The sequence below is a fragment of the Panthera tigris genome, chromosome D2 (assembly GCF_018350195.1).
Source record: "Panthera tigris isolate Pti1 chromosome D2, P.tigris_Pti1_mat1.1, whole genome shotgun sequence".
Lineage (NCBI taxonomy): Eukaryota > Metazoa > Chordata > Mammalia > Carnivora > Felidae > Panthera > Panthera tigris.
This window is the reverse complement of record NC_056670.1, coordinates 23,774,107-23,846,195: the sequence shown is the minus strand read 5'-3', so window position 1 is coordinate 23,846,195 and position 72,089 is coordinate 23,774,107. Positions and strand designations below refer to the sequence as shown.

The window sequence follows — 72,089 nt, the reverse complement described above, 5'->3', positions numbered from 1 at the left end:
CTCTGTCTCTCTCTGTCCCAAAAATAAATAAAAAACGTTGAAAAAAAAAATACTTATTCATTTATATATTAGAGTTCAGCTTAAGTTTTGGTTCAAAAAATTCGCTTTCTAAAATTGTTGCAAAACCACTGATCTAGATGATACTCTGGCAATTGTGTTTTGACTGGTAGTATGTATATGAAAGTCTGTTCTGATTGTTGTTTGGGCTTTAGTTTTGTTTTGTTTTAACTGAAGGAGCACTCTTTTGCTGTTACCTTTATGTGATAGGAACTTAGTTCAATATTCTCTGTGGCTCACTAGGGACAGACCTGCTCTGAATCCTATACCATTTCTCTGCCTTAAGAAGCTGTTGTGGACTCCCAAAGATTTTTTTCTTAGCTCTCCTGCCCATGGAGAGCTCTAGGTATGGCAGAGGACCTTGAGATTAACTTTTTTAAAACTATAAAACTTTAAAAAATGAATTAATATTAAACATAAGGTGGCTAAAGCAGAAAACTTCGCAAATGTTAATAAACATTAATGGGCATTTATCAAATGCCCTTGCTAAATTTTGTAGTGTTGGGTACTTAAGTTACTTTTTAGATTGTTTGATTTGGAGCCATGTTAGTTATGTAAATTTACTTGTGAAAATAGTATCTGGCTCTGAGTTTATCTGCTTTTTCTTTCTCTAAAGATCAGAGCCAGATTTACTATGGCGCAAGTGAAACACAAGCTTCATCCAGGGTCTTTCACTTGAGTGGACCCCCAAGACAGCTGAGTTGTTGCTGAAGGTTGTAGAGTGTTCATGGGCAGGGGAGCCAGACTGAAACCTGAGAGCACTTCCATATAAGCATTTCTGCTAAGTTACAAGAGAAAAAAACTAATCTCTAAAGCTCCAGGATTTGTGTGTGTGTGTGTGTGTGTGTGTGTGTGTATGTGTGTGTGTGACTTATTTTCTCATTCTAAATTGAAATACACATCAGTCACTGATTTTATAATTAAAAGTTTATATTCTTTTTACAAAGAAGCCTCCTAAACTATATAAGCCCCAAGCTTCACATAGACTCTTATCCACCCCTGGTATTGATGGTATTATTCATTTTTTATATTACATTTTTTTCTGACCATAAAAATATAATTATGGAACAGTATCCTTCATGGTGCCATTGTATGAGTTTAAAAAGTCATCCTCTCAGGGTATCTGAGGGGGCTCAGTTGGTTAAGCGTCTGACTCTTGATCTCAGCCCAGGTCACGATCTCACAGTTCGTGAGATCAAGCCACGTGTTGGACTGGACTCTGCACTGACAATGTGGAGCCTGCTTGGGATATTCTCTCTCTCCCTCTCTCTCTGCCCCTCTCCCTCTCATTCTTACTCTCTCTCTCTCTCAAAATAAATAAATATACTTTAAAAAAATTTAAATTAAAAGTCATCCTCTCTGAACAGAGGTAGTGCATGGGTCCATGACATGGAGTGCTCTGTGGGCTTGGTTCCCTTCTTCAGTGCACAACTGCATAACTGCATGTGGCAACCTGAGGTCCATCAAAGAATTTAGAAAATGCAGAGAAGTTTATAAATAGAAATAAAGATTACTTATAATTCCACCTAAAAATAACTAGAGTTCACATTTTGATGTACTATACACACACACAAACACACAATTGGCATCACATTGCATATCCAATTTTTTATCACTTTTTTTGGCATAGCATTATATATTAAGAATGTTCTCATGAAGTGAAATATTCCTTGAAACACCATTTCTAATTAATTGCATAATAGTTCATCATAGGGCTATTCCTTAATAAATTTTGCATTTTTCTAATACTGGTCATTTGGTTTGGTACCTACTTTTTCTATTATAAATAACATTATGTGGAACATCTCTATGCATACATTTTGATTCTAGGTTCTTAATTTCCTTGTGACAGATTCCTGGGAGGTTAATTGTGGATCAAATGGTTAAAGCTTTTATTTTAAAGCATTTAAGGCACGTTCTCAAATCATTTTCCTGAGATGTTGTTCAAATACATGGGCTACCATGAGTTCATTCTACTCCATGTCTCCCTGACATAGTTTTAATAAAGGCAGTGGCACATTATTATTATTATTATTATTATTATTATTAAAGGCAACTGCCCCTTTACTTTCTGTAATCCTCTACAGTGCTGATTTGGTTATGTGGCTCTAGACCAGAAGAACAGCTCACCCAAGACAATGTAATGTCTGGCCTAAATTTTACAAAACTATCTTATTTCTTCACCCTGGAGTGAAGCAGACACTCATGTCTGACAGCATTATAAGTAACTCAGATCAAAGTATTGATCAGGAGTGGATATGTTGTTTTCCAGTGGGAGGATAAGGATGGAGAAGCCAATCTATTATTGCCTCTATCAGCTATCTCACTGAAAAGCGATTGAGCTAATGATACCAACTTATAATTGTCAATTTGTTTTAGCTAGAAAGTAGGCAATAACTCATTGTATTGTCAAGGCATCTGTTAAGAGGATACTGTTGAGGATGTCAGTTTCCAAATTTGATGCTCTTCTCCTTTGTGTACATTTTTTAAAAAGAGAAACAAAACCCAATCTTTTCTTAAATGAGAAATGTAGATGGCTCTTCAACCTCTCTTTCTGATCTCCAAGAACATATGTTTTGCCATTTAATTAGAATTCTGTTCTGACTACCTGATCTTTGCTAGTGTCAGAGCTCCATCTCCTCACCTAGAGTCTATAGAAATAATCAGAAGCTAATCAGTATCCTTGCTTCCATGAAATGAAATCATAAAACTTTAGGGAACCTGAAGAAATCCTTGGAATCCTGTAGTTCAGAGTTGTAAACCTGTAGCCTTTAGGCTGAATCTGACTTATAGCTATATTTAGTTTAGTTTATAGTATTTTTTAAAGTTATTTTTATTTAGTTTTTATTTATTTATTTATTTATTTATTTATTTATTTATTTATTTGATATACCAAATTGTTACACCTTTATTTTAATTGCTTTAGAAAATAGCCATTGTATCAAGCATGGTAACTTGGCTGCCAACATAGTTATTCCCAACAGTCAGAGTAATACAAAAATCTGCCAAAAAACAAGAGTCCAGGGCCAGATGGCTTTCCAGGGGAATTCTACCAAACATTTAAGGAAGAGTTAACACCTATTCTCTTGAAACTGTTCCAAAAAATAGGAATGGAAGGAAAACTTCCAAATTCTTTCTATGAAGCCAGCATTACCTTGATTCCAAAACCAGAGACCCCACTAAAAAGGAGAACTATAGACCAATTTCCCTGGTGAACATGGATGCAAAAATCCTCAACAAGGTATTAGCCAACCTGATCCAGTAATACATTAAAAAAATTATTCACTGCGACCAAGTGGGATTTATACCTGGGATACAGGGCTGGTTCAATATCTGCAAAAAAATTAACATGATTCATCATATCAATAAAAGAAAGGACAAGAACCATATGATCCTCTCAATAGTTTTTATTTATTTTGAGAGAGAGAGAAGGAAAGAGAGAGCGGGAGAGAGAGAGTAAGAGCGGGAGAGGGGCAGAGAAAGAGGGAGAGAGAGAAAATCCCAAACAGGCTCTCTGCTGTTAGTGTGGAGCCCATTGAGGGGCTCAGTCTCATGAACCATGAGGTCATGACCTGAGCTGAAATCAAGACTCAGCCGCTTAACCGACTGAGCCACCCAGGTGCCCCGTTTATAGTATTTTTATATCTTAGGAATAATTATGGTTAATATGTAATAAGCTCTTATCCCTTCACATATGTTGTGTTATTTAATCCTGACAATTATTTTATGAGTATTATTATTGTCTTTATTTTACAGGTGATAAAACCAAGAACTAGTGATTTTAAGGAACTTGCCAAATATTGGAATCAGTAAGAGGTAAACCTGGGGTCTGAACTCAGACAGCATAGTTCCAGAACCTACTTTCCTAACTGCTACAAGGAAGGAATTGCCAACATTAAAAAAAAAAAAAAAAGTCAAGTGATTTCACGGAATCATGGGATTCATGCCCTCTCTTGAACAGTTGTAACATATGGTGAGTGTCCACTGGAGGTGAAGAGTATTCTCCCCTTTTGATTGGATACATGTTCTCAAATTTGCCTTTCTTTAATCTAGCCTAGTTCTCTCATTTGTATAATAGCTTGACCTTTGTCTGCATTTATTACCCCTGATCTAATTCAGTTGTTCTCAGCTGGGGTGATTTTGCCTCCCCACCGCAGGGGACATTTGGCAATGTCTGAAGATATATTTGATGGTCCTAACTGGGGTGGACTGGGGATGGGGGTGCTACTGGTGTCTAGTGGGTAAATGTCAGGCACGCTTACAAACACCTAAAGAATTATGTGTTCCAAAATGCTGAGGTTGGGTGACACCCATTGGATTTAACATCCCCATTTCATAGGTGGGAAAAAAGACTAGAAAGGACATGAGTTGCTCCAGATCCCAAAGCAAGTCAAAGTCAAGGGTGGGAAGGCCCACATATCTCACTTCTCCCTGACCATTTTCCAGGTTATAAGCTTTGCAAGCCTTGAACAGAGATTTAAAAAAAAATTTTTTTTTTAACGTTTTACTTATTTTTGAGACAGAGAGAGACAGAGCATGAACGGGGGAGGGGCAGAGAGAGAGGGAGACACAGAATCGGAAGCAGGCTCCAGGCTCTGAGCCATCAGCCCAGAGCCCGACGCGGGGCTCGAACTCATGGACCATGAGATCATGACCTGAGCCGAAGTCGGACACCCAACCGACTGAGCCACCCAGGCGACCCGAACAGAGATTTTTATAAATGGTATCTTTCTAGTTTGCTTTGTTAAAATGAGAAAAAGAGAACTAAATATTACAATTGTTGTGAAAAATCTTCATTGTCTGTCTATTGAATGGAAGATTTGCCAATTAAGAATCCTCTAATTAGCTTTACATGAAAAATGGTATGCTTTCAAAGTAGCTGGCAGGATCCAACTATAAATCACACCCTTTTCAAAGAATCTCTAATATGTATTTATTACATAACAGGCACATGTTGGCTGGGAATATTGCTTTTTCTTCATAAAGTGTGCAGTTTACAAGGAAGAGGAGAGACACTACTTTCAGTTTTGATTCAGTTAATGACCAGGAAATTCACAGTAAATCTCTAAACTATATCCCTTTATTGTGGGTTTTTATGATTTTGTAGTCAGGTGAGATAAGGTGGTAGTCTTAGCTCAAACCTCTATACTCCTTTGCTTTACATAGATTCTGTTCAGACTGTTGCTATAGTTCAACATACATGTTTTAGGTTGAATATTTCTGAGACTTCCTGAAGACCTGAAATGGATTACATAGACCAGTTACCTTCATTATTTGCCTCTTTACTCAAAGGGCAAGAGAGAAGACAGAGCTGGGAATTTAAACACATATGAAGGATATAATCATAGCTAAAATTTCCTACCTGGCAGGCACTGTCAGAAGTGCTTAGTGTGGACTATCTTATTTAATCTCATTTTACCAGTGTTTCCTGCAGGATACTCTATTGATATACATGATGAAAAATATATATCTTACATAATCAAAACTCCAAGGTAGGAGAGCTCTGGGGTTGGTTGATTTGGTGACTTAACAGTGCCTTCAAGGACTCAAGTTCTTTCCATCATTCTAGACTCTCCTTTTCAGGGTGGTAGCCTGAGGTAGCAACATGGCTGTTGTAGTTCTGGTCATCACATTATTACTTTGTGTGTGTGTGTCTCTCTCTCTTTTTTAATTCAGTGCAGAAACCTTTCTAGAGCCCTCCTGCATACATCCCTTTGCACCTGATTGGCTGCAATTATGTCATTTGTCCATTCTTTAGTTGCTCACTGTCAAGGGGAATGGAGTTACCATATGGGTATAGTGAAACACTGGACTGTGAGGAGGAGGGTTAGCTGAACAAGATCCGGGTTCTATTAACAGAAAGAAAGGGGATGACTGACAGGTAGGAAATCACAGGGTCTCTTACAACCATTTTGAGCTCAACCCAGCTCAAACTGGGCATGATAGCAGCCCTTTTCTAAGCAAGTGGGTTGAAATCCACGTGGTAGAATTACTCAGTTCAAACTTTTAGGAGCCCAGGACAAGCTAGTGCAAGCAGAGACAGGGCTTAAAGGGTGCGCTGCCCTGCCCTACTGGCAGGCCTAGGAACCAGACCCCTACACGCTGGTTTGTCACCAGGCAGGCAGTCCCAGGTGCTCCTCTCTCTGCCCGTTGGCGAAGACCAAGCTCTGGCTCTACAAGCTGACACCAAGAAAACCAAACTCATACTCACCATCAGCTGATAAGCTTTCCCTCTCAAAACCAAGGAAAGGCCTGGGTCTTTCTCACTCACTCTGGTGCCACGTTTTCTCCTTTGAGACTTGCCTTGAGGTTCATTTTCAACTGATTTCATCCAGATTAACACTGGTGAGGAATCCATTAATGAATGCTCCTATGCTTCATGGTTGTTTCCTTCTACTGTGATAGTCCAGACTACTGGACAGCAAATCAGTATTTATGTTGGCTCTATATCGACACTAGAGTCTGAGTCTGAATCCTAATTCCAGCAACTGCTAGTGGGGGACCTGGTGAGTTACTTGATTTCTCTAAACCCTAGATAATGATGGTAATGACATCTCTCTCTCAAGGTGCAGATTAAATGAAAATATGCACACAAAATGTTTAGAACAATGCCTGACACATAGTAGGACTCAATGAATAGTAACTATTAATATTATTAGTTAGGAAATAGGCACAAGTTCTGGAGTGTTCCATAGCTGACCAATTAGTAACACTGCAGTGTCAAAATCTAGAATCAGACAAATAGGTTTCTTCTACTTTTGGCTGATCCTCTAGGCCTAAATTTTATCCCTTAAAAAAATGTCCTGTAAATGTAAAACAAGACTGTTGTGAGAATTTAATAAAATAGTACACCCCGTGTTTAATTAAATACAACTATTAATACATATTCCAATTCTCAGAGACAATGTGTCTTTGCTCTGTCAAGACTCGGTGTATCCATATTCCATGAGCTCTTCTGATTTGGGTTTTTTTTCCCTCTGCCTCCCTGCTAGTGTCATCGGAGCCCTCTCCCAGCCTCCAGAGATTGTGGAAGTTTATTTAAACTTCAGATTTACAAACTGGCTGTCCTCCCCCATTCTTCAAAGTCCTGGGCCTAATTGGAATGCAAATGTCTCCCCTGGTAGCTGAGCATTGCTTCTGTCACTCCGGGAAGGCCCTTGGCCATCCAGGGCTGGATGGGAGGCAAAACGTACCCCACCCCCGGGGTTTTCCATCTTTGTGGGGAGAAAATGATGATGATGTATGAGACAGTGATGCTTTGGAGTCCAAGGAAGACATGACAGACGGGATAATATGGGAGGAAAATACTGTCTTAGTAATGGAGACTGATGGCCTTTGCTTGTCTTCCTGGCATTGTTAGGACTGGGGCTGAGCCGGGCCTTCCTCATGCAGTGGCAGGTTGGGTATGTCGTCCATGATGCCCTCAGTGGTAGTCTTCAACCAAGGGGTGGGGGATGGGAGAAGCAAACAGAGGGGGCTTGTGGGGGTGTTGAGCGCAGGCCTCAACCCCCCTTGGCTTTGACATGCATGTTTGTCAGGAGTGACAGGCCTCTCTGGATCTGTTCATAACTGCTGGCTTTGGGGTCTTTTGCCTTCCACCCACTCTGCCTCCCCAAACCCCCAATAAAAAACAACTATGTTAAACTAAAAACTCTTAAAAAGAAGGCCCCAGATCCCTACCAAACCACTCCTACTCCCCCTTCAGGCCCCTACTTGGCTGCAGGAAAGAAAGCCTAAAACTAGAGTAGGAATGTCATCTTTAGAAATCATCTTTTGGAGCAGTTTTATTAATTTCACTTCTCTGTGGTTACCACATGTTTGGGGAAGACAATTGGTTTCACAGATCTGTGTGGGAGGCTGAAGATTTGGCTCTGAGGCGGCAGAGAAAACCTACCGCGAGAACAGGCTCACTAATTGACATACAGCAAAGATGTTCTTTAAGGAAACTTTTCTCCTACTGCCTGTTTTTTTTTTTTAATCTAATTTTTAATTTTTAAGTTAATTGTATTTTTTAAAAGAGAGGCTCTATTTTTATTTTTCCTCTACTCATCCATTTCCCACCCCGATTCCCTCCCCACAATTTCCATTCCAGAAATGAAAAGGAAGACTGGACCAAGTATTAAGTCACAATTTTAGCTTCAAAGTCGCTGCCAGTGGCTACCAATCCAAGGCCAGGGCTCCAAAAGAAATGAGTCCTTGCCTCCTGGGCTCCCATCTCTGACACCTCCAGCTGAGACGTTTCTGGCCGGAGCATGGTCCTGGCAAGGTACAGAGAAGCAGGTGATTCCGGGCCATGCATGAGCCTGAGCCCTCTTGTACTTGGGAGAAGTCTGTTCACAGTTACTGAGGGCACTGTTGCAGGACCTCCCTGGTATATTTTTTGAGATGTCAGCTTTTTTGAGATGTCAGCTTGAATGACTGCATCATCCAGATAGAAATCAGTTCTGATTCTAAATAAATAATAGGCCAAGCTAAAAAAAAAAAAAAAAAAAACAACTCAATTGTTTGATCTGCGGGTGGTGGTGGGTGAGTAGCTGCTGTTTTAGAACTTTGAATGTGGGTCCCTTGGCATTAGCTTTATTTAAAATAGAGTAGTAGCTCTTCATGCTCTCTGAAAAGTTAATAGCCCACCTTAAAGGAGATGGTAGCCCCGCAGCGCTTTTACGTTGCTAATTATACTGCCCTAGTGGGAGGAAGAGTACATGGCACTTTGGAGAACTCCCAGAAGACAGGGTTCCTCCCCAGCAGCTTCCATGATGACTTGAGATGGGTAAGAGGTTTACCAGCAGATGTTTGAGAACTTGACGCGAAATAGGAGTGACAACCGGGACTTACATCTTTGCCCAAACATTCAAGAGATCCCTCAACTGGTTCCCCAGGTGTGGTTGGAAGCAACCATGGTCACTTTTCCTTTCCCTCTGTTCTTTCATTTGCTCCATCCTCTACTTCTTTGTGCCATGTAATCAGGTCCAGAGTGAGCTGGGAGGGGTTTGTCCCCACTGTCTCCATTCTGCCCCAAAGTTTCCCCGACTATCATGAAAGTGAGCAGTGTGGCTGAGCCAGTCACTTGTGTGAATCCCGAAGAACTGGCTTGGTGAAGTTATGGCAAGGCAGGGAGGTGCTCTAGAGGTCCTGGTGTGGGTGGGAGGCTGGTCCAAGTGCAGACCATGACAAGAAAGCTGCCATGGAGCCCTTCTAGAGCTCCTGGGGTGAGGAATTGAATCTTAGCTCTGTTGTTTTTGTGACCTTGGCTGAGATCAAAACCCTCCCCAGAAAAATGGGAGTTATAGCATATCAGCCTGCCAAAGAGGGGTATTATTTCAAACGCGAAAGCATTACGTTAAAAAAAAAAAAGTGAGACCCAGGGGAAGGAAGGAAAAAGGGGGCCGTCAGTGGAGAGGAAGTGACACGTTTCGTGAAATCGGAGCTTTTTAAGGTTGTTTTGGGCACAGTTTCAAGAGGAAGTGCCGGTTTATTAAGACAAACAATTGCTAATCTAATCTCTACCAAGAGACATATTTAAGTTCAAGCACATTTTTTTTTTTTTTGCCTCTTCTGGATTCTGGATTTTCAATTGAATGCTGGAATATGAGTGTAAATCCAATGGAAGCAAAACAATTTACGGAAGAACCATTTCTGATTTCTGTTACATGTATGAAGTTGGAGAAAATTGATCAGCAATCCAGAATGATTTGATTTTTTGGACTTCTGCCTCAAGCCCCCTTTCCTAATTAAGTAATTAATCTTCCTTTAATGAAGACTTCCTCCTTTGAAGGTTCCCCAGACCCCTGTTCTTGTCAGCCTGCCCTCTTCCAGGCTCTGAGGCCCCTCAGGCACACGTACGTCATGACCACATCGCCAGGCTCCAAAGGCCTGATTGCTTGCCTGCTTTCTCTACTAAACTGGCTTCTTGAAGACTAAAAACACCTAGCCCATGTTAAATGCTCAATAAACATTAGGTCAATGTTGAATATGGTTGGGATATAGAGAAATAAGGATCATCTCTTTATTAGTTTTGTATTGCCATGTAACAAATTACCACAAATCGAGTGGCTTAAAACAACACACATTTATTAACACAGTTTAATTCACTAACGCAGTTTCCCTGCATCAGGAGTCAGGGCACAGCTTAGGTGAGTCCTCTGCTCAAGGTCTCAGAAGGGCTGCAATCAGGTGTTGACCTGGGCTGCAGTCTCACCTGGGGGCTCTGAGGGATGATCTGTTTCCAAGCTCATTGAGGTTTTGTTAAGAATTCATTTCCTTGTGGTTGACTGATGTGGTCCCTGCTTCTTTCTTACTGGCTGTTGGCTGGAAGCCACCCTTAGGTCCTAGAAGCCACCAGCAATTTACAACGTGGATGTTTGCATCTTGAAGGCTGGCAGGAGAATCTTTCTCACTGTAACTGGCTAGGATGGAATCCACATAGCATAACGTAATTAAAGGAGTGACATCTCCTCACCCTTGCCTACTCTATTAGCTAAAAGTGATTCCCAGGTCTTGCTTACACTCAGGAGATACGATTATTCAGGGTATAAACCAGGGGAGGGGGCAAGCTCAGGGTCTATCTACCTCAATCTCTATGTATAACTAATTCCACTAGGACAAGAACTTTCATTCCAAAAAAAAAAAAACCCAAAAAACAAAACAAAACAAAAACTTGTTTCTTTTCTTTGAGGCTTGCGGGAGAATAGCTTACTATTTCTAGTATGTGCTCTATTATCTGAATCAGTTTCTATATTTTGTAGTTGCTTGTCCAGAAAAATACAGTGACCTGATATTTATCAAATAACATGCTATATAAAAGTCTTTGTGTTAATTATTCAACTATTGGTTCTCAGCTCCAAGTCCCTGTGACAATGGGACTCTGCAAACTGTATTTCCCCTTTGTTAGCTGGCTTCCTGTTAGGTTCTTCCGATAAGGGTTAGAGGAGAGGAGCAGGAGAGGAGACTTGTTCCTTCCTATTTGGCTGCTCATGCTGGCATCTCCCCTTCACCCAGCAGTGACAGTTGGTTCTGGTTCAGCTTCTTCCAGCACTTCTAGAGCCAGCCTCAGTATACTCCTCAGAGAGCACACTAGCAGGGTGGTATTCCCTTCATGGAGGTCTGAGCCCAGCCCCATGGGATCTTTCTCTAAGCTTGTAGGTTCTGATCACTCCATTCTTCTCTCTTCATTCTCCTTAGTGCTGGTGGCAATTGCCTGCAGTTATTACCTTGGTGTTAGTTCAGTGTTTTCATTTTGCTTTTTCAGTCCTCCAACACATATTTAACCAAACCCCTATATTATATTCTCTCTGTTAAAATACCTAGCATGGTTTGTTTTTCTGACTGGCCCTGATAGATACAGTATCATAATTTTCATCCAAGTTGCCAAGACATTATAGGGTTTCAATAACTGCTATTGGAATTTTATATGCCAAAGGAACTGACATTTAACAAAGAATTGAAACCCACTTTCTGGTTCCCAAGTTGATGCTTTTAGAATGTTGGGGCCATAGTTGACTTTGCCAGTCTGTATAAGGCTTCCTGGCTAACTAGTAAGAGATATAAATAGGCTCACAGGGGGTGATTCATTTATTTCCCAAACTATAGTGAATCATGACTAGAGACTCCAGCCTCTGAGAAGCCCAGACTTAGAAATTAGTAAAGCTATTTGTGTGAAGTTATGGAATATACTCAGATATCCCTATTTCGCAGATGAGGAAACAGAGTAATTTCCATGCAAGGCCTTCTTGCCAGTAGAAGGCTTCAAGTCAGGCACTATAGTTACAAGTGTCTTCTCACCTGGACACTAATGAACTGATTTCTCTTCCTGTGTCCCCTAACTTTTTTTAATGACATCTGTACCCATGTTCAAAATCTATGAATTACTAAAAGATGACTCTGTCTGACTTTCTCTCTTAAATTAGGTCTGCTGATCTTACTCCATAATGTCTCCTTCATTTGTGTTCTATAGTCTCTGAGTTTTGTTAGGCCCTCTTTATCTCTTTCCCACGCTATTAAAATAGCCTTGTGATTAGTCTTTCTGCTGTTATCTATTTGGTCCCCTCCTACCAGAAAAACATATCTCAAATAGAACTCATAATATTGCTTCTTTCCTCAGAATGCCCTACAGGGTAACAGTCAAATATCTCAGGTGGAAAGGTAAACTTCCTTCAAAATTTGTTCTCAACCTCTGTCCTGATTCTCTCTTTTATGTGTTCTTCATGCCAGCCAGACCTGTCCACAGCCACTAGAGCCTGGCCTACACTCCTACTGAACCTGGCTTTCCCCCTGCTGCAGCTCACACACCCCCTTATCATGGACTCCTCCTCCCCAACCCTATCTCCTCTCCCTAGAGACACTCTCACGTTCCACTTCCTCCACTCAGCCTTCCCTTAATTCTCCTAACTGAAGAACCTCTTCTTTTTACTTTCTGAAATGACCATATAAGTCACACGTAGATGGTGATGATAACTATAGGAGCAGTACAGCTAAGCTAACACCTGACGATGGTCTATTCTGCTCCCCAGCACTGTATACACTCTTGACCCACATTATCTCATTTAACTCTCATGGAGTTCCTATGAAATATGAACTTTTATTTGTATTGCTGAATAAGCCGCCTTAGTAAGGTTACATAAATTGTTCAAAATCTCATAGCTCATTTTATGTCTTATGTAAATTATTTGTATTCTCTTTTATTTATCCTCCAAATGGATAATTGAGATCAGGGAGCATTCTTTGTTCAGCTGTGACCCCTATTCTAAGCCTATGGAGTATCTTGTGCATGGTGGGCAGTAAATCACCAATTTGCTGAAGAGTCTCAGAATTCACAACTTTTGCCACCAAATTGGTCATGTTTTTTGGTGCTGAATTTTATTTTATTTAAATTTTTTTTTTGTTATCTATCAAGCATACACCTGTGTTCTATGTAATGTAAGTCGAGATGGGGAGCAAAAAATTGTTTCTAAGAAGTTTGGAATAAATTGATTCCTGTTTTCCTTCTGTTATAGTTTGGGAGAAGGTCTGTTTTTTTTTTTTTAAATATTTATTTATTTTTGAGACAGAGAGAGACAGAGCATGAACGGGGGAGGGTCAGAGAGAGAGGGAGACACAGAATCTGAAACAGGCTCCAGGCTCTGAGCTGTCAGCACAGAGCCTGATGCGGGGCTCGAACTCACAGACCGCAAGATCATTACCTGAGCTGAAGTCGGCCGCTTAACCGACTGAGCCACCCAGGCGCCCCAGAGAGAGGGTCTGTCTTTATTTGAGAGGGATCCTGAAGTCTCTGCTTCAGGAAGTTACAAACAAATTTAGGAGCACTTTTAGTTTGTAAAGAAACTCTGCTCAAAATGCAAAGAATCCTTCTGAGTGTCTGCTGGTGATCCCTCTGTTTTCAAAGTTTGCATTTTTGCTTATTGGCATATATTTTTTAAAGCAGGGCATTGCCTGACACAATGTGGGAGGCACATCCCTTTGGAAAAACTGAATGTCGCTGGGCTTGGGGTAGGAATCATTCAAAAGCTACTCAAATGATTTATTAAACAGAAAGTCAGGAGCATAGATTCAAGGTCACGAGTTAGAACCGTGGGGTTGAGAAGGAGCTCAATTTTCTTGGAAATAATAAGGCTGACCTTTTAGGAGGGTAGCTTTGGGGAGACGGTTGTATAGAGAAGTCCTCAAGATTCACATGCAGAGGGACACAATTTTGGTAAATGCATTCAGCTGCCTTTTGCTCTGATTTCCGAGCTGCTGGTGCTCCTGGATTTGAGATGGCTTTCAGAGAACCAGAGGCTCCTTATGCAGCCCCACATCTAGGTGGCCATTTCATATTCTTGTGAGGGGCCCAGGGGACAGAGATGGAAGTGTCTGAGGTGTGGGGGAAGAGTGAGGAAGGTCAGGAAAGAGGCTAGGGTAACCAGACTGCTTGTCAAACAAGTGGAATAGGCGTGGAGGGGAAATGGTCATTCAGCGTTTCTCTTTCTCTTTTCTGGGCACCTTGTCCAGGAGCCACTACTCTAACCCTTGATGAGGAATGGTCACTAAAGTATCCCCACTTTGTACATAGAGGCATCATAAATGGCCTGCCCTTGGTGGCACCGGATTTGCAGCATTTCCTGCACTGAGCATGAAGTCCTGTTACTTTCTCTGCACTGTTCTGGCTTTGGTTAGGGTTGTTCTGGGTCATAGGGCAGAGATACCTGGCCACCATGGGGTTGTACCCTCCTTGAAAGCATTACGATGCTGGATGCCTTGACTGGCTCTAGCCCCCTGGGCTGCGTGTACACAGGCATTGGACCGTGCATTGGCACACTCTTTGGCCTGGACCCACAACTGTGCAGACCTGGGCCTGCGGAAGCCATGGATGTTGCTCTGCTGGCCAACACTGGCAAGGAGACCTGAGCCCTTCTATTGTCGGCCCCACAGACAGGCTGAGCAGGCAGTCTAGGGAGATGCATTGTGATTCAGAGGATACTGAAAGGCGGCACAACCATATAATATGTCGTAAACATGGATCACTTATAAGCATGGAAAGGGGCACTAATTAATAATTATGTTGGGGCCACAAGCAAAAAAATGGAGTTGAATCTGGAAAACCTGGAATCACTGTACCTAAAGGTACCTTGGTCTCAATTCAACTTAACATTTCTTAAGCATCTCTGCACCAGTCATCATCCCCTTTCACAACTGGGCATGGACCTGTCAACAAGTAATGCCAGGATAGAAGATTAGATGCAATTGTGGAAGCGGGGAGAAACCAAAAGGCAACAAAAGGAGGGAAAGTTTACTCTCTGGGCAGGGGTGGGAAGGGGGCACAGGGAAGATGTTAATGCAAGGAGTTTTCAAAGACATGTTTTGGAGGCATATGGATGGCAGAAGGGGGTTCTAGAAAGGGAGAACAGCAAATGCAAAGTCACAGATACTTGAAAGCACAGAGCACATTTGAAGGATTGTAAGAAAATGGAGAGTAAAGTGGGAAGTGGGAGTGACAGGAGATAAAGCTAAATGGAAGCCAGGTCACAAGCCGCCCGTAGGCCAGGCCGGACAGCTTGGACATGCTTGGAACAGGATTGGCAATTGTGGCCCATGGGCTAAATCTAGTCTGCCTTTTGTTTTTGCAAACCAAGTTTTATTAGACTTCAACCAAGCTCATTCATTATGTGTCATATAAGGCTGCTTTCACACTACAACAGCAGAGTTGAGTTGCAACAGACTACATGGCCCACCAAACCTAAAATACCTGCTCTCTCTGGGGCACCTGGGTGGCTCAGTCAGTTGAGCATCTGACTTCAGCTCAGGTCATGATCTCGCAGTTCATGAGTTCGAGCCCTGCATTGGGCTCACTGCCATCAGCCTGTCAGCGCAGAGCCCATTATGGATCCTCTGTCCCCCTCTCTCTCTGCCCCTACCCCACTTATGCTCTTTCTCTGTCTCTCGCTCAAAAATAAATAAATAAATAAATAAATAAATAAATAAATAAATAAATAAAATAAAACATTAAAAAAATGTGTATCTGCTCTTTCTTTACAGAGAAAGTTTGGCGACCCCTAGCTGAGCCATGGTGGACCACTGAAGGACTTTAAGTAATAACATAATATCTCTGATTTAGAAAGATTTCATGGGGTATGAGGGAGGATAGATGGGTGGGAGAGGAAGGGTAGGAGGCTATTGTGATAGACTTGTGAGTAGCATTCAGTCTTATGAAGGGACCACCATATGCCAGACACAGTGCTAGGCTGGGAATTCACAGAGAGGACACAATCCACTCCTCATGCCCATCACAAACCAGACAAGAAAAGGTAAGGACTTGGACCAAGGCAGTATGAATGATGATGGATATGAGAGGGTGAACCAGAGAGAGGTTTAGAGAGTTGGAGCAAAAAATGTTAGGGCTCTGGGTTTGGGATGAGGTGGTTGGTGGTGACCTTCTCTGAAATGGGGACACTTGAGGAGAAGCAGGTTTACTTCTACTTAGCTCTCTTATGGCCTCCTTGAACTCACTATATTTGTCCTATTAGATAAAATTCTTAACAGCTTTCTAGAGGCATAGATGTTTTAAGTGGGTTCAGATTTATCTGATACTGACACTTGAACAAGAATTCATTTACCAGAATGTATACCATCTTAATTCATGTTGACCTAGAAAAGAGCTAATCCCTGACCAAATTTGGAGGAAGAGGTCCTATATGGTCTCATGGGAAGTCTATGCTACAAGTGCTCCCCTGAGCCAACAGGTGGAAAGGACTGACTTCCTCATGCTGGTAACACCAGTGCCAGATTGACTTCTAGAGCATAGTAGGTGCTCAGTGAATGTGCACTGGATGAAAATTTGAGGTTGGATCACTTAGGGTCCTAGCAAAAAAAGACGGTAAACTCAAGATAGTAGGCTTTAATTGAAGCCTGTTTTGTGGAGGGTATCTACAGAGGTGGGGGCAGGTGCGTGGAAGCATCGGGGATAGTGATGCAACTGAAGACTAGCAACAATGGAAACTGACCTAAAGGGGAAGGAAAGGTGTCACCAAACCAGTGTGAGTCATAGCCATAAAAGAGGGGTGCCATTCAGAGACAGCTGAGATTAGCTGGGGCTGCAAGGAATTTCAGCCACTGAGGAAACTATAACTTGTCATGGAGTTGAGGGGGGTGGGCGCAGAAGGGGAGGAGAGGCGAATCAGCACTTCAGCCCCTCACTCCTCCTTCTGATCTGCTGATGTCTCCCACTGGCTGAACCCAGTCAGGAGTCTGGGAGCAGGGGAACCACAATAACACAATGGGTAGTGGCTATCCTCCCAGCACAAACAGCTGGGAAGAGAAGAGCCTCTCTCATTTCTTTTAGTTTTTGGGGAACTTGGGCCTGGCCACACTTGTACTATTGAATTGTAGTATGGAATTGTTAGTAGCAATATTGAAGTACTTGGACAAACATGTCATTATTTAGCAAAATAAATACTTATTGTTCATATATTTCTGTAAATAGTTCTGGCACACCTAGCAAGTGCCAGGTGCTTTACTGAGTCATAAACAGAGATGATAGACAGTGCCGGATGGAGCATCCTTGTACACAGGGCTTTCTACGTATTCTAGTAGCATAGATCCCTGGCAGTGAGGTCCTGGGCCAAGGGGCATTCACAGTTTATACTCTGACAGACCTGACAAATCACCTCTCTGATAAAGCCACTGTATACTCTAGGGGCATTTGAGCATATGTCCACTTTACCACATTGTCTCCTTGGTCACTGGTGAGGTGAAGAATTTTTTTTCCCATATTTTTATCAGTCCTTCGTAATTTTTCTTTGGTGAAACATAGTGGTTTAGAGCTTAGTGCTTGAAACCAGGCTGCTATGTGGATTCAAACCCTATCTTTGTCACTATTGGCTGTGTGAACTTAGGCAAGTTATTTAACCCCTTGCCCCCCCCCCTTCTTCATGTGTGAAATGAGGATAATGATGTTATCTACCCTTTGGGGTTTTAGAGATTGTTAAGTGCCTGGCGCATAGTGAGCTTGATGTAAGAATTAGCTGTCATGATATTTGCTCACATCCTTTGCCCATTTTTCTCTCCCAGCGATATTGATGTGTGACCAGGACTAAGGGCCGCCGGATAGAAGACAGGCCATTTCTGTAGCTCTTGTCCAATTTCTGAAATGGTCTGCTATCCCTGTAATGTGGCCGTGCACTGACACAGTAACACTTCACTTTCCTACCTGGACGATAGCCAAGGGTGCATTTTGAGCAGGCAGAGGGTCATCTGAGTGTGTTGGTTCTTCTGATGTCTTTGGGGTCCTGGTCATTGGGATTTGACTGAGGTTCCCCCAGAGTCACTTTTGTGCCAGGGAAGGACGGCCAGTTCCTGCAGGCCCACAGAGGCCTCTGAGCTCGGCCAGTCTTTTCGCAGGCAGCCACCAGGTGGAACCGCTTCAGAGCTTGGGGCCTGCAGGAGTCCAGGTGCTCTGAGGCTCACTTGCAGAGGCTGAGGGCTGTGGTTGTGGCTGCCTGAGCTATTGCTGCCTTTGGGGAGATCACACGCCCACAAGGGGAATGCCTCAGGTTGCCGAAAAAAAAATTGAAGGAGGAAGAGAAGGGCCGCTTCCTTTACAGGCCAGCCTCTCAGTTACGCAACTCTGACTGTACATTTTCAGACTTTCCATACAAGTGAAGGTCACCTGAAGAGAGATTGAAAAGTTTGTATCATAGTCACAGGAAAGTTTAAAGGTGTGAGTGTTTGTAGAGTCCTACTGAGGCTTCCACAGGCGACAGAGGGAAGTCACCGTCAAGTCACCAGCGCTGGCACCAGAGTGACTCTTCTTTATTGATGCCAGCTATGTGCCAGGAGTTGTCCGACGTGCTAGCTCTAATTCTTGTACAGCAAGGAACATGTGATCTTGGTGATGAGGAAAAGAAAGCTCAAAACATTTAACTATCGTGACCAAGATCCATCAGCTGAAAAGCGGCAGGCCATATTTTGAAAACAGGTATTTCTGCTGTCAGTTTATGTTCTTCCCGCTGTCCAGTGTGTGGGATTGCAGAGTTTAGAAGTGGAAAGGCCGTTAGAATTCGTGATTCCTCTGTGCCCGAGATCACAAAGTTAGTGGCAACACTGGAACTAGAATCTTCTATCTCTTATTCAAGTACTTTTTCCAGCCAATGAGTTTATTTCATAAAAGTCGTGGCTAAAAACAAGTGGTGAATGAATAAGCAACATGTAATATCTGGCAGTCAGCTGGGGAAGGTGGCAAGGAGTTATAAGTTGTAGATTCGGATTTTGTTTCTACTGCTTCCTAGTTGTGTGGGCAAGTTACAGAACTTATGTGAGCCCCAGTCTGTCATCTGTAAAATGGCAATAATAATAACACTGAAATAAAAACACTGAAAGTGAGTTGATGTAAGATGTGTAACATACACTAGGTACTTACATTATCTCTAAAAGGGCAATTTTGAAATGGTGTTGGATCCAAGGTTATTTTTAACTCAAGGCAGCTTGAAAGTGGGATCTGAAAAGGTAGAGCTATTTGTTGAAACTGGAAGCTGTGTAATGCTTAGTTCAGAGTCCAGGTTCTAGAATCAAGACTGTGTGTATTCAAATATCAGCTCCATCACTGGTTAGCTGTGTGGCCTCAGGCAAGTCACCTAACCCCTCTGTACCACAGTTACTCATCTGTGATTGAGAGTCATGGCATTTATCTCATTAGGGCTGTGCATGGATTAAATGAGACAATGCAGGAAGGGCATGAGCATGGTGTATTGATGCAGTAGATCCCCAGCAAATGTTCATCATCATTGGAAGAATCAGGAAACCTAGGGTCTGAGGTTAGAACTAATATGATACAGTAATAATAAATACACAGGCAGAAAGATCTACTCTGTGGGTTCAGAGTACATTTTGTAAAATAGTCATTGACAGTCCTGCCTATACATAACTTGATTTGGCAGGTGGAATCCTCCAATACTGTTGATGTAATTTGGCCAGTTGTTTTCAATTGACTTTTAGAAAATAAGTGATGGTGGGGTGCCTGAGTGCCTCAGTAAGTTGACCATTTGACTCTTGATTTCAGCTCAGGTCATGATCTTATGGTTTGTGGGATAGAGTCCCACATCAGGCTTTGCGCTGACAGCATGGAGCCTGTTTGGGGTTCTCCCTCTCCCTCTCTCTCTGCCCCTCCCCTGCTTGTGTGCTCTCTCTCAAAATAAATAAATAGACATTTAAACAAATAAGTGATGGTTTGATTGAAGGCATGAAAAAGGAAGTCCTTCACTCTACATACATACTAATGACAGGAATAGGAATCACTTCTTTTCTGGAGGACAATTGAACAATGTATGAAAAATCATAAAAATGTGCCTGGTATTTGAGCCATGCTTTGGCTTTAAGAAAATTGTTAAGGATGTCCACAAAGATTCATTCATTTATTTTTTCAGAGACACTAAATGTCTACTATGTGCCCTTGCTATGCTCTGGGGTAGCATAGTGAAAAATGGAGTCACAGATGCTGCCCTCACAAAACTGATCATCTAATAGGGAGGATCGCCATTAGACAAAGAATTACATGACCAATTAATGAATCACAAATATGTTGAATGCAACAAAGGAGCTGTGTAGGGTCCATGAGCACAAACAACCAGGGGACCTAATCCAGTCAGGACAATCTTGGAAGGCTTCCTGAAGAAGCTACATTTTGGCTGAGACTTGAGAGGCTGAGAGTGGAGAGTGAGAAGGAGTGCTCCAAGTAGGTGAATCACTACATGCCAAGGCCATGTTCCTTCCAGCTGCAGAGTGTCAAGGGATTTGGAGGAAGCTGTGAGGAGCCTGCTTGGAAGACTTCAACCATACAGATGTCCATCACAGAATTTCTTACAAGAGTGAAAAGCTGAAAAACCAAATGATACCCAAACCCTAAATGTCTAACAATAAAGGTTGGTTAAATAAGTTGTGGTATCCATTCAAAGGAATATAGCAGCTCTGTACAGCCTCCTGTAGCACAGAAGACTAATTTATGATAAAAAAGAAACGCAAGATACGTTGTTTTATGAACAAAAGTTAACTATATGTGCTGTATAATTCTATTTTCATTAAAGAAAAATAATGTGTATAGGCATAGAGAAGTATGGGGGCACACTTAGCAACATGTTAACAGTAGTTATTTCTGGATGGTGAGGTAGTAGAAATTTTCATTTTTTAAATATTTATTATTTATTTATTTATTTATTTATCTTAGAGAGAGTGTGCCTGAGCAGGGGAGAGAGGTGGAGGGACACAGAGAGAGAGAAAGAATCTCAGGCAGGCTTCACGCTCTGCACAGAACCTGATACAGGGCTCAATCTCATGAGCCCGGGATCATGACCTGAGCCCAAATCAAGAGTCAGACATTCAACCGACTGAGCCACCCAGGGTCCCCTTCTTTTGTTTATCTATACTTTATAATGACCACACACACACACAGACACACACACAGTATGACTATGTTACTTTTGTAACAAAACACTTTTTTTTTAAAGGATATCCTAAGTTGCAAGTTTAAGATAGTGGCGAAGTGTAGGGGGCTCTAGAGCTGGCAGTCTCAACCCTGGGACCCCAGGTAGATTTTTGTGAGCCTAACTTGCCTCTTTGCAGAGCGTGGTTGTTGTGTGGATTACATAATGTACTTAATGCCTAGAAAGTGCTTAGCGTTTTGGCCCATTAGTAAGAAAGAGCTTGACTATGTTAGCTAGTAATGTTAAAAAGAAATATAACAAATATTTACAAACACCCTCTAGAAGCGCTTCTCGAGGCTGGTTGGTTTTGCATTTAGGATGATGTCAGGGGAAGAGGGTCCCATTCTACGATCATGGTTGGCCATGTTGTATGTGTGTGGATGGCAGGGAGGGGTGAGGAGGAGTGCCCAGAAACAGCCTAGGGCAGAGCAGACCCAAGGTTTCCATGGCAAACCATGAGACTAACAGATTCCCTCCATAGCCCACACCCAATTCCCTTCTCCCCTGTGTCCACCTCCCACCCTTTCCTCTCACCTTCCTCCCACCACCTCTCTCCTATAGTCTCTGCTGAGTTGGAAATTCCTCTGAGGCCAGAGGCATGCATTAGGCAGGTTGTACATCAGTTTCCCTGTGCTGTGTGCAGGTGCTACCTTTGGCTGTTATCAGTAGGGAGACGTGTTAGAGACTCCCCCATGGGGTCTGACGTTAGATAGGAGTGGTAGCAGGGAGACAGCAGGGATAGACAGATGCCAAGAGTTATTTTGGGGGGAAATAAAAGATCTTGGTGAAGGACGATGAGAACACAAACTTTGGAGTCCAACAGGGGTGGACAAGGGGTGATGATAAGTAGCCTACCTGGCATTCTATTTAGATTAGTTTTCTTCCCTCGCAGGTTTTGTGAGCATGGTTGCTAGAGGGAGAGATGGGAGTAGTTCTCTGATGCCCTTCAGAGAACCAGGGAAGCAGCAAGCCAGCGTGTCTCGTGGGTAAAGATAAGTTTGACTTTCGGTATGTTGTATGTTGACTTTGAGTAGCTATTAAGACTGCCAGTTGGAAATATCCCATCTGGTAACTGAAATGAGGGATAGACAGAAATTTCTGAACCATCTTATTAATTTATACCTATCCTTATGGGGGTAAATAAGAGAAGGTAAGACCTTTGAAAGAGAGCACAGAGAGGAAAAGAAGAAAAACAACATTCAGAGTTCAAGTTTGTAGAGGGGGCAGTTTCAAAGTTTGATACAGGTTGATGAATCAAGTTGGGTGATGGTCAAAATCACCAGGATCAAGTAACTAAAACCTGCACTTGTTTTTTAGGAAACAATTCTCTAGATCCTTCAACATAATCCATTTGGTGGAGCCAATGTGAACTCCTCTATTGCCCAGATCCTCTGCTTTTTAAACATACCGGGCACATTCCCCTATTTATGCTGTTTGTTCTTCACCATCCAGGAAGCTCTGTCAGGATCCTGGCAATCTTTCAAGGTCCAGTTCAGGTCCTACCACTGTGAATACTTTATCCTCTCTCTAGCCCACCACAGTCTAACTCTCTTGCTCCTAAACTCCTAAAGTGTTTCCTGACTGCTGCTCTTTTCACATTTATTCTTTATGTCTGGGATGGGAAGTGGACTTCATCCCACATGCTGATACTGGTCAGCTCCCAATGACTGCTCAGAGAATTCTGGGATGTTTTCCAGATTCAATGGGAAGAAGCCATGGTCAATATGCATGTCTGTCAAGAGCACTGGAGTGAAGAGGGTGGTGCATGTGCTATTTGCTGACCATAGTAAATGATTGTCTTAGTTTGAGTTCCCCAAAAGAAGATGCTGAGACAAAGGCTTGGGTTCAGGTAGTCAATTTGGGAAATGAATCCTAGAACCCACAAATGACAGAGTGTGAAGATGAGACAAAGCAGGGAGAGAGGTGAAGGAAGTAAGTGTCTGTTAAAATATGGGCTACCATGCGTGTGCAATCGTGGTCTGCCTCAGAATCTCCCAAACCTCAGGAGGAGACCAGAGAGCTACAGACACCTGAGTGAAAAGCTGCCGGAATGTGGTCAAGACTCTGTCACAGACGCAGCCAGGTGAGTACAGACAAGGTGTCCACAGGTCCACCACAGATGCCTGGTCCTGTTTTCTTTTCACCTCCTCTCAGAGGAGAAGCACAGAGCCCTGTGAAAAGCAGATGGCAAAAACACCTAAAAAGTGTTCAACCATTATACAATAAATGATTGTTGATTACTCTATGAAGAGAGGGAAAAGGGAGAATCATGATATTCACCAATCGGAGTTCCTGGTTTCAAGTCCAAGATTGTGCTGGTCTGATTAGCTGCTATGAAATCCAGCTGTTGGGGAAAAGCAGTATGCTTCTAATTTAGATCGTTTTTATCACACAGGTATCACTCAGAAGGCCAGAGAATATATTCCTAGGAGAACAACTTTGGGTTCTGAGAAAACGTGGGGGATGTCTTAATGAAAGCTCTTTTCCCTGTGTCACAAACAGAGCAGCATGGATTGCCCTGGGAGGCAGTTGAAGGGTCTTTTTAAAGATGCGGTACTGGGCTATCCCATCACATGGTATTTATGCACTTTGCATTTTAAAACTATCTTTTGTAGCCAAAAGTGCTTCCACCTTCAACTTGCCACAGGTGATGATAATGATTGCTAAGTAAACCAAACACAAAATGCTTTCAAAGGTGTATACTCTGGGGCATCTGGGTGGCTCAGTCGGCTAAGCATCTAACTTCTGCTTAGGTCATGATCTTGTGGTTCATGAGTTTGAGCCCCACATCAAGCTCTGTGCTGACGGTGCGGAGTCTGCTTGGGATTCTCTCTCTCTCCCTCTCTGTGTGTCCCTCCCCCACTTGTGCACTCTCTCTCTCAAAGTAAATAAATAAACTTAAAAAACAAAAGGTGTGCACACTTGTAGAAATCTATACCAGAATCTCACTGCTATGAACTGAATTGTGTCCCTGCAAAACTATGTTCAAGCCCTAACCCCTAATGTGACTGTATTTGGAGATACTGCCTATAAGGAAGTAGCTAAGGTTAAATGATATCATGGGGGGTGGGGGTGGGGGTGGGGCTGATCTGATAGATTAGTGTCCTTAAGAGACACAGACAGCTAGAGCTCTTGTGTATGCTCTTTCTCTCACCCTCTCTGTCTTTCTCTCCCTCTCTGTCTCTGTCTCTCTCACCACCACCCTCTTTCCACCATGTAAGGACATAGCAAGAAGATGGCTGCCTGTTAGCCAGGAAGAGATCCCTCACCAGAAATGAATTGGCTGGCACTTTGCTCTTGGACTGAGCCTCCAGAACTGTGAGAGAAAATAGTTTCTGTTGTGTAAGCCACTCAGTCTGTGGCATTTTGTTACGGCAGGCTGAGCTGACTATTACAACCACTCGAGCCCATCTGTAATGGTTCATGCTGAAGTCTCGGAAATAGTGCTACAAAAATAAGTCTTACACTGAGAAGGGCTTTGTCATCTAAACATCTCACTATGATTTCCACCATGGCCTGGAGGGAGAGTTTGGCCAGGAATTCCTATGCCCGTCCCAGAATCAGAGAACGTGGTTCTCTAGCATTTAGGAAAATGACTGGCTCACAGCAGAAGCTTGATAAAAGTTTGGTGGATGTAACCTTTGAGCATCTCAGGGCTGAAATGGATGTATTCCATCTTCTTTCCCAGGGCTTTTTATTTTAGTCAGCACTGCCTTTTCTCTAATGTCACATAGTTTAAAGCTACCACATGTCAAAGCTACCTTAAATTGTAATCTGGAATCAAAGCCCTACCTGAGTAATCTTGGGCCAGTTAAAAGCCTTAGTTTGGGTTCCCCCCGAAAGTTTCAAATCTCAGTAGTTTATTTGGGCCGTACAGGAAACGCCAGTATGGTGGTGGGGAGACGACAGGGAAAGGAAGACAGCCGATCAAATTGTGTTGCCAAACACATCACCACTGTGGGCCAGTGGAGCTTAGGCCCCCTGGGGAACTTGGAAGATCATGCTAGAACATATGCCTCATAATTAAATCCCCACCCTGTCAACCAAGGGGTGAGGAGGCCAGGGAATGTGTACATCACCTCCTGTCAATTACTGGTTGGTGACTGCTCCTAGAGTATGTTAATTCCCTAACATATCTGGCATGCCAGAACACAGCAGGCAGAAGGTCTTGGGCCACATCCTGGCATTTAGAAGTTGAGCTACTAGGTGCTGAAATTGTAAGGACCAAGGACATATGGACATAGCATCTGCTATCTGTGAAAGGAAGTTTAGTGCCCAATTCATTAAATGAGTTGCTATTTGCAATGCACTTAGAACACTGTAGGGTACACAAATGCTGTGGGTAAGTGTGGCTTATTATACTGTCCATACACAGACACAGTTGTCTTTTTTTGTTTGTTTATTTATTTTGAGAGAGAGAGAGAGCAAGGTAAAGAGAGAGGGAGAGAGAGAGAGAATCCCAAGCAGGCTCCAAGCTGTCAGCACAGAGGCCCCTGCAGGGCTCGATCTCACGAACTGTGAGATCATGACCTGAGCTAAAATCAAGAGTCAGGTGCTCCACTGCCCCCAGACACAGTGGTTTTCTGATCCCATATGCTCTTCAAGAACTTTCCCATTCCCTAATAAGGAGTAGAGTCTGTTCCTCCTCCTCCTGGACCAGTGGGACTTGGTGACTACCTTGATGAACACAATACAGAAGTGAAGTCTCTGGCTTCCAAGGCTAGGTCATGAAGGCCTGCCTATCTTTCTGTCTCTGTCTTTCTCTCTGTGTGTATATGTATATGTAATGTGTATGTGTATGTGTATGTATATGTACTGTATATGTATATGTATACACACACATACACACACATACACACACATGCCTGCACCCTGGGATTCCTACTCTGAGGCTGCCACCCTGGAGAGATCACATGAAGAGACTACATAGGAACAGAAAGATGGCCATCAAGCCTCCACTGTTGGAGGTATCCTAGAACTGGTGTCCAGTGGGGGAGCAGAGAAGCCTCTGAGATGACCCAAGACACAGCCATCTAAAAACTACAAGCACAGGAATGACCCTGAGCCAGATACGCCCAATGACACGGGACCTGAATTCCTGATCCACAGAAACCGTGAGAGATAATAGATGATTATTGTTATTTTAAGACACTAAGTTTTGAGATAACTTCCTATGTCACCATAGTAACTGGAACAGTGCTTGTTGAATAAAATAAATAAAGTCTCACCTCCTTTACTCACAAGCTCTCCTAAGATATGAAAGGAAACTTTCATATTCTGGATTCCATAGTCTAGCAGATGGTCATAGCCCAAGCTCATGTTCCCTAAAAGTCAGATCCCCACAGTGCTGATATGGTAAGGTTCTTATGTAAGGCTGAAATGTTAAGGGTAGTGTGCAAAGGTTAGGTTTAGTCTGGGACTGCACATTGTGCTAATTCCTCAATACCAGTTTTGTTCAACTTCTACCCAGTAGGGGCCTGGTTGTCTGGTCACTCACCTCCAGCTCCAGAAACAGGCCCCGAATGATCTAAGCCACTGGGGAATCCCAGGCTTCTGGCCATGGTGATTGGACCACACAGGTCAGGCATAAGCCAATCAGCATTTGGATTTCATTTGGGATTGGTTAGGGATGGTGTAATCAGCACCATATCCAGGACTTTTGCTCAGGATTCTAGGATATAGGAGCATCCTTCCTCTGGGAAGTTGGGACTTCAAATAGACACACTGAAGTCATTTTGCTCCCATGAGGGAAGCCAGACTGAGGATGGAGTCTACACAGAGAGAGGCATATTGAAAGAATCACATAAAAATTAGTCTAGAGCCTTGATCAAACCATGCCCAAAGCCCAGACTACATCTGCATTTTCAGGTGCAGGAGCCAAGAAGTCACCTTTATTGTTTAAGCCACTTTGGTATGCATTTTCTATTACTTGCAACCAAAAGTATCCAAATTGATTCAGCTATCCACACATTAGCCACTGATACTAGAACCCTTCTCCGGAGATCAAAGAGAGGAGTAATATTTAATCTATATAAAATTTCTTAACATGCTCTTTGGACATTTTTTGATAAAACCTTGAGTGTTGCTAAAGGAATAACTACCAATTTCTTGCTACATCTTGGGTGTAAGTGTGTATATATTGTAAAAACACCAGGGAAAGATCTGTTCCCTATCTCTCTCTTATCTTCTTGTGGAGTCAGGCATTCTTTGTCTTGTACATGGATATCTCGCCCCTGTCTCTTCAGATCATTTTCCTTCTCTGGGTGTTTGTCTCTGTGTCCACATTTGTCCTTTTTAAAGGACACCAGTCATATTGGGTTAGGGCCCATCCTAATGACCTCATTTTAACTTCATTACCTCTAGTATGGGCCTGATTTAAATAAGGTCACATTCTGAGGTACTGAGGGTCAGGGATTCAAGATATTTTTACTGGGGGACATAATTCAACTCGTAAGAGTGGGGTAGAGGGAGTGGCTTGGGAGGATGTATGTGGACATGACAAGACATCAGACATAGAAAAGTTCAACAAACCAAACACGGTTTCGGAGTTGTCCACATGTAGGAAGGCCTTGCTTTGATTTGTGGAAGGGATGACAGGAGCTCCTGACAGGAGACACTGCCTCTACTGAGACACAGAGGTGAAGCTGAAAGAATCAGAGCCAGGTTCCTAAAACACAGAGCCTGGTTTTTGTTTTTTTTTTTCTAGCCTGGATGTTTCCATTATAACAATCTCTGTTTTGTTGGGTAATTTTTTTTTTGAAGGAATACACACAAAGCTTTCTCATTGCTTCCAACTGAATGAAATTTATGAAGCTTCTTGTACAGTGTGTTCATTGTTTAGATTGGGATAATTGAAGTGTCAGGAATATTTGCTTATTGAAAAACAACTCAGGGAGGCCCTGAGCACCCAGCCAGGCTGGGGCCACAAGTCGTACCACCTTCAGGACAGCCTTTTTTGTAATGCCTTTCACAGCAGTGCTGTCTTCCCAGGTAAATTAATTTCACACCTGGGGAGGAGCACTGGATTAGGAGTCCAAGAGCCCTATTTCTAATATGAAATTCACCATTCACTCACTGTGTGACTAACTTTGAATAAATCATTTAACTTCTCTGGGTTTCTCTGACCTGAATGACAAGGTCTTGTCTACCTCACAAGAGATATACAGGGGTACGGTGTGCCTCAGAAGGGACAACCTATGTGAAGACACTCTATGAAGCATAAAATGTTACACAAGTATGTATTATTAGTGATAAAAATTAATCATTTCTACTTTTGCTCAGAGGATGACATTGAACTAAGAAACCCTACTGGGTCAATGTTCTGCTTATTCTCCATTTTCTCTCCACCCTTTTCTGGCCCACCCTGTGCCTTGGGAGGCTAACAACTATGTGTTGCACTAGCTATACTTCCTTATCTTGTGGCTTCTGCTTGGGTTTGGCCAATGAGAGCTGTTCATAGGAAATGGGGAAAATGTGGCCAGAGAGAAGCTCGGGTATGTATTCCTCCTGCTCTCTCCTTGATCATTGGAGGTTGAGGCATGAGCTGTGTTCTCATATAGCCACCGCTCTGATGGGACACCTCTTCCAGCCCTGTGGTCCTTACTGGGATAACATCATTCCCTCTTCTCCTCTTCACATTGAGGAGGATGGATGATCCTTGATGCCTGTCTCTGCAAACAGCCCCTTCATGATCACTCTCTGGCTCTTTGAATGTGCCATCTGATTCCCAAGGGACCCTAACTGTGGCCATGATGACCACCATGTGGACACTAACTCAACTTTTCCTGAATGAAGAATTATCTCTCTTGTTTGGGACAGTCTGTGTCTTCTCTTGTTTTTAGCCACTGGGAAGGTCTGCGAAAAGGATTCTGTCCTGAAGAAATGTGTACAACTGGATCTTGAAGGATTATAGGGATTTGGAAGCCTTTGCTGTTTCCCATCAGCAAACCAGATGCTTTCTGTCAGTTGAAGGGAGGCTAGGGCCCTGCCTGCTCTTTCTCTGGTCCCTCCTGTCACTCCCTGTGCTTGAACTTGAACTCCCAAATTCAGCCAGTTCTTCCTTTGCACTCACCCCTTCTGCTGTCAACCACCTGCAGGCAGGTTATCCCGATCTTTGGTGGGACCCACGGAATGTCCACATGGGACACAACTACTCTCCTCTCTCCTGCTCCCAGCACTCAGCTTCCCTGCCTGTCTTCATGCTGTTCAGGCTTGGAACCCTGGCTCATTCTTAGCATCTCTGCTCCTATGTGTCAGCAGGTACCACCAATCATTGTTTCTCTCTTTCAGAATATTTCTTGTGTTCCTCTTTGCACTCTTATCATCTCAGTTCAGAGCCCCCTGTGCCTCCTGAATTTCTGTGTCAGGATTTCCAAGTGGCCTTCCTTTTTACAGTCTGTCCCCAATGAAAGATAGCCCATAGACTTTTGCCACACTAGCTTTCCTGAAACTTGGCTTTCATTTTGTCCCTTCTCTGTATGACCTTCCACGACTCTCTGCTGCCCATGAGACAGAATCCGAACCCTGATCTTGGCATTCAAAGCAACATACAGTCTGCTTCTTGGCCTATTTATTCCCTGATGAACCTGCTCTTCCCTCTCACTCCCATCTGACCACACCAGGGGCTTTCCAGCCTCCAGCCTAGTACTCACTTCCTACCCATCCCAGGGGGTCTCCCATCTTGCTTCCTCAGGTGAACACCATCTATTCTCCAGAGCTGGACTCCAATGCTACTTGCTTTCTGAAACCCTGGCTACCTCAAGCCACGGTGATATTTCCCTCCTTTCGAGCTTCGTGGGAAGTCTCAGGACATGTTTGCCAAAGTGAACTTCAACTCCTGAGGACATTATTGACCCTAGTCATTTGAGGCTTCTAACAATGTTGGGGCTACGTGTCCTGTAAGGTAGGAGGCCCATATCACTTACTAAATGAACAAATAAATACACAAAATACATTGGCTTATTCAAACTGCTGATTCTTTGAGGGATTGGGTGCTCGTGTATATTCTGCATCTCAGTGGGTCTGTGGCACTAATGCTGCTGCATGTTTACTCAGTTGGGCAGTGGGTCTAAGAAGGAATGGGGCCATGATACGAGGATGGGGATGATGACAATACAATTTAAAATGTCTATCATGTATTGAGTGTCTGCTGTGTGCCAGTACTGCACACACATGATCTGCTCCTTTGCTTATAATCCGCCTGTGAAATAAGGATTGTTACTGTCTCTGTACATCAGGGAATGGAAGCCCAGAGCAACTAAGTAAATTGTTCTACATCATACACCTGGTTGGGGGCAAGGCTGAATTTGAACCCAGTCTGATGATGCGAAAGCCTCTTCTACCAACCAAATACCGACAGCCCTCGGAAGTCTCCAGGGCTCTGCCATATGTAAATGCCTGCGTGGATTGTGTCTAACTTCTCTTCCTCCTACTGAGGGCAGGTTACTATCTTTTTTTTTTTAATTTTCTATTTTATTTTAGAGAGAGAGAACGTGAGCTGGGGAGAGGGGTGAAGAGAGAGAGCGGGAGAGAGAGAATCTTAAGCAGGCTCTACGCTCACCAAGGAGCCCAATGCGGGGCTCAGTCTCCCAACCCTGGGATCAGGACCTGAGCCAAAACTGAGAGTCAGACGCTCATCCGACTGAGCCACCCATGCGTCCTGGGCAGGATACTATCTTAAAGCTCTTTGTATGCCCCCAGTGATGCCAAGGACAGTGCCTTGCACACCATAGTTTGTTAATTGGTTCCCAGCTCTCACCCACTCCACGTCTGAATTGCAAGTGCTCCTTGTAGGAGGAGCTGGGCAGGGTTATTCGCTGGCATTGAATAGGAATTCCCTTGCCACCCCCCGCCCCCTTATTCTAAAACCTTTAGTTTTTCTAATTACTTGTCTTTGAAGCTCTCCCCTGTTATGGCTTTGTTTTGTGTCAACTTGGCTAAGCTGGTAGTGTTTCCCAGAATCCCTTGCCCTGCATGGCTCCAGGTCAGGCCTGGCCACAAGGGGCATTTGCTTGATACTGAGAAGGCAGAGGGGAAGCAGTGGCAACACAGGACAGGTGGAGAGCGCCAGGCGGGCCCCTGAGCGCACGCTCACCCGGAGGCTCGTCCTGTTGGCCAGCAGCCGCACCTGAGCCTGCTTCTCTTCCAGCTCCCACCCAGGCCCCTCCTACAGACTCCGTGAGCCACAGGCTTGCTGTGCATGCAGGCCCACAGAGAAGGTGCCAGCTTTTGCAGGAGCCCTATGCTGTCCGAGTTGGAGGCCATGAGAGCCATGGGTTCCAGCCTGTGCTCATTGATTGGTTCCAGTGCTTCCCGCACTTCCAGTTTGGGAAGCTTCCCCCACTTTAAGTCCCATGTCCCCTCCTGATTACCAGGGCTGCTGACCGACAGTGAGCTGAGGCCCCCAGCAGATGCAGAGGCAACAACCTGCCGTCGCCTCCTCCAGTTCCCATAGTTGTGCAAGGTCTAACCTTTATGACAAATGCCTTGTTCTGTGTTACCGAGAGCATCTCTGATCAAACTAGCTGCTGCAGTCATCGTCCCAGGTCCCCAGGGTCCAGTGTCCTTGGTCACGTGGCTGCCCCACAGAAATGTGTTCATGGAGATTGGGCAAAGTCACCATCAAAGCAGGAAGAAGCCTAAGATTGGGCAGCCCCTCATAACCCTTTCTGATTTCCTCCCCACAAGACTGTGGTGTTGTTTCTGGAGGCAGGAGCTAGATCAGATCTGACTCGTAGTGAAACCCAGTGTAAAAGGCCACAGAGTTACTCAGGGCTGTATCTGCCTGAGCAAACTTGAGCTGAACTCAACTCTGCTCTCACTGCTTTTGGAGGTTGTGTGGCCACCCCCACCCCTTTATGGTTGCTCTCAGATGTCACTGGCCTCCAGCTGCTGTGCATGGAGCTGGGCTTGTGATTAGTCACAGTCAGACTAGAGTAAGGTCTTGCCTATAGTAAGCGCTATGATCCCAGAGGCTCTGAAGACTGATGCTCAAAGGTATCTGCCTTCATCCAGGTGTTTTAAAGTCTAAAATTTCACCATTAGAGAGTCATTCCTTTGGATTACTCTCCTGATGTTTGTTATTAAAATGACATACACCTTTGGTAAAGGGATCATCTGCAGAGTGCAGTGGAAAGAACATGATTTCTGGAATTATCTAGCTCTGAATGCTGTGAGACTTTGATAAAATAATTACTAATCCTTTCAAGCTACAGTTTCTGCCTATTAAAATGAGAATAACAATATCCAATTTGGTGTATGTCAGTCTGTTTAGGCTATAATAACAAAAATATCATTGACTGAGTGGTTTATCAACAACAGAGATTTATTCTCACATTCTGGAGGCTGGGAAGTCCAAGATCAAGATCCAGACAGGTTCTGTGTCTGGTGAGGTCCTGCTTCCTTGTTCAAAGATCATCATCTCGCTGTGTCCTCATGTGGTGGAGGGGGCAAAGAACCTCTCCAAGGGCCCTTTTATAGGACACTAATCTCATTCATGAGGGCTCTATTTCACATCACCTCCTATCCCCCCAGAGACCCCACCTCCTGATATCATCACAATGGGGGTTTGGATTTCAACATATGAATTTCAGGGGACACAGGCATACAAGTCCCTCATAGTATAGAAGCTAACAAATGTGAAAAGGAACTGGCACAATGCCTGGCACACAGGTGATGTTGAGTGAATGTTAGCATTTACTACGGATTCCCTTTCCGTGAACTGAGTAGTGCACTAGAATTTTTGGTAGGGTGCTGGGTGTGTGCCACCATTGCTGTGTTCTCGTCACAGCTGGGACCTAGCAGGGGAGTGCGTGAGGTTTTGCTAGGAATGTGTGTCCATGTGTTTCAATGGGGTAGGAGGGGAGGGAGAGACAGGGACAGAGACAGAGATGAGAGAGAGAGTTTTAGAAGAGAGAAAGGTCACCAGAAGAAGAGATGAATAGATTATTTCAAAAAACTGGATTGTTTCCATCTGCTTTTCTCTACTTCCATTGCCACTATCCTAATTCAAGGTCATCCTCTCTGTCCTGGATTACTTCAATAGACTTACCTCGTTCTTTTGGTTTTATTCTTATTTCTTTTGAGTTTGTTCTCTTGGAAACTTTGGAAACTTTTTGAAAATGTAAATTAGATCTTACTTAAAACCCTGAGAACACGTTAACTCTTTGTATTATTCTTGGCATCTGATCGTCCTGGTCCCAGTCTACCCATCCTTCCCTCAGCTTCATTTCCTTCTTCTCCCCCCTCACTCATTATAGGTTAGCCATCAGAATTCTCCCAGAATCCGGGATCAATGAGCGCAAAGCCTTGCCCATGCTTCTGTCTCCCCTACTCCCCCTGCCCCTTTCCTCCTTCCCTTCCTCTCTCCTTCATTCTTCTGACAGCCTTCATATCTTTGTTCATATGTGATTTTCTCAGGAACACTGTTCTCCTAGGCCCACCTCTTATTCTTTCTTAAGGAAGATCTCTTCTTTGCTTTTCTCCTTAGAGCCTGTGTCACATTTCAGAATCATGGGATTACGTGAATAGTTGCTTTCTGAAACACAACAGTCTTGTTCCCTGTTGTATTGCCAGCAGCCAGCCCATTGCCGGACACACACAAGTTTCCATAATGCTGGTTAATGGTGAGTAAATATTCCACATCATAATCCTGGGATAAATCTAACTGTATGGAATTCACATTTTTTTCAACTTTTAGAAACTGTTTATTTTCTTTCTACCTTATTTCCATTTTGCTTGCCTTTGTGGAAGAGCCACTGAACACCACTCAATGGTTGTTCCTATCCATCTGGTGGCCTGAGCAGTGGGAGCTGGGGGGCTGAGCACCTGAGTCTTCAATAGGGAACTGCCAAGTAGGTACAGAGTGGACCTGCCCGCCTTCAGACGTGAACTGAGGGGTTGGAACGGCCCATTCATCTGGAAATTCCTCTTTGGTCACAGCCTTTTTTTTTTTTAAGTTTATTTATTTATTCTAAGAGAGACAGAGAGAGAGAGAGAGAGAGAGAGAGAGAGAGAGAGAGAGAGAGAAGGGGTGGGGCAGAGAAAGAAGGAGAGAGAGAGAATTCTAAGCAGGCTCTGAGCTGTCAGTGCGATGTGAAGCCGGACGTGGGGCTCAAACTCACGAACCATGAGATGGTGACCTGAGCTGAAATCAAGAGTTGGATGCTTAACCCACTGAGCCACCCAGGCGCCCCAGGTCACAGCCTTTTAGTAGTAGCCTGATCTTCCTTTTCAGTCTCTTCAGGCTCTCTGTAGAAGTACAGATCAGACAGACCTCCCGTGGGTGTTCATGGGAGATGGTGCCATGTGTGTGCAGAACTTTCTGGGCCAGCATCTGCCACGTCCGACCCACTGAGTGAGCTTTCTTGCTGTTGCAAGGAATGACAATGTCCACACAGTGCAGAGGAGAGTCTGTGTTACCCAGAGCGGTGGTAGGTAGGTTAACAGAAGATGCCCCTGAGAGAGGCTGGTGGTCAACACTGGGATCAGTAACCATCAGAAGACACTGGGGAGGCTGCCTGCATCTGGTTAGTGAAGGTTCCAGGAGTGAAGCGGCCCACGATAGGAGTGGCTCTGGTGGCAGCAGCAAACTTCAGCACAGCCCACGGGCGGGTATTCCTGGAATATATGACGCTCTCACTACCTGGGATTTCAATGGCAACAATGGCACGAGCTGTCAGCAGAAGCTTCTCCCAGGCTCTTCAGATTTATGGTGTAGATGCCATCACTTTTCCTTCTGCAGATGTACTGTTCCATTTGAAAGTCAAGGTTGGTGCCTCTGAGTGGGTTCCTGCTGTGGGTTCCTCCTCTGCTTGCAGGATGTCAAGGGCTCTGGACACTATGAATGTTCCCTTTAAGTTACAATGGGAATGCAGAACCGTGCCCTGTGGGCCCCTCTCTGGGCAGCGCAGAAAAAGGTGGAATTTGCATTTTTTCTCCTCACAGATGGGTCATAGTTCTTAGGTTTGCAAATCCCAGAATCTTAGAAAAGCCACCCAGAAAACTGAGATCCTGTTTATCTCTATATTTAATTTTTTGTTTCCTTAGTTTTCTTTTTAAAACTGAGACATATAACTTAACACAGAGTAAACTGCATAAATATTAAATGCATAGATGGTGAGTTTTTCGTTCGTATACATCCATGGAACCAGCACCCCAGTCAAGATCATCCCAGAATCCAGTAGGTTCCTTTGTACCCTTCTGGTTCCCTAACACCCTCCCTGCTCTCCCTGGCCTGGTGAGCTGACATCCGCTGATTTCCAGCTCTCTAGGCTATCCTTGTCTACTTCACACCCTCATGTACATGGGATCATATGGTGTATATGTTTCTTGTTTCTGGCTTCTTTTCCTCAGTATGTTTTGAGATCCTCTCAAGTTGCTGTGTATAGTGATACTTCCTTGTTTCACTCTGCTTTTGCTTAATTAGTGAGTATTATTTTGTTGAGCATATACACCACAATTAATCCATTTTACTATTGCCAGACATTCCGCCGTTTGCATCTTTGGGCTGTCATGAGTGAAGCTGCTTTGGACATTCTTGCACACATGTTTTGGTGAGCCTGTTGCTGGGGATAGAATGAGGAGTGGAATTGGTGGATCTTTGTCTTGAAACGAGGTTCTTTTGTCCTATGTTCTTATGTCTTATGTCCTTCAAAAAATCCTGGCACATCTCAATCTGAACTTACAACTGAGATAAGCCATGGGTGCACTAGGCTTCTTGCCTGCGAGGAATCCTTTCTGTGGCTGTAAGGGCATTTCCAGGGTTTGTGTCAAAGTCATTTTACTATTTGACACTGACCCTATGTGATAGGCCTAAGCAACATTACATCATAATCTGAAGGGGGTTCTGCCAGTTGAAGCCTAGGCAGCCTAAGTCATCTCAGAAATGGACCTCTCAGCTAATAAGAATCCACTCTTTGTTTAAATCAGTGACCCACAGAAACATTTCCAGGACACTGTTTTTCAAATACAGTGATCCTAAGGCAATAGTTTTTGGCAGTTCCTGTAAAATGCTATAGCTGTTACTTACTAATCCGCCCTTGATTTGCTGACTGATACTACAGTTGGCAGGAAAATTGACTGTTTGCTATATCCTAGTCAGGGGAGACTTTCTGACATAACCTTGTAGTGATTTTTTTCCCCTATCAACAGAAGCACATAGGGTAATAAGCTGTGACTATTGAACAACATTCACCAAATTCTGCGTGCCCTTTTCCCAAAAGATACATTACACCAAAGGAGGAAAAAATGCAACGCCTGTAGATTCTTTCACTAAAAGTTTCCTTATCCAGAAAGGGTGCTTGCTTCATGTTTCATACTTCTTCCAGAGAGTTTGCAAGCATCCTTCAATGCCCTTAAAGAGGTAAGAAAAACTCAGAGTCTGTTCCAGGAGAGGTGACACGTGTAGTTGGAGTACCTTCTTCATTGGAGGCAGTGGACCTATTGCTTCCCTAAACCACAGACAGGGCTGAGACCTCCCCATAGCTCCTTCTAAGAACTCAAAAGGCTCATCAGCTTGGGGGGGGAGCTAGGATCACCCAGCAGGGGAAGAATAAAATGTTCAGTAGAGAGGTGGAAGCATATAGGAAATATCTGAATCATGCTCAAAGTGGAAACTCAGAGACAACCACGTCATTTGGACACCTGGCTCCTGCAACATCCTTCTCATTGCAGTGAAAAGCACCCCAGGAACAGGAGGCAGCCCCCAGTTTTGGCTAAATTCTAAAATAACATTAAATGATTTCATTCCATGCTCACTAGAAGCCTACTAGAAGCAGATGTTACCATCACCCCCAATTCTAAGTGGTGGAATGGGAATTTGAACCTAGGCAGTCAAACTCTAGAGCCCACAGGGGTTCCAGTACAAGGTGACACCCTCCATTCTCCACCCTACCTTTTTTAAACTTCATCTGAAAATATCACACAAGGTCAACTTTACCACATAGAGGAGATAAAGAAACAAATAAATATGAGGGAGGAGGAAATGGAAAATACAACTCCCACTAGGGTCTGGCTATTAATGTGTCTGCACTGTTCCTACACTTGAATAGATCTGGTTCTGAGTCTGCTACTGAAAAGGAACCAAAAATGACCTTGAATTGAAACTCTTGCATAGGAAGGTGACGTGATGAGCTCAGAGAGACCACAGCACATCTCTGCAAGGGCTCTGAGCACCACCGTCATGGTTGCTTCCAGTTGGCTAGGCGGGGGGTGCTGCCTAGGTGGTTTCCAGTTCCGATGAACTTCCTGACTGCCAACGCCAAGCTTGGGGTTTCCTCTCTACCGAGTGGAGAAGATGGGAGGTGATATGGCCTTTCCAAGGGGGAGACTCTTCCATCAGTGACTTCTTAAGGTGTGTTTGTGGAGGCAGAACCTCAGTTAACATGAGCATGGGGCAGGATTCTCTGGAGCAAATACCAGTGTCAACCAAGCCCTCCCTGACCTCATTTCCTCTTGTTCTTATCTTCTCTGCTTCAACCACATTCGCCCTTTTGCTCTTCCCAGAACATGTCAGGCACATTCCTGCCTCAGGGCCTTTGCACATGCTTTGTTTTGCCTGGAAAGTTTTCCCCTAGATATCCCTTGATATGACTTGTGTTCTCTCTCAAACCTTTCCTCAAACATCTCCTTCTCAGCAAGACCTTCCCTAGTTACATATTCTAGCCACAATTGCATTCTGAACTCCAACACTCCCCCCACACCAACACACACACCAACACACACACACACACACACACACACACACACACACACACTCCCTCTCCCATTCCTTGTTTCAGTTTTCTCAGCACACCCCACTATACCATCTACCATACATTTTACTGACTTCTCCCGTTTTTGGACTGTCTCGCCCTGCTGAAAGTAAACTCTGTGAAGCAAGGATTTTTGTCTGTTTGGATGTGTATCCCAGCACCTAGAATACTGTGTATCCAGTGCTCAATAAAAAAGTGTTGCATGAATTAGCAAGTGAATTAATGCATCCTAACTCTGCCATTCAAAAACCAGGCAACCGTTCACAAATTAGTTAACTTTTTCTATGCCTCATTTCTGCAACTGTAAAATTGGGATAATTCCTACCTTCGTGTTGTGAGTTTCAAACAAAATTATAAAAGGGTATACCAGCACAATTCTTGCATGTACTTAGTGATTTACTTTGTGAGTTTAATGAAAGTAATACAAATAATAGTAGCAAACATTTGTAGATTATTTCCTCTGAGCCAGGTGCTGCTTTAATCATTTAACATACCTTAATTCATTTAAGTCTTACAACATCCTATAAGGTGTGTACTATTATTGTCATCATCCTTACTTGAGAAATAAAGAAACTGCAGAGGAAATTTGCCCAAGGCCACATGACTAGAAAATCATTGAATGTGGATTTGAATTCAGGTCCATCTGTCTCCAAAGTCCATAACTTAACCACATCACCCACTGCTTCCCCATGGCAAGAAGACATAATTTATATAATACAGGTGTTTCATTTTTAAACTACTAGAGTGTGTTCATGGATCATGCTTGATAATCATTCAATTTCCAAATCAATTGGAATATTTAGATAGTGGCCAAATTGGATTTAACTCTAAGCTACGAAATATCTTTGGCCATGAAATATTACCATTGAAGAGATACTTGGAAACTGGGTTTTATTTAGACACAGTCTACATGACCCAATACATTTACATTTTTAGATAGAGAGCAGTGTCACTTAGTTTCCAAAGCTGAATGGAAACAAACAGCAGGGCCATGTAGACACACCCTACACTGAGCACCTGCTTTTGAGGCTGCCTCAAATATTATCCTTGTTTTTCTTGTGAATTGACTTCCATTACTTGTGATTCCTGTGCACCTAGCATATCTCATAACAAGCAGTCAGTCATTCATTGTCTATTTTAAGTTTGGTTGTTCAAATGCTAGGTCCCACTCATGGGAGAGAACTCGGGGAGGTTGTGTCTTCCCCATTCACGGTGTTGGTTCTGTAAGTCACTGTGTGCTCAACAGGGGGGCTCACACACACACACACACACACACACACACACACATTCACAAATCATCTTTAAAGGTTTTCAGTTCCCTTTTCTCTGTTTTTGGTTTCTATTGCCTTCCCAGTAGTGGCTAAGACAATGCCAGTTTGTCTTTCTTCTCATGATTTCTCTAGAAGGCTTCATGGCCCAGGAGTTCAGCTGGGACCCAGTTTTAATTTCTCATTGTTTTCAGTCTGGCTCTTTTTCTTGTGAGGGATAGTAAGCCATTCAAGCCAGCTTAAGACAAAGGCTTTCAGCATACTGTATTATGTCACATTATGTATCTAAAAAATCGTTTTTAATGTTTATTTATTTTTGAGAGAGAGAGAGAGAAAGCAAGTAGAGAAGGGGCAGAGAGAGAAGGAGACATAGAATCCTAAATAGGCTCCAGGCTCTGAGCTGTCAGCACAGAACCAGATGTGGGACTCAAACTTGTGAACTATGAGATGATGACCTGAGCCTAAGTTAGACACTTAACTGACTGAGCCACCCAGGTGACCCTAAAATTTTTTAATTGTTTATTGATTTTGAGAGAGAGAGGGAGAGAATTTGAGCAGGGAAGGGGCAGAGAGAGAGAGGGGGAGAGAGAGGAGGAGAGAGAGAATTCCAAGCAGGTTCCACACTGTCAGCTCAGAGCCTGACATGGGGCTCGATCCCATGACCCTGGTAACATGCTGTGAGCCAAAATCAAGAGTTGGATGCTCAATCAACTGAGCTGCCCAGGAGCCTGTATGTCACATTATTTTTAAAAGATAAAGGAGTTTTCATGGAAATCCTAGAACAGGAGCCATGTTAAGTCTTGGTGTCAAAGAGCCCAGAGCTCAAAGGTGACTCTAGATTCACAAAGGCTCCTGGGTTTCAGCTGCAGGATCTCATGGATCTTTGATTTCTATGACTAAGCAACACACTACATGTCTACTTCTGGCCCTAGTACCAATTAATGGCTATGTTTGCTTCAAGTTCAGGGCCTTAAGAGAGAATCTTATTGGTCCAGTTCCTCTTTTAGTGCAGACTGTAAAACCCTGACTGGGCTATGGATTCTGTATAGTTGGCCCAGGTGCCTAGCCAAGAGTCAGTCATCTATGGGCAGAGGAGGTGGGGCACTGAGTCCTTAATGTGGCCGTCTGGGCTTGCCCCTTTAGTAGGAAATGTGGGCAGGGTGGATCCCCACGGAAGAGGCTGTGGGTGGGTTGGCACAGTACTGACCTTTCCAGAATACCATCTTGTAAAAGAATGATGCGTTACCCAAATCTCACAGTGTTATACCAAGGTAAGATGTTGTTATATTGACAAAGATACAGATGCACCTGGGAAAGACATCTGCAAAGCCACATGTGTATGTCTTTGCCATTAGCGTGCTTAAAACATGAAACAAATGTCATCATTTCTTTGTGATATGTTTTATCTGAAAACATTCATTCTTTTGTCTGACAAGTTTAGCTGTTAGAGCTGTGTGGCTTTCTTGGTCAGGGTCTCCAAGTTTTGGTGAGCAGATTGCACTTAGCACAATTTTAGCTGATGCCATTCATAGAGATGTCAATGTGATAACTAAACTGAAGCTGCATTAACCTTTGCAGTTTCCCAGCTAGTTGTTGAGGTTTGCTGTGATTGAGCTGGTCAAAACCCATTGACTGGTTACTACCTTGATTAAGTATCCACAGTGCCATGGGCCTGTCTTACACAGACAGAATCTATTCACGGCTTCAGAGGTCCCTTGTGTCACATATATGGTGCCCATGGTGCTGGTAAGCTTTCCTCTGAGGACTGGCCCACTGCTATCTAGGGGCCCTGAAGAACAAGAAACATATAGAGGGGTCTTTTTGATCAATATGAGAATATTAAGGAGCAGGTCAAGGTCCAGGTCTGGATGCATTGCTGCAGTGGGTAGGAGAGTTATGGTGGGGGGTGGGGGCACTGCTGATATGAAGGCAGAAGGCCTGACAAATGTGACCTGCATTACGATCCTGGCAGAACAAAACCCCCCTGGACATAGACCAAATCCTCACACTTAAGGTAAATGTCTTAAGACGAGTTGAATCACTGCCCACAGCAAGCATCAGACCTGCATTTGTCTGAATCATACTCTCTTTTCTTCAGCCCCCAGCAGAAGCCAGTCTCACTGAAGATCCACAGCACCCGAGCTGTGCTTCTCTGTGGCCCATGTCACTTTCTGCCTGTCTTGATAACCTCTATCAGATCTTTCCCCACCCTCTGACAGAAACTTCTTTTAAAAAAACATAAATGTTTGATTCATCCTAGGGTTTCTGCCATGGCTTGGAACATGGCAGGCATCAAATAAATATTTGTTGGGTAAATGGAAGTAAGAACCTAAATTTCCCTTTCAGTCACCAGATTGGCTGTTGGTCCATGTTACTTCATTTTTCTCTTTGCACAGGTACAGTATTTGGCACTGGAGGAATGTCTGAGTGGGGAACGATTGCTAACAGAAGCTAATTTCAGTGTCAAGTTTATTTACAATTTTCAGATGTCTCTAAAGTAGGTTCTGTGAAATGCCATCAGTCTATCTTGTAAAATATGGAAGGGTACCCAAGCATAGTTAATTACCAGAAAGAAGACGGAATTCGTAGGGGCAGATCAGGAAAGATTTTTGAGCCTACTATAAGCATTTTACATACGTTAACTCATTTAACACAACAACCCTGTGGGAAAGGTACTATTATCCCATTTTACAGATGCGTCTGGTGTCCTGTGGTCCATGCAGTCTGAATCGCTGGGCTCTGGGACCCCCTTCTCCTTAGTTTTCTCCTTTTTCCCTCCTATTCTGTTTGTACCTTATAAATTCAAAATATTATTTGATAAATGTTAAATCTTGCTAAATAGAAAATAGTAAAATATGCAAAGTTTCACAAACCATTATCATGTGACAGATGCTTCTCCAACAGCACATGTATTTGCCTTCTCAGGAAGCCTTGAGTGGTCGAAGATGAGGTGATGATACTTCCTGATTTCATCCTAGGCAGACCATGCTGGCTCTTTTTTGCCCTCCCTGAAGTAGGGAGATCTTTGATATTCCTCAAAATAGAGTGTCGGTAAGATATAAGAATCCATTTCTTACTCATATTAATGCTTCTCAGAGCATAATGTTGGTGCAGCATTTCTCAAAACCACACAAAAACTTCCTTCACTGGTGTGAGGATGGAGAGAGATGTGACAAAGGCAAGAGTCAGACAGCCCTGTACTGTATGTGTGGCCTCTCTGACAACCACTGTGTCTGCCTGGGCAGATCCGTTTTTCCAGTGACGCCAGATGAAGGAATGCACTGCTTTGAATCTGCTCTGACTTTCCAAGACAGGACTACAAAACCTCCACTGTTATCTGGCTAAACAATTCCCACTTCCTGGAAGGGACCCTTTATTCCCTGCCTATTTTTATTGTTGACATTTTTGGGTGGACGACAGAGAAAGCCTCCTCACCAGAAGCTGGAAGCTGTGTCTGAGACACAGTGGCCAAGTCAAATGGCAGAAAGGTTTGGTTGGTCCTCGAGGACAAAACAATTCACTCTTCCAGGAACTTAGATGTCCTGTGTACACACTGCTCAAAGAGCAGTGGTTACATAATTCAAGTATTATCCTTGGCCAAAGCAGAGAATTAAAGTGGCGTCCAGAGTCCTGGTTTAGCGAGACAAGTACTTCCCGATAATGCAACACTATTCCTACATCCACATACCTAGAAGAGCCAGGATTACACTGGCACTCAAATGTTTGTGAAATGAATGTGCGAACAAGAAAGAATCTCGGGGCGCCTGGGTGGCTCAGTCGGCTAAGCATCCGCTGCTAGATTTCAGCTCAGGTCATGATTGCATGGTTGGTGAGATCCAGCCCTGTGTGGGGCTCTGCATGGACAGCACCGAGACTGCTTGGGATTCTCTCTCCTTCCCTCCCTCAAAAATAAATAAATAAACATTTTTAAAAGATGAAAAAAAGGAAAAAGAATCTAGAAAGTTATCAATTATAAATGTCAAAAGTAATTATCTTGCTAATAGCTACAAATTCTGATTTTTCTCTTGTAAATATGCATTACTTGCATGATAACCCCAATTTTACTGGAAATTACTGATCTGTAGGTGAGGTGAGGCTGTGTTATGGCCAAGCTCAGCTTCATTGTCACAGGAATGGCTACAAAATTTGTCGATCAGTTCCTAGAAAACTGGGCCCTTTACAGAATCTGGATCAAGTTAACATTTTCGAGCTAATGGAGAAGTAACTACTTTGTTCTCTGAGCAAAGGGTTTCTTGAAATCACAGAATATTAGAGGTCATCTTGCCCAATCTTCTTAGTTTTCAGATGGTTTGAGCCCAAAGAGGCTTTAGACTTTGGCCTTGAGCAAGCCAGTGATGAGACTGGGCATTAGAACTCGGCTCTCCCAGGATGTGGAGAAACGGGAACCCTCTTGCACTGTTGGTGGGAATGCAAACTGGTGCAGCCACTCTGGAAAACAGTGTGGAGGTTTCTCAAAAAATTAAAAATAGACCTACCCTATGACCCAGTAGTAGCACTGCTAGGAATTTACCCAAGGGATACAGGAATACTGATGCATAGGGACACTTGTACCCCAATGTTTATAGCAGCACTCTCAACAATAGCCAAATTATGAAAAAACCTAAATGTCCATCAACTGATGAATGGATAAAGAAATTGTGGTTTATATACACAATGGAGTACTACGTGGCAATGAGAAAGAATGAAATATGGCCCTTTGTAGCAACGTGGATGGAACTGGAGAGTGTGATGCTAAGTGAAATAAGCCATACAGAGAAAGACAGATACCATATGTTTTCACTCTTATGTGGATCCTGAGAAACTTAACAGAAACCCATGGGGGAGGGGAAGGAAAAAAAAAAGAGGTTAGAGTGGGAGAGAGCCAAAGCATAAGAGACTCTTAAAACCTGAGAACAAACTGAGGGTTGATGGGGGGGTGAGAGGGAGGGCAGGGTAGGTGATGGGCATTGAAGAGGGCATCTTTTGGGATGAGCACTGGGTGTTGTATGGAAACCAATTTGACAATAAATTTCATATCATAAAAAAATAAAAAAAAAAAAAAAAGAACTCGATCCTCCCGACTGTAAGCCCATTTTGCACTCAGGCAAAAATCCAGCGAGAAATTGGCCGCGTACTCAATCAGGTAATTGAAGAAAGGTTAACAAAGGGACTATTTAAAAAGTATGGATGGAGTTAAGAAGACCATCAGAGGAAGTGGAGCACCCCAGGTCACACAAAGATGGAGAGCTGTTACACTCACAGGCTTTAGGAGGCAAGGGCAGGAGCAGTTCCAGAAGCCGAGGGAGGAGGGGCACCCAGAAGTTGCTCGACAGGCACTGGCTTGGGTAGAGGGACCCAGCTTGTGGGCAGCAGCCTGAGCGTGGGGGACACAAATAGCCCAACCTTATCCTTTTCCCAAATGGAAGCCAAAGGTCAAGGGAGCCTGGTGATTCAGTTCAAAGAGGATAATACAGCAGGGCCCAGAGCAGAGTGAGCACAGGTGGAAAGCAGGTTCCAGCATGTTCGCCCTCCAGTCCTATTTTCCCTCTCACTGCAGCTTTAGAACAGGTCCAATAACCTGGACCACTGAGGTTACATTTTTAAAAAGTCTTAGGATATGCATAATATAATACATATTAGAAATACAAATAGTATTTCATAATAGATAATACATAATAGAAATAATACATAATATAATATATAATAGAAATAATGTACATATATAATACAAATAATACATATAATACATAACAGGAAAACCAGAACATGTAGCTGTTTAAAGTGATTATAAATACTTTCAACATTTATGATTGATACACTTCTAGATTTTTTTCTATCCATGCCACACATATTTATTGGATGTCAATGTTCACACTGTTGTAGGCAATGTGTATATTGAAATGAAGAAAACGGACGCAGATTCTTTCCCTCAAGGGGCTAACATTCTAGTGGGGATGAGTCATGATAAACAAGATAAATAACCCAAATGATAGTGTGTTAGATAATGATTAAGTGGTAAGAAGAAAAATAAAACAGGGGAAAGGAATAAGACTGTAATTGGGGAGGAGGTGTTATACTTTTAAATAAGGTGGCCAGGTGTGTGTGTGTGTGTGTGTGTGTGTGTGTGTGTGAAGAGAAAGAGAGAGAGCGATGACTGTCTATTTGTAGAGCTTTTCCTCTGGCTAAGCGCTGACTGTTCAGGTGATGGGGAGTGTAGGTGGTGTGACCTCCCCCCTCCCTCGCAGTTTCAAAATGTCTCTCTTTAGATTTTTTAAAGGGCAAAGCTTTCTCCACTCCTTATATTAACCATTTTAAAAGTGCCAGGGGGAATCCTCAGTGCAAGTTTATTAGCCAAATTCTTGATGTCTATCTGTCCCTTTCTAACTGAGTGACTTGGGGGAAGTCATTTAACCTCTCAGATTCCTCATGTGAAAAAACCAGGGTTTGGGTGACAAAGGAAATGAGATTAGATCTGTGAGGGACCTAGCTGCAGCACAAAGTGGATGGTTAGTAGATGATGGCTTCTTTCCTTCTCTGGGCAGAACTGCATGAAAGACATGTTCTGGTAAAACTGTAGACTCAAGATCCACAGAACTGGACAGTTTGCTGAACAGTGTCTTAATAGTAATAGCTGGCATCAGTTGACCACTTATGTATGCAGTGGAGGGTCAGACTCCCCCTTGCATGGTTGATAGCTCATAGGTCATAGAAGCCAGGCTTGACTTCAAATGTGGCTGACATCAAAGCCAGTGTTCTCTTTGTCAAGCACTGGGTTCCTCTTCTCACCTGCCCTCCTCAGTCCCCATGAGGAAAGGTCAAGGTTGGATTGAGCCACAGTGTAGGCAAGCGTTTCCTCATAGTCTGAAAGCCCATGAATATCTTTAGATTACCAGGTCTATTATGACCTTGGAAAAGCTTCTTGACTAAATCCAACCAATGCAATGGTTTTAATGATGGGATGCTGGGCTGATCATGGATCACCTGGGCAGTTAAAAAAAAAAGCCAGGACTTTACCCCTTGGAGTCCTAGTTAAGTGGGTTTGGGGAAAGTCCTGAGTGTCTGTATTTTTCAACATGGCTTCAAGTATTTCTGATGTATAGCTAGGTTTGGATGATATCTTCCTAGGGCCCAAAAATGCACCTCAGAGATCTGTTTCCTTTTCCCAGCTGCCACCAGACTCATGAATTACAAATCTTCCAAATGGATGTTGGCCTCCTGGGTAATCTAACCCAGGCTTCATCCAACAACTTTGATACGAGTCCTGGGACAGGCCAAGGTCTAGTTGCCTTGAAGCACTAAGAAGAAAGACTTCCTCCTGGCCAGCCCATCAGTCAGAGTTCTTTGGCTACTGTAGGAACATTCTATCAGCTGTACTATCCTACAGTCCACAGCTTTTATAAGGATGTTATGAGAGAAACCTCGTCAAACACTTTGCTGAAATCAAGTAATACAATGTCTATGCTGCTCCGTTTACTCCACACACGAGAAGCCCCATCCACAACAAAGTACAATGGCATAACTCTTTATCAGTGAGCCCACACTAACTGCCAGTGATTAGCAACTTCATTTCCAAAGGCTTAGCAGTATTTTTTTGAGAAACAGAAGGACCTACTGTCTTCTTGGTAGGTTTCCACAAATGTGAGCTGGAAAATTGTACTCACATCAATCAGTAGTAAAATCAACTTGGGCCTCACTTAGGCCTAACACTGCGTTTCCATCAAGAAAAAGGGCTCAGGGGGCATCTGAGTGGCTCAGTTAAGCATCCGACTTTGGCTCAGGTCATGATCTCACGGTTTGTGGGTTCAAGTCCCGCATATTTGGGCTCTGTGCTTACAGTGCAGAGACTGCTTGGGATTCTCTCTCTCTCTCTCTCTCTGTCTCTCTACCCCTCCCCTCAAAATAAATAAACTTAAAAAAAAATCAAGTAGACAAAAATAAAACAAGAATTTTAAAATTATCTTGGGCCGTCTGGGTGGCTCAGTTTGTTAAGCGTCTGACTTCAGCTCACGTCATGATCTCACAGTTTGTGAGTTCAAGTCCCGTATCGGGCTCTTTGCTGACAGCTCCGAGCCTGGAACCTGCTTCAGATTCTGTGTCTGCCCTCTCTCTGCCCCTCCCCCACTATCTCTCTGTCTTTCTCTCTCTCTCTGTCTCAAATATAAATAAACATTAAAAAAAAAGGAACAAGTGCTCAGATTATCAGCATATCAGGGCAGGAAGAAAGTGCTGGAATAACTAATATAGTGGTCTCGAAGTTGTACATTTACCATCTTTCTTTGATAATCAAGAAAGGCAAAAGCTACACAGTCATTCATATTAAATGTTGATCATTTAGTTAGTCTACACTGGCAACCTCAGGCCCACTACCCATCCTATTGCTTCCTTGATGACAGCAAGTGCACATGACCTCTCCCTTCATCCATAACAGCAAACGTGGAGTCAAGGTTCCTAATTAGAGGGGAAGTTTGTTTGTTTTTTAAATTGTTTATGTTTTTTATTTTATTTTGTTTTTCAGACGAGGTGATCTTCTCTTACATTTGGGTTGAGGGTGATTGTCAATTCCCTATGACTCTTTATGTGCCACAGCCAAGTACTTTGAAAGTGAATTTTATTTGCTTAAGGAGGTGACTTAATTGACATTGCCCAGTGTATCTGATCTCTTTGTTACCTTTCATCTTTTTGCTCATGGAGTGAAACCCTTTATTTGCCTCATTTATCCTAGGGTCCCCTATTTGAATGAGACCCTCTGTGTAAAAATCAATGTATTAAAAAATTATAATAGTGATAAAACCTTGAAGAAGTATTCTTTACTTTAGCAGGGGGTTCACTATGTGATCCTTTAGGTAGTGAACACAGCCAAGAAAATATATTTAAATCTGTGCTTTCATTTTACTCACTGCATGTCACATATGCTAGTCTATATATGTAAAGATTGTCTTGTCATCATCCATTAGCTACTTTCGTTTCTCATAAAATAACAAACCCATATATTCTTTGGTCTTGTTATAAAATATGATTTTAAGTTATTATTTCTCTGGGTATTATTTTTTAATCATTGAAGAGCATGTAAAAATGTTGAAGGATCATATTGATAGCCAGCATCTATGGAGCGCATTGATAACAGACACTGCTCTCTAAAGGCCATACATGCATTCGGTTATTAAAACTACTTATGAAGTTATGACATTAAGCTATCATTATTTTTCTATCTTTATCTTGAACCATTTTGGTTTTTTTTTTTTCTAAAAAAAGAAAAACTTAGAGGAAGCCAGTATTTTTTTCTCCCTTGGGAGAAAAAAAAAGAATTCTAATATATTAATAAAATACTTCCTCACTGTTCTTTTGGCTTCCCAAGTCAGCTTGAACTAAGCCTGCATGAATGAGTCTTTAATGTTAAGTCTAGAAACTTTTATCAAGGAGTAGTAGTAGATTTATATTACTAGACACAGGATGGGATTTAAAGATGACAGAGTTACTAATCATTCATTTGTTCATTCTCATAAGAATTTATTGAGCACTTATGATATGTAGGACACCGTGGTAGACATTAGGGATACAGGGATGAAGAACACACACTCTTCAGATTCCTCTTCAACATCCATTACAGTAAATTACCTACGTGCAGGTTCCACTTAGTTCACTGGACAAATTATCTGATGTATTTTAGAGGCGGATTCCTTCTTCCCAGTGCTGACCCCAACTTGCCTGATTCTCCCTTATTCTTACTTGTGTACTGTTCTTGAGGACTACCTGAGTTTTTATTGGGCTACTTCATGCTCTACCACTTGGTCTGGATCCAAGGTTCTTGGTGGCACAAAATCCATTTAATTCCCAATCTACTCCCCAGAGACTTTCTGATGAGTGGATTCCTTGTGTCTCACACCCTTGAACTACCCAGTCTTTTAGACATAGGGGAATTTATCTACAGACAGTGATGGTTATCTGACCCAGTACAGGCATTGATTAAATGGTGACGCTCTCACCCAGCCCAGGGGTCATGACCTTTTCTTGGGTATTCTTTCTTCCAAATTGGGCAGAAGGTCCACCTTGTGATTTGTCTGAAAACCCTGTTAAAGTTTGTCTCTCTAGCTACTTCATCCTTTGACCCAGTGTTTGAAAATTTGTCAAAGCCAATTCCTGTAAAATAATAATGCCCCACTTAGTCTCTGATCTAGATGTAGGCTAGATTTCCAGAAACCATAGAAATAATTGGGAAGGGGAGTGAGGGAAATAAAACCTCAGAGCAACCAAAATAGCAGTCATTGAGGCCATGAGCTCAAGCCCATGTAGACTTGTAGGCTCAGTGTGTTAGCTGCCTGTTGCTGCTGTAACAAATCCCCGCCCCCCGCCCCGACTTAGTAGTTTAAAACAGTGTAAATGTATTGTCTTACAATTTTGGAGATAAGAAGTTTGAAATGGGTCTCACTAGGCTAAGATCAAGGTGTCAGGAGGGCTATATTCCTTTGTGGGGGCTCATGGGGAGACTCCATTTGCTTTGCTTTTCCAGCTTCTGGCTTCCAGCTGCCTGGATTCCTTAGTTTACAGCCACCTTCCATCTTCAAAGCCAGCAATGGTTGGTTGAGTCTTCCTCATATCCAATCACTCCAACACTCCTGCTTCTCTCTTTCACTCACAAAGAATTTTGTGATTATATTGGGACCAACTCATAGTCCAGAATGATCTCCATATCTCAATGTCAGCTGAATTCCCCTTCCCATGTAACATAACACATCCAAGGATTCTAGGGATTCAGACATAAACATCTTTGGGGAGGGACATTATTCTGACTTGCACACCCAGGCTCAACTCCACACATCATTAGTCCATAGTAATACAAATATGGTTATTTGGTGTGTGAGCTGTTAAAAGCAGAGAGCACACTGTGAGTGACAGACAACTGTCTGCAATAGGAAATGAGAGCTGGGAGTCCAATGTCAAAAGAAGAGATTAAAACCGAAAATCAGCCCCAGAACCAGGAAATTGCAGGAGTCTGAGGTCATAGAGAATACAGAGACTTCTGTCTACTTCAGTGACTCCTTGGGGTGTTCTGTTTTATGGCACAAAACTTTAAACACTGTTCAAAATTGTGACCCTGAGTCATTAATAAAATGTTTAAAACTCAAGCAGCATACCACATTAAATTTTTTTTTTGATATTTATTTATTTTTGAGAAAGAGAGAGAGGAAAAGACAGAGTGCAAGTGGGGGAGGAGCAGAGAGAGAAAGACAGAGACACAGAATCTGAAGCAGGCTCCAGGCTATGAACTATCAGCACAGAGCCCAATGCGGGGCTAGCACCCACAAACCATGAGATCATGACCTGAGCTGAAGTCGGATGCTTAACTGACTGAGCCACCCAGGCACCCTGATACCACATTTTTTAAAAAAGGATTTAAACAATGAAATCATAAAACATCCAGCAGAAATCTAATGAATATTCACTGACTTCCGAATGAGAAAGGATTTTCTAAGCAGGAAAATGAAGGAAGAAATAAAAAAAGAAAAAGGAACCATATTTTAATATAAATAGATGTTAATATTTACACATTAAAACCACATTATTTAATTACACATTGTAAACAAATTAAAAGGTAAGGAGTAAGTTGTGAAAATTATTTGTCAGAAATAGTATAGTCAGTAATCTTAACAGAATTCACACAAATCCATGAGAAAAATATTAAGCCCACAAGAAAAAAAAATGGGCATATTTTATGTAGAAAATATTAGTGGCAAATTAGTATATTAAAATGTTTAAATTTAATGGTAGTAAAAAGTCAAAGAGTTATGACAGTTTTAACTTATCGAATTAACAGTGATTTTTAAAAAAATGATAATGTTTAATGTTGGTAAGGGTGTTGTAAATTAACACTCTTTTACGTTGCTGGGGATATATAAATGATACAAATCTTTTGGAAGGCAGTTTGTATGTATGAAGAGCCTACAGATATATTTTGACATATGAATTCCACTTACAGGTATTTATTCAAGAGAAATAAAAATAGACACAAAGATTTTGCAAAAAAGATGCCATCCTTATTTATAATAAAAACAACAGATTTACCCAATGAAAGTAATAGTTAAGTGATGATTACAGATGATGGTCAGACAGAGCCATTAAAACATATTTTCAAAGAATGTTTAATGATATAGAAAACATTAAGTGAATTGTGACATTTAAAAACACTTCAGCATACATTTTATGCAGAATAAGATGAGAAAAATTACAGCAAATGTTAATAGAGTTATGGATTTGTGATTAACTTTTGCCTTATTTTTTCTTTCCCAAATTTATAAGCTTTTGAAAATAAGCATGTGTTTAGTTTCATGCTTAGAATGTATTGTTTTGTTTTTAACAATCAAAAGTAGAGAGGGCATGTAGTACACTTTAGAAAGATTTTTATATAAAATTGTTGAAAGGTTTGGGTGTTTGAAACTTCATTTGTGTAAACAATTCATCTACATGCAGTCCTGTCTCCCAAGATGGTGGATAAGACACTGATGTACTTTGGATATACTGACTTATTTTAATGAAAAATAAAACTCTAAATTCATATAATTGGTTAAGTGTTTGGCTTATCAGAGCATTTTCCAAAGTGTGTTTCAGGAAACTGGAGTGTTTTAAGTTGCCCTGGGAGAAAAAGTATTTGGAGTTCAAATGAAATTGGGAAATCCTGTATACTGTTTTCTCTTCTTGGAGAGTCACAATTTACATTTTCAAGGGTCTGAAAATTCCTAAAATAATGAATCTGCACAATTGTTTTGAAGTATGGTTGATATACAATGTTACATTAATTTTAGGTGTATAACATAGTGATTCAGCACTCTATACGTTATGCTGTGCTCACCATAAGAGTAGCTACCATCTGTCACCTTACAATGCTATTGTAATATCACTGATTGTATTCCCTATGCTGTGCTTTCATTCCTGTGCCTTATTCATTCCATGGAAACTTGCTCAGTTTTGTTTCAACCAGAGTTTCCCAAAGTGGTACTCTTCTGAATTCTACTAACACCTATTAACATCTCCTTCCAAATCATGTTTCAGGTATGTTACACACTTGAAAAAATCACAGGTTTAAGAAAAGCTCACCTGACTCACTTTTGCTCACAGTTTTGTAGACTGTGAACTAGAAGATGTGAGTCCAGTTTCAATGAACTTTTCTAGAACTGTCAGGAAAATTCTATTTGGAAGGATAATAAGGTATGATTGGGCAAACTTGAAGCTTTATGTGATGGTTATATGCTTGGGAAGACTTCAAGCTCTCTCTTTTAAGTTTATTTACTTATTTTGAGAGAGAGAGAGAGAGCACGCACATGCGTGGGGGAGGGGCAAAGACAGAGGGAGAGAGGAATTCTAAGCAGGATCTGCACTGGCAGTGCAGAGCCCTACACAGAACTCAAACTCACGAACCAGACTTCACAGACTGAGCCATCCAGGTGCCCCCTCAAGCTCTCTTGCATGCTGCAAGATTCCCCTCTCCCACATCCCACATCCCTTCACCAGTCCCAAGCAGTGAAAAGCTGCCAGCCTCAAGCACTCTGAGTTGCTGAAGGTTTTCAGGTTTTCCTTTCCAAGCACACTATGCCCAAAGGGGATGGGACTTTCCAGGCACGAAGCCTGAAGGAGAACACTTCTCCAACTTCCTGCTCCAGATTGCAGAATACTGTGCAGTCCCATAGTTACACCTGGTACCTCTGGATGAGATGATAGGGTCCATTGCTAGAAAGTAAGCCTTACGTTAGAAGATAAAGAGGATGCGTGGGGCCACCAGAGAATGGTGCAAATGAGTTCTTATGTCTTTCAGCAAGTGGCCTGTGAGTGCCTTCTCTCTCTCCAGTCTTTTACCCTCTTCCCACAAGGTCTATTTCATCCTTTTGAACCCGTGGGCTTTTCCTTAAGGTGCAGGATGCCAGGCAATGTGCTGTTCTTGGAGCTGAGGGAGCCATGCTGTGATCTTCAGGTCCACCCAAAACACTGTCTTTGGCTCATATTGACATTCTTAAACAGCACTCATTAAGCGTCCTGTTATGTCCCCAGAATCTCTGACCCTTTTATCTGGCTTCCTCAGAGTCTCAGGAAAAAGTGGAAGTAAGTAAGCAGGAGGTGAGAAACCTATGCGATCCTGCTTAGCTTCACAGATCCCCATGACACTAGGGTAAGCTGGGAGCTCCATGATCATCCCATCTCATCTCATGTAGGTATCTAGGCTTTGGAGGAGAGAGGAGCATTCAGAGAGGCCTCTAGATCCACATTTGCCACTGCAATCACAGTAACTCTGCTTTTGAATATATTAAGGCAAGATTTAGTTTGAAAACAGATCCCTGCTGCTAAAAGAAAAAGCTGAAGGCAATGGATCTAGTCCAGCTTCATGCATGAATCTCTCTGTATCGAGTAATCATGTAGCTTCTTCCTACAGCCCTCCAGTGATGGGGAGCTCATTACCATTCCATATTTGGTCGTATAGTATATGAAACAGAAATCTGATTCCCTGAGACTCCTACCCATTTGTCTCAGTTCTGCTTTTTGGAGACAGATGGAAATAGTTTAAACCAATTTCTAGCTTTAAGCTCTACCAGGGAAGGGACTTTGTCAATTTTGATTTTTGGTGCGTCTCTGGAATAATTTCTGGCATTCAGGGAGACCTTATTAAGTGATTAATAAGTAAATAGATGCATGAGTACCCTTATGTATCTGTTGTAAGATTACCATATGACTTGCATCTTAAAAATGACATACCTAAGGGCTCATGTGATGACAACTTCCCTATCCCTTCTTAGTCAGTGTCCTCTCTATCAAAGAAGTCTAGGATAGAGTAGCAATATGCTAAGGATCTTTGGGTATGGGGCAAGGAGACTTGGGATTTAACTTACTCTGCTCTGTGCTTCTGAAAAAAGCTAAAACAGGCACTGTATAAAGGCAACTTGACAATCATGAAGAAAGCTACCAGCCTCGTGTTAGGGAATAAAGTATGACCCAGACATGAGGGTCATGCTTATGTATCCTCATCATTGATGGCCACCAATGTAATAGGCTTGAGAGGCACTGGAAAACCCCACCAGTTCCCGTGATAAGGTGAGAAACTTCACCATTAGCAAGCCATTCCTTTGGATAAAGTACTTATCTTTCTTCTAAGCGTAAACATTAGTCATATTGAGTTGCCAGCATCTTAGAGTGAATTAACTGACTGGGTTGTTTTCTTTAAGGATAAAAGTCCTTTGAGATGCTGACTTCTGGGGGGAGGAAGAACTGAGTATCAGAGAGAGAAGGGGACAGGCAAGTTAGCTGGAGGGTGAAAGAAGTACATTTTGTTACACTTGATACATGCGTAGGCTCCATGCAAGCTGCCCTGTTTAGAAAAGGCTATTTGGGGGACGGTGTTGGTCTGGCTCCATGGAAACCCTTTGAAACTGCAGACAACCCCCACCCGCTATTGTGAGTTTTCCATATGAATATGATGCCACAGGACCAATGCACTCAAACATTTTGGAAGAGAGGTGCTAGATATGTTTAAATGACTATCAGGCCGGTGGGGAAGATGTCCAAGCTTGCCTGAGACTATCCTCTCACCACAGAAGGGAAAAACCAATCCCTGGCAAGCACGAGGCTGATTATCAGCCGTGTGATGAAGTGTTACTTCCTGTGCAGGACATTCACAATTCTTGAGAAATTCTTTCCCAATCAGAGTGAATGACAGTTTTAGAAAATGAAGGCCTTTGTTTTTTTCCTCTAAGCATGCGCTCCCTCCTTTACTTCCCTTCCCCCAAATCATATACTTATCCCAGAGAAAAGATTTGATTTTGGATTGTGTGCCCACATGGGGTGGTGGGGAGTTTAAAAAATGTAATTTTTCTGCCCTAACTGAACTTGAATTGCCCATACAGACATCTCTTTCATAGTCCTTGCAGCCAAATGTTGCTTTTTGTTCCTTTTCAGATAATGCAACTAATATCATTATCCATGTGGGGGTGTGTTTACTATTCTGAGATCACATTAGCATTACTCATTTAACGATCTGCAATGTTTTGAAACCAGTGTGTCTCACCATATCCCAGAGTGGGATTTTTTTGTCTACTGATGTTTGATTGATAAGGACCGCCCCTGACCATGACCTTTAAAGATGTGCAGTCCGTAGGGTGTGGGATTGAGGCTCAAGGAGGCAAAGGCCACCCTATCAGCAGGATCACTGTTGACTCCTGCTCAGCAAATGACAGTGCACACTCTGTAGCAGGTTGGATGCTCTCTGAACTGGCGGAAGGCCCAGGAAGCTGCTCTGAGCTGCCCAGACGGAGCAACCAAGACTGAAACTGGAGCTGTCAAAGGTGGCTGCTTGAGTTTTCCATTCTGGCTGATTAGAAGGATAATGAGGCACTGTGTTCATTTATCGATCACACATGGAAAAAAATGCCTGTTTTATGGCAGGCTCTGGGCACAAGGGTGAGGGTAATGACTGGTAAGACATCACCTTTACCCCAAAGGAGTTTTCAGTCTAGCAGAGAGACAGACAGATAAACAAGTGTGGTAGATACCTTACAAAGATAGACTGTGCAGATCAGAGAAAGTACTCCGCTCTCTAAGGAGGGGGTGGGGAAGGAGGTGGTTAGAGAAGACAAGAGAGAGAGAATGCATAGGCTGGGCCTCCAAGAGTAAATAGGCACTTGCCTAGGCAGCAATGAGGTACACATGCAATATATATAAGTGTATATATATATATATATATATATATATACATATCTATATATATGTATATATATATACATTTGCAAATAAGTTGAACAGCATGATGCTTTGGGGGAACTTCTAAAAGTTTGAAGGCTAGGGTCTAAGTTGGAGGGAGGAAAGGGAGAAGATTAGAGATGAAATATGGGGGCAAGGTGAAAAAGCCCCTTGCAGACTGTGCAAAGGGGTTTTTATTCTACCCTGTAAGCAATGGAAGCCACTGGCTAGACGTTAAGTAATGTAGTGACTTAACAGACCTTCATTTTAGAACGGTCACTTGGGTAACCAAGAGGAGAATAGGTCTGAAAGACTCAGGAAAACCAGCTGAGAGGCTATCAAAATAATTCACAGAAGACATGAGAGATGAAGCTGAGGCAGTGACAGTGAAAGGGTTAGAGAAGGGGTAGAGAAGTTTTTGAAAGCTGGAATCCCCAAGACTTGGCCGTGTGGTAGAAGGAGCGGTTGGGAGGTGAAGGAAGATGAGAGAGCCGAGTCAACGCCCAGGGTTCTGGTTTGAGTGACCAGAAATGACATGGGGAGGAGAGAGTGTAAGAGAACTAGCTCAGTTTTGTGCCTCCTCAATTTGAGATGCTTGTGGGCTGCCCAAGTGGAGAGGCCCAGCATGCACTTGCTTAAGTGGGTTTGATGCTCAAGAAAATAGGTCAGAGGTGAGGAAGAAAACATGAAAGTTGTTTACATGTAGGTGGTTAAAACCATGGCTGAGAATGGCCATGTTCTATGAGAAGGACCAAAAGTCAGGGACAGATCTTTGGACTCATCAACTGGAAGAAGTGGGCAAAGAAAAAGGGGCCAGAAAGGGAAACTATGGAAGAGAAGGAAGGCGAGCTGGATACAAGAAGGCAGGGAAGAGCGTTTTGAAATGAAGACATGATCCACAATGTCAGACACTTGGGGGAGGCCAGTGAGGTGTGGACAGGGGAAGCCTGCTGGAGAAGGCCATCAGTGGTGTTGAGGTAGAGTGGCTACAGTGGGGCACCAGGCAAGGAGGACAAGATGTGGTGGAAGAGCAGGTGGGAGGTGAGTAAATGGAGACTGTGAGTGTTGACAATGCATGTGAAAGGCTTGCCTATGAAAAGGAGAGATCTTCGCCAAAATATTTGGAACTACTGATTTTTGTCTGCAAGTTATTTCACAAGCGAAAAGGCTAGGGCAGCTGGATGGGAGGAGAAAGACTTAAAGGTGAACATTTAAACCACTGAGCACTTTCCACTGTGTTCTTGGCCCTGGGCTGGCTCCTTTGCCATCATGATCCTGAGTATTTTTCTTTCATCTCGTCTTTCATTTTCTTCCATGTTTTCCGCTGCTGCTCCCCTCCCCATCTCTGCTGAAACTGGACTTGCTCCCTGAGGACGTTCCAGATCCAGATGCAACCAGAGAAGTCCAAGACTTTTACAGGGGTAAAAATAATAATAATAATAAGTGTTGAACAGTAATAAGTCATGTAATTAAACCCTAATAAGCCATTAAAGAAGAACCTAGGCAAGAATTCTGTCAGAGTGGAAACGAGGGTATAGCCCCGACACGCCAGAGGGTCAGGGTGGTGAATGTGTGTCCCAGGAGGTGATGGTGCCCTGTACCCATCACACAGAGCTTGCCTGCCCTGTGTTGTTATTAACAGCATATCCTAAACCCGCCTCTTCTACTTGTATAATTGTGGAGTCGTAATCACCTATTTCAAAGAACTGGGAGCCTCAGACAACTGAAAAATCAAGACACAGATTGACAAGAACACAGAAGACACACCTTCCTGAGTGCAGAGGTGGTGAACTGAAAGAAGTAACGGGTGGAACAACCGTCAGGGTTTCCAACTTCTCTAACTTGGAAGGAGTCATTAGGTGAATAAATAGCACACTCCCACTCAACCCAGCAGAAGCCAGAATGACCCAGTGGGTAGATTGGGAGAAGTAATAGAAGTTGTTAAGTGTTCCCATGTCAAGTTTTTAATAGAGTTCAGGATCCAGCGGGGCCCTAGACAGTGTGTGAAGTAGGCCAAATTTAGTTCCTCCCATGGCTCCTTCCACCATTCTCTCTCCCTCCTACACAACGGTTTCTATATTATAAGCTCAGAGGAAGTACCAGGCACTGGACCAAGCATATTGAACATATTCACTCATTTGTATCTTATAGCCATCTACTTGGATAGCTACTATTACCACTCCCATTTTATAAATGAAGAAACTGAAGTTTGTGGGATTAAGTAACTTGATCAGGACACATTGTTAGGTGATCCAGATGTATCTACGTTCCTTATGTCCATGCTTTTAGTCACTTAGCAATAAGACTATAGCCAAGATATCATCTTTGAGTTTTGTCCTCTGTTGGGTATTTCCTGTTAAAGTATTACTACTCCTCCCAAAGATTTCTGGTACTGGACATAGCTTCAGGAATCTCTAATCTGACATAAGTCACTTCCTGCTTTGATACATAATGCATTCATGAAAACATATGAAAATCAAAAGGATGGATATCAAATAATAGACTTAGATATTAGTTTAAGGGGTGGAAGGACTCCCAGAGATTTAAAAAATAATTATAAAAATGCAACTATGCCTTGCCTTCTAGATACTATATTTGACACCACACATCCATATTCACTGTGCTGTTTAATTTGTTCTTTTTCTTCATAACTGAACATATAATCAACCTATCTTTCATTGAACATCTAATTGAGACCAAAGACTGGCCACTTTTAGCATATCTAATCATTTCTATTTTTGTCCTAATTTTATTAAACTGATGAGACCTCTCTGCTTATTTTTACTAATATCAGCATTTTCTTTTTCTGTTTCCCACTCATTTTTATAAATGAATATTTGAATAATCAGACAATTGCATGAACCTTCCATTACTAAGATGGTACCACTGTAAAAACTGAAGAGTTACACAGCTCCGTGACAGGAAAATTCCCAGTGTTGTTTTGTCAGCTAATGAATGAGCATCTGAACGCAGCATGTGGAAAACAATTCAGGGGTAGGAGTGTCTAAGATATTGAAAGTGTGGGCAGTATGATCGTTAAACATATGACAGTCAAGGACTATAAATAGATCAGTTTAGTGAATGTTTAAGGAGGGTCTACTGTGTTCTTTGCCTTGTGCTAGGCCTGTGGACACTAAGAATGACCTGTAGCCCATGAGACTTTTGAATGGGCCCATTTATTGGAGTGATATTTGGGATTAAGAGGGATGGCATCAAGTTTTTTTGGCCAGACTTCACAGGTGGCCATTGCACAGGGGTTCAGCTCACATTTATTAAGATATATTAGGTTCTGGGAATTAGTCCAATGGCTAAGGACAGAGAGACATAGTGATGTGCCCTAAGGAGCTTCCAGACCAGTGTGGATACAAACAGACAAACAGATAATTCCTTTATAATTCAGTTAATGTGTATAAACAGGATACTATGGGAATATAGGAAAGGACTCCCAGTCGATCCTGAAAATTTGGAGAATGCTTCTTGGAAGATTCCTAAAGAATAGGTAGGAATTAGCCAAGTATGGAGAAATAGAAAGGGTGATTTATATAGAATGAACAACAAAAGCAAAAATGTAGACAAACGTTTGGGGCTGCAGTTCTGAATCTCTGTGAGACAGAGTGGGAGTCAAGGTTGAAGGGTTACAGAAGGACCAAGGCATGCTAAATACTACATGAAAAGAGTCTCAAATCATCATATCTGGAACTGGACTGTGTACAAATGGCTCCTCAGCCATTATTTATTGCTGAAATACTGGAGTAATTTTGATTTTCCCTCAACTGTAACTAAAACCACCTTCCTACTCTAATGATGGGCTAACTTGGGAACTCTTTGAGTTCTCTGATAAAATAAAAACAGAAAAATACCACCATCTGGAAGAACTATTAACCCCTTGAAAATAACGATGCACAAACTAGATTTCTAATTAGGCTCCAAAAAATGAAGTTAATTTATCCATAGGCATAATCCTATCACAGGAGTAAGATCCACCAAGCCGACCAGATTTGATTTTTAAACAGATTTATTCCTCTAGGATGTGAGAAGTAGATTATAGTAACCCTGGTGTGATCTCCAGAGGCCTTTTATATGAGGGCAGTATCCACCTCAGTCCTTTTCAAAACACACGAGCTGTACTTGTAACTGCATAAACCCTCTGCCCAGAGTAACCTGACCTCCCTCCCAAGACCACCCAGCAGACCACCTCCTGTTAGCACTCTCCATCTCACTGCTCCTCATCCAACTTTTCTGGTTTTTCATAGCTCGGCTCCCCAAATGTATTACTTCTTACTTTTATTTTTAATAGCTTCATTAAGATATACTTCCCATACCACACAATTCACCCAATTAAAGCCACTTCAGTGGCATCTAGTGTATCCACAGAGTTGTATGTCCATCACCACTATCAATTTTAGGACATTTCACCACCCAAAAAGAAAAACCACACTCCTTAGCTGTCCGTTACGCTCCAACCTCCTGTGCCCCTCAGCTCCAGACAACCACTAATCGACTTTCTGTCTGTATAGATTTGCCTGTTCCAGACACTTCATACACATGGAATCACACAATATGTGGCCCTTTGTGACTGGCTCCTTTCACTGCTTACCTATCATTTAATGACCTGACCTCAGAACCTTGTCCTTGGATACTGTATGAGTATCTTCCTCTTGGCTTCATCTACCACCAGTTAGAACCATGTACCACTGGTTAGAATCAGATGTGCCTGACTATTCTGGTAGCCTCGTGGTTGGCTTGGGGAGCAATCCTGGAGCTATGACCAACCCTTTCTCTTGGCACACCAGAGAACGAAGAGAATATCTGGAAAAGGTAACTTCCCCACTTCACTGGCTAAGAGGTTGCAAGTACCCTTGGAGTACCCAAAGAAATGATATTACAGATTATAACAATTTACTGGACATAAAGCACTATGATTCACTGAGTTCCCTTGCAGATCATCATTTCAGTTAGACCTGTGAATCCTCTTTACACATTTATCTGCATTTATCTGGAAAATGCTTTGTCATCACAAAGGCGGAAATCTTGTTTATACTATCCGCAGTGAGGAGAAACAATTTTCTTTTGGTGTCACATTATTTCTTTTTAGGAAGGCATTGACTTCACAGGTTGTGATGCCCATGGTGTTGCGAATTATCTTGAAATATTTCAGCCTCTCTAGTTCCTTGAGTTGGCCAGGAAATAACAGCAGTGAGTAGACATGAGGGACCTTATGATGGGATTGTGAGTTCAGACACCCCCAGTGTTGGGCTTGTGCAAAAAGGAAACCAAGAGGAGGAACTATTCATCAGTACCCATCCTCACCCACGCGTCTATAATTACCAACAACGGTTGCAGTGCAACCCCAAAACATAAACATGGTGAGCTGGCTGAAGCCCAGGGCTCTATTTATAGCCTCCATGGACCTACTAATAGCCTTAACCCCCTCCTTGAAACAAACCCCCAAATTGGGAGCAAGGGGCAAAGGGGTAGTCTCTGTTGTGAGGTGAAGTGATGACTTATATTTCCAGTTCAACATGGTCCATGTATGAATGGCCATTGAAAATATCTAGCCGTTCTGAGAGAGGCATATCTCAAAAATAAACTTCTTTTTTTTTTTCTGGGAAGGCCAGACAAGAACACAGAGCCAAAGGATTTCCAACTCAGACTTCAAAATTATAGGGTTTAATTGGGAGGTGTGACAGGGGCGCGTCATTGTTGCTTGGATGTTTGACCTGAACTGTGTTTGTTCAGGCAAGACAGGAAGTGGTCATGAAGTGTGACATAGTGGAAAGAGCAGGGGCTAGGGAGTCAGGCAGCTCCACATTTAGCTGGGTAACCTTGAACAAGTTTCCTGGTCTCTCTGAACTTTATTTTTCTCCTCTGTAAAATGGGAACACTAAAAATATCTACCTCATGGGGAGCTGCTAGAATCATATGAGACATATACAGATCCTCACATGGGATTTTTTATGAACAAATCATTAGGGATGCCTTATCATAAATCAGGATTTCTGAAAGATTTGGCTGATACAACTCACAGTGGGTAATTCTGTCATGTCTTTGGGATGGCCTATATTATATATTTTTTTAAGTTATAAAGAATTAAAAGATATTTTTAGAGATTCTTCTCCTAGATAGATCCTACAAACCTATTTTGGAAAGTTGAAAATAATTTAGCTTTCTGTACATTATGTATTTTCAATATTCAAAGATAATATCTATTTATATAGCATAGTTGCAAATTCCATTTCTTGCACATTTTAATAAGGAACAACCCATTTGATGGGATTGTTAAGTGACATCGTATCTATTTTAATATTCAGGAAAACAAAGCATAGAAATTCTATATTGAGGTAAAATTTTATTTAATCTTAAAGAGGATCAGAGAGGTTATTGCAACCATCCCCTCCTCCACTCATCTACAACATCCCTGAGACATGGGCACCCAACTTCTGCTTGAACCCTTCAAAAACCAGGGATCCCGGGGTGCCTGGGTGGCTCAGTTGGTTAAGCGGCCTACTTTGGCTCAGGTCATGATCTCGCAGTTTGTGAGTTCAAGCCCTGCATTGGCTTCTATGCTGACAGGTCAGAGCCTGGAGCCTGCTTCGGATTCTGTGTCTCCCTCTCTCTCTGCCCCTCCCCTCCTCATGCTCTGTATCTCTCAGTCTCTCACAAAATGAATAAACATTAGAAAAAACAAAACAAAACAAAACTTAAAACTAGAGGCCCAGAGGCAATTCAGTCCATTTTGAGGATCTCTGATTACAGTTAAGAAGTTATTCCTTCTATTGAGCCCAGTTTGATCTCTCTTACTCTCATTCATTGGTCCTGTTTATCCAGTAAGGAAACATAACAAAACAAAACAAAACAAAACAAAACAAAACAAAACAAAACAAACGCCTTCCTCTACATGATGGGCATGATGGCCCTCAAACTTTGGAAGAAAGAGACCAGGGTTCTTCAAGTCTTCTCTCCAGGCAAACATTCTTAGCTCTCTCACAGAGCTGCAAGAAAAGTGCAGATGTCTTGCTCAGTTAAATTCCTTTTTTGGGGGTTGGTTTATTCGTTTATCTATTTATTTATTTATGAGCATTATCAGCCATTCCTCTTCTTTCTCTCTGTTTCAAGCTGCCTTGACTCTCCATATATGGACTAAATCCAAGTGTGTAAACTAAATGCAATAATATTTTCTTCTCTGTCCCTCAGGTAGGCTGGACCACTCTCATCCCTAAGTTTGCTGATGAATGTTGGGGAACACAGATCTCATCTGCTTCTATGTTAAACCAAGCTAAAAGTGGTTTGGAGGTAAGCCTGGGTGTGCCCATGCTTGTCAGCGCATCCACACACACACTTGTGTAGGGCATTCCAAAGTCAAAAAGAAATTGTTAGTTATCCTGCTTTGGGTTTCTATGTAAGTATAGATGATTATCCATTTGCCCTTGGGGACATCATGCACATTTGTATGTAAACTTATAAAATCTCTAGCCACAAAATCCTGTATAATAGTCCTTGCACCAAGACCAAAATGATATTTACTTGATAATAGTTCTTGTAAGATGATCTTGACATGATGATAATAATAGTAATAATAACAATAGCAGCAATGATACTCATGGTTTACTTGCTAACTTACTTGCTTAGCTTGCTAACTCTTAGGCACCATGCTAAAAACACCTATCTTCATAATAGGAAAAATTATGTGATAGATGTTATTACCCTATTTACAGATGAGGAAAATCAAGTTCTCAAATGTTGAAGTAACCTTGCCCAGGGTCCCCAGATGAGTACTTGATGACTGTCACTGTCAGGATCACAGCCACGGTTGTTGAAGTCCAAAGTCCCAGCAGCTGGATTCCAAGTCGCTTGCTATTTAGTGACTTAAAGTCATGGTTCTCAGACAGGAAAAGCAGGAGGAACGCTACAAGGACTCTCTAAAGCATGGACTCAGGGTGTGTCAATACCACACGTAGCTGGAACCGAGACAAAGGCACCAGGGCAGAGGCTGGACAGCCCTCCAGGACCACCAGAGGCTCCCTGACACAGGTGTGAGGGATGCAGCCCAGAGGATGAGCCCAGAAAGGGCTCAGGGAGGAAAGGATCAAGGGAAGGGATTTTTCTATTTGCCCAGAGCAAAGAGTTGCATACACCATGGCTGGGCTCCACAGCCAACATCAGCATACACACGATAGAGGTATACATTACAGACCACGGAGGGGGCAAATGCAATTCCTTTTCATCTGGCGTTTGAAGTCTCATCTACCCATGTCCATTGGAAAGATTAGCACGTACCTGGTCTGCTGCAATATTGTGGCTTTGCAAATTGGGCTTGAAACAACATTTAGGGAATTAAATCATACTTAAAATGAACTAGGATAGCTGGTTCCTTAAGGACATTAATTATAACAACATATAACAATACAAAATAATAATAATGACTGTTATTATAATATATATTATATATATATAATATATATATTATATTTACTTACTGGATAATTATATATATATAATATATAATAATAAGCCACTGTTAATTATTCGGTAAAGTGAAGAATTATTATGAAATCATTCCCAAATTCCTTTTTGAAACCCAAGTTATCAACTTGAGGTGTCAGATCACGTCTTGTTCACATCCCCTACTGTCTCAAATATGGTAGAAATAATATTCAAGCAACGAGGCACAGGGACTCCTATGATAATCATTTATATTTTGATGCCTTTTCTGTTTTCAACCTTTATCATGTACATTCCCATATCTGATGTGAATTGAGTTGTTCAATAGGTGGAGTGTTTTGCAGTGTATGAAACTGCTCCCTATCACCACTCCCTGTTAACAGAGAAGGAAAAATGAGACTTGGAGAGAAGTAGCTTAGCCAAGGTCACCAGCCAGAAAATGGTGAAGTCAAGATTTTAACCCATGTCACTTAAAATGTAGCATATCGTGCAACTTCTAAAGCCAAACAATAGATGATTTTTGAGCAATTTCGAGGGAAATGGTAACTGACACTTAAAGATACTATGTCTCTTAGCAACCACAGAAGTTTCATGAAGTTCATTTGATTTATAGCAAGATTCACACCCGGAACCAGGCCGCTAGCATTAGACTGTTGCCCTGCCCAAGTTCCCAGAGGCCGTTGTGCAACACAGCACATTCGCTGTTTCTGAGTAGAGAGAAAAGAGATGACTAATGGGCATGTCATCAACCAGAAATGGATAGAAAAATTCTTGCCCTTTCCCTGATACTGAGTGAACCAGTGCAATCAACCACTAGAACCCTAGTTCACAACCCCAAAGGGAGGAGTGACATGAATTTCAGATGCTTTCTCTTAAAACCTCTTGCACCCAGGAACTGTCCTATTCTAAATAATCTGCCCTTTTCTGTGCAGCTAGAAAAAAAGCATTGCTTGCTAATCCAGGAAAAGAAGTTTGGACAGTGAAGCATGACCCTGGTCTTCCCCCCTCTGCCGATGTATCTGTTGTACACTTCTTTGTTTGCATATTTATTCATTTATCTTCGTACAAATACAGAAAACACCACAAAGACAATTTCTCCTAAAGAGAAAAACTACAAGTGTATATTCTCACCATCCTAATTCCTCAATCAGTTTCAATTTTGGAATCTTCAGCAGATGTGATCATGTACACGTGACCTTCTATAGACGCAAGATGGAGGTTGGCTTTTGTGTTTCACTTAGTGTTAGGATGAAAACAATCTTCAAGCTCTGAGCAAACTTTCTAATACCTTTCCACTGATCCTTAAAACGTAACAATGATGTGGGACAATTGTAGCTTGTATTAATATAGAAGTTAAAGTTACAAACATAAGAACTTGGGGAGAACAGAAGATCTAACTGGGTGAGACTACTCACTTCGCTATGGGGACCTAGCCCTATAGCTAAGGGACAGATGGCCCTGTCTGCTCTGCACTAGCAGATTACAGTACAGGCACGGGGTCATTCACAAACAGAGTCCTATATGCAACAAAAGCACACTGAGCGATCAACGTTTTAGCCCTTGTGTCAGGGGCAGCGATGCACACAGGTAATACCAACACGTGGAAGACATATTTTTCTATTCTCGGGAAGTTCAGATTCTAACTGTGAGGACACATGTTGAAAAAATCATTTCAATGCAGTAGAGAACAGAGTAGAGAGGGCTCTGGGCCTTTAGAGAAGGGAGTAGTGACCAGAGGCTCCAAGAAGTCTCCCCAGAGAGGGAGGCCTTGGAGGAATTGGTGTGAATACAGGCATGTTTGCTATTCTAGGAATATTTTCCCCAGACAACACACCTCCTCATCTTTTCCCTCTTTTATTATCTCCCCATTTGTATCTCCTCTCTGCCTCTCTCCCCAGGCTTCCCATTCTCTGTTGGGGAAAGATGGCTTCCTTTGCAGACTGGTGGAAATAGTAGTGTAAATGTTGCTATGGCCTGCCTAACATGGTGTTTTCTCTGGCATCTACTCTCTCTGGGGGCCAATTAAGTTGTCGTCGTCGTCGTCGTTGTTGTTGTTTGTAAATCCTTCCCCCTCCAGTTCGTGTTTGCTTCGAGCTGTATGTAAAGCAAAGACACAGATTGTGTGGTTACAATGCTTAAGGAATCCAAGTGGTTGGTGCTGTCCACTGTAAGATGTATGTAAAATTGCCACTATATATATATATATATATATATATATATATATATATCCAAAGCTGCAAATTGATTGCTCTTTGCCTAAAAGGCATTCTACCTCCAGAGGTCAGAGAAGGGGAACTTAAAAAAAATTTTTTTTAATGTTTATTTATTTTTGAGAGAGAGAGAGAGAGAGAAAGAGCACAGTGCGGGAGGGGCAGAGAGAGAGGGAGACACAGAATCCGAAGCAGGCTCCAGGCTCTGAGCTGTCAGCACAGAGCCCAATGCAGGGCTCGAACTCAAAAACTGTGAGAACATGACCTGAGCTGAAGTTGGATGCTCAACCAACTGAGCCACCCAGGTGCCCCAAGAAGCGGAACTTTTAATATCTGACATGGCTCAGGAAGGATGTACAATCCATGGTCCAGATCTATGACCTCCAGCTAGGACACAACTCTCCTGAAGGCACCCAGGCAACACCTCATTCTCCTGTAAAGCAGTGCACAGATCACCCAGTTGTCTAGTAAGTCAGCAAAGCCTAGAGAGTCGACTACAGAAATGTTCTGCTAATGCCTCTGTAGTCATCTCTCAGGGCCTATGGATCCATTAACACCTCACATGAACTGATGCTTGAAGGTCCTTCATTCCATTATCTCTTTCTTTGATGGCTCCTCCCTGCCAACCCAAGAATAAGTTTGGTTTTACATATCTAAAGGGTTCCTTCCACTAGCAACCAGGAGTGCAGGATAGCTCATTACTGCTAAGATGCAACTATCTTCTAGAGAGAGTGAGTCAGGTGGTGGCCCTGCAAATATTGCTATCTGCGCTCCACCCATCCTCCTACCCACTCTTCCTCAGAGACCCCTTTTCTTCTTTCTCAGAGACCCCTCACTATGCTGCTGAACTATAGAGACCTTGAATGTTAAATTCCCAAATGGAAAGGGGCTGCTGTCTTGCCACGCCTGGTTCCAGCTACCTCCAGATAGCTTCTCAGTTCCAGCCGCTGCCTCAGACTCTGATCTCAGCTAGTTCTCCATCAGAGCTTTGGACAGAAAAAGACACAGACAAGATCTGATGGCTCCACGTGCCCTGCAAGTTGCTCTCTGCTTATGCTGGACCATGCTCCACATGTGCAAATGGGATGTGGGCCTCCATTGTTTCACAGTGTCATGAATTCTTTTTCTCCCTTTTTTATTGAAGTATATATAACATACAGTGTTTTGTTAGTTTTAGGTGTACAACATAGTGACTCAACAATTTTGTACATCACTCAGTGCTCTCCATAAGTGTAGTCACCATATTTTACCACACAATGTTATTACAATATGATCGACTATATTCCTTATGCTGTACTTTTTATCTCCATGACTTATTTATCTTATAACTGGAAGTTTGTATCTCTTAATCCCCTTTATTTTTGTGCATTCCACCCCCAAAAACTCCCCTCTGGCAACCACCAGTTTGTTCTCTATACTTAAGAGCATGGCTTTTGTTTGTTATTCTTTTAGATTGTACATATAAATGAAATCATATGGTATTTGTCTTTTGTTGTCTGACTGATTTCACTTAGCATACATCGCCTAGGTCCATGCATGTTTTTGCAAGTGGCAAGATCTCATTATTTTTTATGGCTGAGTAATATTCCTGTGTGTGTGTGTGTGTGTGTGTGTGTGTGTGTGTGTGTATCACATCTTATTTATCCATTTATCTATTGATGGACACTTGGTCTGCTTCCATATCTTGGCTACTGTAAATAAAGCTGCAATAAACATAGGGGTACATAGATCTTTTCAAATTTGTGTTTTTGTTTTCTTTGGGTAAATAATAGTGGGATTGTTAGATCATTTGGCATTTCTATTTTTAATTTTTTAAGTAACCTCCATACTGTTTTTCACAGTGGCTGTACCAGCTTGCATTCCCACCAACAGTGCATGAGGGTTCCTTTTTCTCCACATCCTTGCCAACACTTGTTTCTTGTGTTTTTGAGTCTAGCCATTCTGACATTCGTGAGGCAATATCTCACTGTGATTTTGATTTGTATTTCCCTGATGAGTGATGTTGAGCATTTTTTCACGTGTCTATTGGCCATCTGTATGTCTTCTTTGGAAAAATGTTTATTCAGATCCTCTGCCCATTTTTAACTGTTTTTTTTTCTTTCTTTTTTTTTTTTAGCATTGAGTTGTATAAAGTCTTTATATATTTTGGATATTAACCCCTTATCAGATATGTCATTTGCAAATATCTTCCTCCATTCAGTAGGTTACCTTTTTTGTTTTGTTGATGGTTTCCTTCACTGTGCAAAAGCTTTTTATTTTGGTATAGTCCCAATGGTTTATTTTTGTTTTTGTTTCCCTTGCCTGAGGAAACATATCTAGAAAAATGTTGCTAAGGCTAATGTCAAAGCGATTATTGCCTATGTTTTCGTCTAGGAGTTTTATGGTTTCAGGTCTTACATTTAGATCTTTAATCCATTTCATGTTTATTGTTGTGTATGGTATAAGAAAGGGGTCTAGTTTTATTCTTTTGCATGTTGCTGTCCAGTTTTCCCAGAACCACTTATTGACAAGACTATTTTCCTCATTGTATATTCTTGCCTCCTTTATTATAGATTAATTGACCATATAAAGTGTGGATTTATTTCTGGGGTCTCTGTTCTGTCCCACTGTTCTATGTGTCTGTTTCTGTTGCAGTGCCATATTGTTTTGATTACTGTAGTTTTGTAATATATTTTCAAATCTGGGACTGTGATAACTCCAGTTTTGAAGATTGCTTTGATGCAATGTTATGAATTCTTTATGTGCATTCTGAGGGCCCACTTGAGTCCAGGCCTGTGTTAACACCTAAGAGAGACTCCCCAAATACCTCCCATTCAACAGGTAAATTTTGCATACTTTATTGAATTATTGAAATTACATTGTTTGTTGTTGTTGTTGTTGTTGTTGTTGTGTGTGTGTGTGTTTTGGCTAGTGAGTCCTACTGTTATCCAGATGTAAGTCAGGGCATAAATAAAATAGCAGCTCAATAAATGCTAAGTGAGAGAGAAAGACAGAGAGAGAATGAAATAATGCTGCAAGACAGGCACTAATATCCTGATGTGAAAGACAAGGTAACAAGATACCAGACACTTAGAAAATGTAATTCATTTGCAGTATGGCAAAGAGACTAGGAAAGTAGACCAGGCCCCAGATATTTCCTGGCTTCATCACTTTCTAGTTATATGGTATTGGACAAGTTGCTTAATTGCTCTCAGCCTGCTTCCTCACCTGTAAAATCTATCCCATATGACTATGGATCAAACAAGATAATGCAAGCAGAAAAACTTTACTCGGTACATGTCACATTGTTAGAGATTAACAAACACTGCTGACCATTATTATTACAGAAGTTTGCAAAGTGAGTACGTGACGGAATGTTGACTGATTCCAAAACCTTTGGGCTGCATCTGTGAGGCCACGTGTGTGGCCATCCCTGTCCTTCCTCTCAGAGCAGAGTTCTAGGAAGTGGATGTGTCACTGCCTGCTGAATCACTCCTGAGACGGATCTGGCTACGAACAACATGTGCTTCCAGCTCTCCAGTTGCCTAGGTCTTGCCTCCTCCCAAGCTCAGGGGGCAGCTGAGGAAGTTCATGGGCCTTGCCACCAGGATGGCACAAGAGGGCTCCACAAGACCCGCAGGGGGCTGCTCCCTGCCATTGCAGCAGAATTTCTGCCCCCAGCGGAGTATGTGGGGCAGGGAGGTGAGGGGCTGCATACAACCTAGTCCTTGGAGGGGGGAAATGGGAAGCCAACAGAACCACTTTGTAGCCAAACCACAATCCATGCAGAACTTCTATGGAAAAACTCAATGATGAGAATCTCTCAACCTGGAAAGATGGTGATTTAGATGGCCAAAAAATGTCAAACCTAAAAAAAACAAAAGCAAAAGGAATTGAGAAAAGAGTCGCAAACACAAGCCATACCATCAAATGGCACAGTATTGAGACTAGAGGGAAACCATTTCAACCTCCAGCACTTAAAGGCAAGATAAGGAAATGTCAAATTATGAAATGGGTAAGAAAGAAACAGTGAATCTATTGCTTATTAAAGGGCATAATTAAAATATATTCCTTGTTATTTACACCCTGCCTGTTTCCAAAGAAAGGATTTGAAGCTGCAGCTCAAAATGAAAACTGCTTTGGAAAAAACAAAATAAAGTTCTTGTTCCCAGACCACTCTGAAGTGTGAAGGATATTTCAATTGTTGTAGGTCTCCAGTATGCAGGGTCCCACACCCATAGATGCCAAGAAGCTAACTAAAGCTTGGTGAATACTTCCTCCAGTTTCATTTACAAACAAGGAAACTGAAGCCCAGGGAGGGGAAGGAATGTTCTAAGGAGGACAGTTAGTCAGTGGATCAATAACAGTCCAACTGGGCAAAGAGACACCACACAGAATTTCCACCACCAACAGAGGGAATTTCATGCAAGGAATTGGTTACACAGGTGATGGGGATGCGGAAAAGCCAAGAGGGGCTAGTGAGCAACCCAACAATACCAACAGCAGAAAGCCAATGACCCCAGCTGGAAGGAAAGGAAGGAGGAGGTGGAATTGTGAGAGCCTAGAGTCATTGTCCTGGCAGATGCTGGGAGACTTGTCCTGTGGGAACTGGTACCACCAACGTTAGAGACGGCAGCCTGGGATGCTGCCTGAGGCAGAGAGGAAGGTGGGGAAATACCCTGGCTTGCCCTCACTCCCACTGTCCAATCACCTTTCAATCCCTCCCATTGGTCAAACCCAGCAAGAAGCCAGGAGACATTGGGGATGACAGATGCCAAGACAGGGGAAGAACAAGGCTCAGTGACCATGCTGTCCACCATGAAATACTCATTTCTTTGGTGCCCCTGTAGGCAGTGCTGCTGTCCTGGCAGAACACATTAATCTCTTGCTAGCAAGCACGAGAGCTGCCTGTCATGTATAAACTATGGGGACTGTGCCACAGTTTGCCAGTGGGTGCACTCCTGATAAGTTTCCCAGTCGGAGCAAGGCTCACACACAAAGGAACGCCACTATCAATCCTTCTGAATAGTAATTTAAAAAAAATGTATTTGTTTGGATTTCCGTATTTTGAGTTGGTCTTCTTTTTCTTTATGATGGGGGACTTCCTGGAAATATAGGCATCCTAACATTTTTTTAAATATGAAATTTATTGTCAAATTGGTTTCCATACAACAGCCAGTGCTCAACAGGTGCTCTCAATGCCCATCACCCACCCTTCCCTCCCTCCCACCCCACCCCCCCATCAACCCTCAGTTTATTCTCAGTTTTTAAGAGTCTGTTATGTTTTGGCTCCCTCCCTCTCTAACCTTTTTTTTTTTTCCCTTCTCCTCTCCCATGGTCTTCTGTTAAGTTTCTCAGGATCCACATAGAAGTGAAAACATATGGTATCTGTCTTTCTCTGTATGACTTATTTCACTTAGCATAACACTCTCCAATTCCATCCACGTTGCTACAAAAGGCCATATTTCATTCTTTCCCATTGCCACGTAGTACTCCATTGTGTATATAAACCACAATTTCTTTATCCATTCATCAGTTGATGGACATTTAGGCTCTTTCCACAATTTGGCTATTGTTGAAAGTGCTGCTATAAATGTTGGGGTACAAGTGCCCCTATGCATCAGCACTCCTGTATCCCTTGGGTAGATTCCTAGCAGTGCTACTACTGGGTCATAGGGTAGGTCTATTTTTAATTTTTTGAGAAACCTCCACACTGTTTTCCAG

The 72,089-nt window shown here is 42.5% G+C and overlaps 2 long non-coding RNA genes across 2 annotated transcripts; both read left to right on the top strand.

Moving 5' to 3' along the window:
- Positions 1-32,599: 32,599 nt before the first annotated feature.
- On the top strand, positions 32,600-42,078 carry LOC122231774. Its single transcript, XR_006209009.1, has 3 exons — positions 32,600-32,672; positions 33,490-33,625; positions 41,947-42,078. It is a non-coding gene; the product is annotated as an uncharacterized LOC122231774 (long non-coding RNA).
- A 15,055-nt stretch (positions 42,079-57,133) lies between these two features.
- LOC122231775 lies at positions 57,134-67,505 on the top strand. The gene is made up of 3 exons (XR_006209010.1): positions 57,134-57,155; positions 62,929-63,027; positions 67,212-67,505. It is a non-coding gene; the product is annotated as an uncharacterized LOC122231775 (long non-coding RNA).
- Positions 67,506-72,089: the final 4,584 nt, after the last annotated feature.